This window comes from Aquarana catesbeiana, linkage group LG09 (assembly GCF_042186555.1).
Source record: "Aquarana catesbeiana isolate 2022-GZ linkage group LG09, ASM4218655v1, whole genome shotgun sequence".
NCBI classification, from domain to species: Eukaryota; Metazoa; Chordata; class Amphibia; order Anura; family Ranidae; genus Aquarana; species Aquarana catesbeiana.
This window is the reverse complement of record NC_133332.1, coordinates 243,388,441-243,460,529: the sequence shown is the minus strand read 5'-3', so window position 1 is coordinate 243,460,529 and position 72,089 is coordinate 243,388,441. Positions and strand designations below refer to the sequence as shown.

General features: G+C 42.8%; 3 protein-coding genes across 5 annotated transcripts; all 3 read right to left on the bottom strand.

Moving 5' to 3' along the window:
- Window positions 1-5,068: 5,068 nt before the first annotated feature.
- On the bottom strand, window positions 5,069-7,117 carry LOC141107296 (P2Y purinoceptor 4-like). The gene has a single exon (XM_073597987.1). The coding sequence runs from the start codon at window positions 7,115-7,117 to the stop codon at window positions 6,059-6,061; it is 1,059 nt and encodes a 352-aa protein (XP_073454088.1). The 3' UTR covers window positions 5,069-6,058.
- Window positions 7,118-30,028: 22,911 nt separating this feature from the next.
- Window positions 30,029-53,000, bottom strand: LOC141108451 (P2Y purinoceptor 4-like). Of its 3 annotated transcripts, XR_012236070.1 has the most exons (3): window positions 34,411-34,636; window positions 31,001-32,812; window positions 30,029-30,961 (listed from the first exon to the last, which is right to left on the bottom strand). XR_012236070.1 is itself a non-coding variant. In XM_073600066.1 (2 exons), exon 2 carries the CDS (start codon window positions 32,794-32,796, stop codon window positions 31,738-31,740), a length of 1,059 nt encoding a protein of 352 aa, XP_073456167.1. In that variant the 5' UTR covers window positions 32,797-32,812; window positions 52,835-53,000; the 3' UTR covers window positions 30,029-31,737. The 3 variants fall into 3 exon arrangements, 2 of the variants coding, with proteins under 2 accessions (XP_073456167.1, XP_073456165.1); XM_073600066.1 differs by lacking the exon at window positions 34,411-34,636 and adding an exon at window positions 52,835-53,000 and having other exon boundaries at window positions 30,029-32,812; XM_073600064.1 differs by having other exon boundaries at window positions 30,029-32,812.
- Window positions 53,001-67,741: 14,741 nt separating this feature from the next.
- LOC141107295 (lysophosphatidic acid receptor 6-like) lies at window positions 67,742-70,787 on the bottom strand. Its single transcript, XM_073597986.1, has one exon. The coding sequence runs from the start codon at window positions 70,782-70,784 to the stop codon at window positions 69,729-69,731; it is 1,056 nt and encodes a 351-aa protein (XP_073454087.1). The 5' UTR covers window positions 70,785-70,787; the 3' UTR covers window positions 67,742-69,728.
- Between the last annotated feature and the right edge of the window lie 1,302 nt (window positions 70,788-72,089).

Below are 72,089 nucleotides of genomic sequence, written 5' to 3'. Positions count from 1 at the left end.
CAATATGTATAAATACATTGCGGTTTGCAAGTGATTTACCCAGATTATAGCTGAAGATATCAGTCATAACCCCAGTATTGTTTTTTCAACTAACGACTGGCTTTCTCTTGAAAGCGTTCCAAGCAGCTCAGGAGCCACTGGAACGCGACAGAATTGGTGGGAGGGAATGTACCCCCCCTCCTTCCACTCGCCGGTGTCTCTCAGGCTTACCACTTCCACTGGCTTGCCAAGGAAATGATCCGATGGTGGCGCCGGCTGATCACAGAGGTGATAAAGGACTAGATCATCTTTGATCGCCTCTATAGCCTTGGAGGACCAGAAGGGACGTCATGACATCAGGGTGGAAGTAAACAATTTTTTTTTTAAACAAAAGATCAAAAAAAAAAGTTTTTTTTGATCTTTTGCTTTTAACCACTTCAGCCCCGAAAGGATTTACCCCCAATGACTAGGCCATTTTTTGTGATACGGCACTTCATCGCTTTAACTGACAATTGCGCGGTTGTGCGATGCTGTACAAAAACAAAATTGATGTTCTTTTTCTCCCACAAATAGAGCTTTCTTATGGTGGTATTTGATCACCTCTGCAGTTTTTATTTTTTGCGCTATAAACAAAAAAAGACCAACAATTTTGAAAGAAAAACTATATTTTTAAATTTTTGCTATAATAAATATCCCTAAAAAAAAAAAAATTCTTCATCAGTTTAGGCCGATATGTATTCTTCTACATATTTTTAGTAAAAAAATTGCAATAAGCGTATATTTATTGGTTTGCTCAAAAGTTATAGCATCTACAAAATAGGGGATATATTTATGGCATTTTTATTTATTTATTTTTTTACTAGTAGTGGCGGTGATCAGCAATTTTTAGTGGGACTGCGACATTGCGGCGGACAGATTGGACACTTTTGACACTTTTTTGGGACCAGTGGCATTATTACAGTGATCAGAGCTAAAAGTAGCCACTGATCGCTATATAAATGGCACTGACAGGGAAGGGGTTAACACTAGGGGGTGATCAAGGGGTTAAGTGTTTCCTAGGGAGGTGTTTCTAACTGTGGGGGGAGTGTACTGACTGGGAGTACAGAGAGATTGCTGTTCCTGATCACTAGGAACAGGCGATCTCTCTGTACTCCCCTGACAGAATGGGGATCTGTTTGTTTAACAGATCCCCGTTCTGGCTCTCTGTGGAGCAATCGTGGGTGGCCGGCCAACATCTATTATATAATACAGTGACAGTGTAGCGCTATTAAAAAGTATAAATAAAAAACTAAATGTGAAACCAAAACATATTGGCTAGACTAAATATAGCCCAGTAAGTAGGAAAAAAAAGTGTCCACAAGAGTGTTGAATGGTATGTCCCTCTGACGGAGGTAGTCCCAATCTTGGAAAAATGGTGTAAGGCTTGTCTGTAGTCAATAACAACGAAACTCGAAAAGTAAATGGGTACTCTTACCAGCTGTGATGGACCCCGAATGTCGTACAACAGAGGGATCTTGTGCTGTATTCATTGGAGGTTGCTCGGGTGCTGGACACAGATGAATGAGACCTGGTTCAAGGTAATATCCTTGGCTCCTGAACCGTGCAGACTCCAAGTGCTCCCCAGCCTGATGGTAGACTCCAAGGTAATAAAAGTGATCACAAAAAACAAGTAATAAAATAAGATAAGAGCCAGCATTTCTTGTATCCCACATTGCTCTTATAGCGCTACACTGTCACTGTATTATCTAATTTGAACTTTGTATGTTTGAGTGTTAGCAGCTTTTTTTCACTTACCCCATTATAGCGCAGTCCTTTCCTTCACCTCCAACATCTATTATAGCCATTAAAGGGACGGCCGTACCGGCACGGCAATTCGCAAAGCCAAGCCAACCTGCAGCAGTAAAGGTAAGGAAGAGATTTGGAGTCTTTTTGACTCCAGATCTCTCTATAAAGAGGACCTGTCTTCTTTATTTCAATTTCAAGGGATGTTTACATTCCTTGTAATAGGAATAAAAAATATCAAAAAAAAATGAAAGGGACATAGTAAAAATATAAAATAAAATAAATAAGAAAACAAAAATGTATCCCATCCCTCTGTGCTCGCGTCCAGAAGCGAACGCATATGAAAATCGCGCATGCATATGTAAACAGTGTTCGCACTATACATGTGAGGTATTACCGCATATTGTACAAAAAAGTTGGGGTATACGGGTGATACTCGAAAAATTAGAATATTGTGCAAAAGTTCATTAATTTCAGTAATGCAACTTAAAAGGTGAAACTAATATATGAGATAGACTCATTACATGCAAAGCAAGATAGTTCAAGCCGTGATTTGTCATAATTGTGATGATTATGGCTTACAGCTCATGAAAACCCCAAATCCACAATCTCAGAAAATTAGAATATTACATGCAATCAATAAAACAAGGATTGCACATAGAACAATATCGAACCTCTGAAGAGTATAAGCATGCATATGTACTCAGTACTTGGTTTGGGCCCCGTTTGCAGCAATTACTGCCTCAATGTGGCGTGGCATGGAAGCTATCAGCCTGTAGCACTGCTGAGGTGTTATGGAAGACCAGGATGCTTCAATAGCGGCCTTCAGCTCTTCTGGATTGTTCAGTCTCATATCTCTCATCTTTCTCTTGGCAATGCCCCATCGATTCTCTATGGGGTTCAGGTCAGACGAGTTTGCTGGCCAATCAAGCACAGTAATCCCATGGTCATTGAACCAGGTTTTGGTGCTTTTGGCAGTGTGGGCAGGTGCCAAGTCCTGCTGGAAAATGAAGTCAGCATCCACATAGAGCTCGTCTGCGGAAGGAAGCATGAAGTGCTCCAAAATCTCCTGGTTGCATTGACCCTGGACTTAATGAAGGACAGTGGACCAACACCAGTAGATGACACGGCTCCCCAAATCAACACAGACTGTGGAAACTTCACACTGGACTTCAAGCATCTTGCAGTGTGTGCCTCTCCATTCTTCCTCCATACTCTGGGTCCTTGGTTTCCTAATGAGATGCAAAATTTACTCTCATCAGAAAAGAGGACTCTGGACCACTGAGCAACAGACCAGGTCTGTTTTTCTTTAGCCCAGGTAAGACGCTTCTGATATTGTTTGTTGTTCGGCTTGACAAGAGGAATACGACATTTGAAGCCCATGTCCAGGATCCGTCTGTGTGTGGTGGCTCTTGATACACTGACTCCATCCTCAGTCCACTCCTTGTGAAAGTCCCCAACACTTTTAAATGGCCTTTTCCTGACAATCTTCTCCAGGCTGTGGTCATCCCTGCTGCTTGTGCACCTTTTTCATCCACACTTTTCCCTTCCACATAACTTTCTATTAATGTGCTTTGATACAGCACTTTGGGAACATCCAACTTCTTTTGCAATTACCTTTTGAGACTTTCCCTCCTTATGGAGGGTGTCAATGATGGTTTTCTGCACAACTGTCAGGTCAGTAGTCTTTCCCATGATTGTGATTCCTACTGAACCAGACTGAGAGACCATTTAAAGGCTCAGAAACCCTTTGCAGGTGTTATGGCTTAATTAGCTGATTAGAGTGGGACACTTTGAGTCTGGAATATTGCACCTTTTCACAATATTCTAATTTTCTGAGATTGTGGATTTGAGGTTTTCATGAGCTGTAAGCCATAATCATCACAATTATGACAAATCACAGCTTGAACTATCTTGCTTTGCATGTAATGAGTCTATCTCATATATTAGTTTCACCTTTTATGTTGCATTAGTGAAATAAATTAACTTTTGCACGATATTCTAATTTTTCGAGTATCACCTGTATATTGTGTTTTGTGTTTTTTCAATTCATTAAAATGTTTTTTTTTTCTTTTAAATTGCGTATCAAAATCCGCTGCGCAAACACCATTTGACATAAAAAATTGCAACAATCGCCATTTTATTCCCTAGGGTCTCTGCAAAAAAGATATATAGATATATCTATGAAATGTTTGGGGTTTATAAGTAATTTTCTAGCAAAAAAAATATATTTTAAACGTGCAAACAAAAAGTGCCAGAAAAGGCCTGGTCCTCTTTTCTTACTTGTGGCCTAACTTTACTGGCAAGATCAACAAGTATTTGTGAGCCTTTGCAACAGGAATAAGGGAAAACTGTATGTACAGATGCATTACCTATTAAGTTAGGTTCATTAAGTGGGAGGCCATAGTTTTACTTTAGAAGAAAAACAGGGTACAAATCCACAAATTTAACATAATAGCAAATATGTGGATGACCAAGCTTCTAAAATGTAATGGTCACATCAAATAATAATGTGTAAGGTAAAGACTAATAATAACTGCAAATCTGTGCTCACTGTAAATGAACCTGAAGGGAATGTATCAAAACTGGAGCAGACAGAATCTGGAGCATCTTTGCATAGCAACCAATCAGCTTCTATCTTTCATTTTAAAAAAATTAACTGAATAAGCTAGCTAGCTAAGCTAGAAGTTGATCGGTTTCCATGCACAGATGCTCCAGATTCTGTCTGCTCCTGTTTTGAGTAATTCCCCCACTATGCTTTTCTTTTAATTCTTTCAGAGTCTCTAGCGCAGAGATGCATCCAGCAGCAATACTATCACAAAGTCAAAGACTTTCCTTTCCCCCTTGCTGCATGTAAATGTGTAGATAATTCAACAATTGTAAACAAGACCTATATGGTTGAAACGCGTTGCTGTAGAGCTGACAGCCCTGGAGCCCTCATAGTCATGTGATCATGGAATTGATACATATTGGCCAGTCTCTAATTGTACCTCTGTTTCAAGTAACAAACTGTCACATTTGGTAATTCTGTTGCAGACCTGTACAAACTGTCTCAGTTGGCTGCCCAGGATTGCAGGCACAGAGGTCCAAAATATTTTAAAAAAATCTTTTGCAAATACTTTGCATACTAAGAGGCAGCATGATTTCTGTCTAATTGTGTTGCTAATTTGCTTCATAAATGCCCCTTTGTGAGTCTAAAACACATTAGAGCCCCCAGTTGCTGCTATGCTTCAGATTCAAATTGTTAATACATTTAGATGTTGAGAGTTTTTAACACTTTATATACAATAAATGCATGTAAATGTGATATACATAACAAACACAACCAAGTGTGACATTAAAAAGAGAAAAGGAACAATGTTTTGTATATTATACAAAATGTCAAAAAAAGTTGCAGTGGTTAGCAAAATGTGCCAGCTTGCATAGAGCAAAGAGGTTTGTGTGTATATGTGAGCTTATGTGTGATAGTGTAAGAATATGAATACACAGTAATATGTAACTTTTGTATATTAAAATATGGTAACAAACGTAGAGGTGGGCTACTAAAGTAATATGCTAATACGATATACGACTAGTTTTTCCACGCCTCTTGGGTGCCTCTTGGGTAGTCCCATTTACCAAATATAGAATCAGTTTTGTCCAGTACAATGGAGGAACATACAGTATGTGCATCTGGTCACCCTTTCAGCTACTTGTTGGTATGTGAACACAGTACAAAATCATAAGTATAATATTTATCAGACCCACTTGATATGGCCATGGTACATGGGTGAGGATGTTGCCACTGATTTTCCCTTGAGCACTAGAAGGATACTGCAGAAGACAGAATTAAAGTAGAACTATAGGCAAAACTTTTTTTCCATTTTATATAGAGCAAGGGAGGGTTATAACCCCTGTCAGATTTTTTTTTTTCATCATCTGTGTCCCATTGCAGAAATTTCCCTTCACTTCCTGTCCCATAGCCATAGTCCCATGTCCACTCTGTTCAAACCCCCAAAAAGTTTTGCCTTTAGTTATACTTTAAAACATTCTCAAAAAGTGCATCAAACTGATTGAGGAAGAAGATATTTTCAAAGTTACTATTTTTCAGTGGGTAAGCAAAATACCAAAGTGAGAAGTCTTAGAAAGAAGCTGACTTCTGGGCTTCATATTAGTTTTAGGTCAGTGAGGCTGATCTATCCAGCTTCATGATGTAGAACAAGCATAACAATGTATTTGTATTTTTCATTCCACGCATTTTTCCACAAAACTGACATATTTTATAACTTTTATCTAGATTTAGTCTGTAAATCTGTACTCATTTTCCACGTTCAGCTGACCCAGACCCTGGGTGTGTTGTTTGTGATGCCAGATGACCAGAGCAGTGAGTATCTGAAGGTTTCTCAAGCTGATTACCCTGAGAATCTTCTGCAATGTTTTTCTGAGGCTGTCTCTGTAGAAAAGTACACCAACTTGTGAATGTGTATTTAAATCTTCTGGAAGCAAAACAGTACAGTATGGGATCCAAACAATAATTTGTTTCTGACAGCATCCACGTGAAGTAATGAGCAACTTCAACGTTTTCCACCAAAAAACACAAATTTGGGAAAAACAACATGATGGTGACACCTAATGTTCTGGTGATGTGGATCGGGATGAAGCAGATTATGAATATTATAAGGGAGATGGAGATAGTCCTCACTGACTTGGACACCATGACTTTGCTAAAGGTGTTTATTGGGTTGACTTTTCGCATATATCGAATTAGCAGGCTGTAGCAGACCAATGTTATAGAGAGAGGAATAATAAGGCCAGAAAATAGAATGACCCAATTCCAGGCAAAAAATAAAGAGGGTTGTTCGTTTTTATGGAAGCTAAGACATTTTGTAATTCCTTGGACTTTAGTAGTTTTAAGAACAAAGAAAAATGGAATGCCTTGACAAAACAGACAACCCCAGATGAAGAAGCAAAGTTTTTTAATGAATGTTTTTCTGGCCAAGGCTGATCCTTTGTTACTGTGGGCAATGGTAAAGTATCGATGTATACTGATTAGGGTGAGGAAGTAAATGCTTCCATACATGTTAGTGCTGAGCAAGAAGACCTTGAACTTGCAGAGCTCCAATCCAAAGGTCCAGTTATTTTTCAGGTAGTAAATAACCATCAAGGGAGCTGCTGGGGTGATGATGACATCTGAGATGGCCAAGTTGAACTGGAGAATTACCATTGAGTTCCATGGTTTTACCTTGAACCAGAAAATCCATAAACTGATGCAGTTCAGCACAAAGCCAATGAAAAAGGTGAAACTCATGAAGATGGGGATGAAGCTGTTAATGGGCTGTGGTTTACAACCAGTTGAATTCTCAGTTGAGTCTGACATTCCAAGAGTCTGCAACTTAAAAAATTAACCCTTAATAGTTAGAGTGTAAACGCTTAAAAAATGTACTATATTGCAGCTTACTGGTACTTAGATGTGGTAGTTGCATTCCTTTTCTTTTTTCAGAATTTGTTTTCCCCTTCTTTTCTCATGGTGATCCTGCCAGTAACACACTTCCTGTGACAAGACTCACTGTACTGTGTCTTACTAGTAGCTGCGCTGTCAACTTAGGACAGCAAGTGTATTAGGACTACAGAAAACCTCCACCTCTCCTTATTTTCATAACACAGGTTGAGTTGTTTTGTAGTCCACATAGAGAACTCGTAAAAATGCTAACAGTACAGCACAGGGGATTTTTTTTACTTATTAAACAGATATAACAAAACACTTTCAATTATATATTTATTAGACCAAATAGAAACAAATAAGAGAAGTTCATAATTAGGATTTACATCTTTTTTGCTCACCTGAACAAATTCTAATTTACTTTAACCACTTAAGGACCGCCCATCGCATATACAGTATACTGCGACAGGGTGGCCCAATTGCGTGAAACGACATTCCCATACGTCGTTTCGTGCAGGAGACACTGCGGGTGCGTGCAACTGTGGGGGGGAGCCCATGAGTGGGTCCGGCGGCTGCGATGTCTGCTGGCCACCCTCAATCACTCTTTAGAGAGGCAGAATGGGGATCTGCCTTTGTAAACAAAGCAGATCCCTGTTCTGACAGGGGAGTACAGAGAGATTGTCTGTTCCTAGTGATCAGGAACAGCGATCTCTCTGTACTCCCAGTCAGTACACTCCCCCCACAGTTAGAAACAACTCCCTAGGACACACTTAACCCTTTGTTCGCTCCCTAGTGTTAACCTCTTCCCTGACAGTGTCAATTATACAGTGATCAGTGCATATTTTTAGCTCTGATCACTGTAATAATCTTACTGGTCCCAAAAAAGTGTCAAAAGTGTCCGATCTGTCCGCCGCAAAGCCGTAGTCCCGCTAAAAAACGCTAATCACCGCCATTCTAGTAAAAAAAAAAAATAATAATAAAAATGCCATAAATCTATCTCCCAATTTGTAGACGCTATAACTTTTGCACAAACCATTCAATATATGCTTATTGCGATTTTTTTTAACAAAAATGTATAGTAGAATACATATTGGCCTAAACTGATGAAGAAATTTCTTTTTTTACATTTTTATTGGATATGTATTATAACAAAAAGAAAAAATATTTATTTATTTATTTTTAAAATTGTGGGTCTCTTTTTTTAGTTAAAAAAAATAAAAACCGCAAAGGTGATCAAATACCACCAAAAGAAAGCTCTATTTGTGAGAAAAAAGGACATCAATTTTATTTGGGTATAGCGCCGCACGCCCCCGCGCAATTGTCAGTTAAAGTAACGCATTGCCGTATCGCAAAAAATAGCCTGGTCATTAAGGGGGTAAATCCTTCCGGTCCTTAAGTGGTTAAAAAAAAAAAGTATTTTCTCTTTTTCTCTGGGTTACTTATAAACATGCTGCAACAAGTGATAACATACAACTTGCTAACCTTACTGAAACAAGTGAAATAAAGAAAATCTTGCATGCATTACTTACCTGATCTTGAAAACAAGTTTGAGAGATATGCTTTAATCGTCTGACACTGTCAGGAGTTTCTCCTATTAGACTGGTATACGTTCTCAATTTCTGTAGAATATTGCAATATTTCCATACTGCAGCTATTAAGAAATACAAACAGGCTCTATGGGTAAGCCCTAAAACGTTAGGCAACACTGCTACACGAGTTCAGTGTTATATTATGTAAGGAACTGACCACAACCTAGCTATAGCACCTTGTTAGAGGGAAGCCAAAACAACTGTCCTTCTTATACATACTCCATAGTGAGATATTTATTTCATAAATTTATATATTTAACCATTTGTTAGCATTGGAACCCCTTCACCACACAAAGCTTTTTTTTCGAAGTATCCTACCATATGTCATTTGGAGAAAGTATGGAAGTGCTCGAAAAATATTCTTTACTCGAGTGCTCGAAAATTGGTTGAACTAGATGGGCTTGTGTCTGTTTTCAACCAGACTAACTACAGTCAGGTCTATAAATATTGGGACATCGACACAATTCTAATCTTTCTGGCTCTATACACCACCACAATGGATTTGAAATGAAACGAACATGATGTGGTGTAGGAATTACAACAGTTTGTATATGTGCCTCCCACTTTTTAAGGGACCAAAAGTAATGGTACAGATTAACAATCATCCATCAAACTTTCACTTTTTAATACTTGGTTGCAAATCCTTTTCAGTTAATTACAGCCTGAAGTCTGGAACGCATAGACATCACCAGACGCTGGGTTTCATCCTTGGTGATGCTCTGCCAGGCCTCTACTGCAACTGTCTTCAGTTCCTGCTTGTTCTTGGGGCATTTTCCCTTCAGTTTTGTCTTCAGCAAGTGAAATGCATGCTCAGTCAGTTTCAGGTCAGGCGATTGACTTGGCCATTGCATAACATTCCACTTCTTTCCCTTAAAAAACTCTTTGGTTGCTTTTGCAGTATGCGTTGGGTCATTGTCCATCTGCACTGTGAAGCACCGTCCAATGAGTTCTGAAGCATTTTGCTGAATATGAGTAGATAATATTGCCCGAAACACTTCAGAATTCATCCTGCTGCTTTTGTCAGCAGTCACTTCATCAATAATTACAAGAGAACCAGTTCCATTGGCAGCCATATATGCCCACGCCATGACACTACCACCACCATGCTTCACTGATGAGGTGGTATGCTTTGGATCATAAGCAGTTCCTTTCCTTCTCCATACTCTTCTCTTCTCATCACTCTGGTAGAAGTTGATCTTGGTCTCATCTGTCCATAGGATGTTGTTCCAGAACTGTGAAGGCTTTTTTAGGTGTTGTTTGGCAAACTCTAATCTGGCCTTCCTGTTTTTGAGGCTCACCAATGGTTTACATCTTGTGGTGAACCCTCTGTATTCACTCTGGTGAAGTCTTCTCTTGATTGTTGACTTTGACACACATACACCACCTCCTGGAGAGTGTTCTTGATCTGGCCAACTGTTGTGAAGGGTGTTTTCTTCACCAGGGAAAGAATTCTTCGGTCATCCACCACAGTTGTTTTCCGTGGTCTTCCGGGTCTTTTTGTGTTGCTGAGCTCACCGGTGCGTTCTTTCTTTTTAAGGATGTTCCAAACAGTTGATTTGGCCACACCTAATGTTTTTGCTATCTCTCTGATGGGTTTGTTTTGTTTTTTCAGCCTAATCATGGCTTGCTTCATTGATAGTGACAGCTCTTTGGATCTCATATTGAGAGTTGACAGCAACAGATTCCAAATGCAAATAGCACACTTGAAATGAACTCTTGACCTTTTATCTGCTCCTTGTAAATGGGATAATGAGGGAAAAATGCACACCTAGTCATGGAACAGCTGAGCAGCCAATTGTCCCATTACTTTTGGTCCCTAAAAAAGTGGGAGGCACATATACAAACTGTTTTAATTCCTACACTGTTCACCTGATTTGGATGTAAATACCCTCAAATTAAAGCTGAAAGTCTGCAGTTAAAGCACATCTTGTTCGTTTCATTTCAAATTCATTATGGTGGTGTATAGAGCCAAAAAGATTAGAATTGTGTTGATGTCCCAATATTTATGGACCTGACTGTATATAACTATGAAAAAAACCCTCAAAGTTGACCCCATCTGGGAGAACAAAGAAATTACAAGTTGTAGAGTAGCTGTTGTAGGGTAGATAGAAGATTTAATATCTATTACTATTATACACTGGGTGTCAATTCAAATCATTTCAGAAACTACAGGTGGAATTTAACCCCTTCAAGCCTAGGGGTAAAATAAAAGTAAATGCCTAAGCACTATTTTGCAACTTTCACATGTGTTAGTAAAACTGAACATATCGTCACAACTACTTTGTCTATCCGGCTGGATTATACCTTGTATTTTTCAGGACAAATTGGGATTTCATTTATAAAATAGTAAAACAAATTTGGTGAGAGCCCAGTCTCTGTGCTGGGAGCACGCTGTGTGGCGTGTTCCCAGCACAAAGGGAGATATGCATATACTGTGGGGACGGAAAGTATTCAGACCCCCTTAAATTTTTCACTTTTTGTTAAATGATTTTAGCAAATGGCTGCAATATAAGTCCATTTTTTTCCTCATTAATGTACACACAGCACCCCACATTGACAGAAAAACACAGAATTGTTGACATTTTTGCAGATTTATTAAAAAAAAAAACCTGAAATATCACATGGTCCTAAGTATTCAGACCCTTTGCTGTGACACTCATATATTTAACTCTGGTGCTGTCCATTTCTTCTGATCATCCTTGAGATGGTTCTACACCTTCATTTGAGTCCAGCTGTGTTTGATTATACTGTTTGGACTTGATTAGGAAAGCCACACACCTGTCTATATAAGACCTTACAGCTCACAGTGCATGTCAAAGCAAATGAGAATCATGAGGTCAAAGGAAGTGCCTGAAGAGCTCAGAGACAGAATCGTGGCAAGGCACAGACCTGGCCAAGGTTACAAAAAAATTTCTACTGCACTTAAGGTTCCTAAGAGCACAGTGGCCTCCATAATCCTTAAATGGAAGACGTTTGAGACGACCAGAACCCTTCCTAGAGCAGCCAAACTGAGCTATCGGGGGAGAAGAGCTTTGGTGAGAGAGGTAAAGAAGAACCCAAAGATCACTGTGGCTGAGCTCCAGAGATGCAGTTGGGAGATGGGAGAAAGTTATAGAAAGTCAACCATCACTGCAGCCCTCCACCAATCGGGGCTTTATGGCAGAGTGGCCCGACGGAAGCCTCTCCACAGTGCAAGACACATGAAAGCCCGCATGGAGTTTGCTAAAAAACACCTAAAGGACTCCAGGATGGTGAGAAATAAGATTATCTGGTCTGATGAGACCAAGATAGAACTTTTTGCCTTAATTCTAAGCGGTATGTGTGGAGAAAACCAGGCACTGCTCATCACCTGTCCAATACAGTCCCAACAGTAAAGCATGATGGTGGTAGCATCATGCTATGGGGGTGTTTTTCAGCTGCAGGGACAGGACAACTGGTTGCAATCAAGCGAAAGATGAATGCGGCCAAGTACAGGGATATCCTGGATGAAAACCTTATCCAGAGTGCTCAGGACCTCAGACTGGGCCGAAGGTTTACCTTCCAACAAGACAATGACCCTAAGCACACAGCTAAAATAACAAAGGAGTGGCTTCACAGCAGCTCTGTGTCTGTTCTTGAATGGCCCAGCCAGAGCCCCGACTTAAACCCAATTGAGCATCTTGAGAGACCTAAAAATGGCTGTCCACCAACATTTACCATCCAACCTGACAGTACTGGAGAGGATCTGCAAGGAGGAATGGCAGAAGATACCCAAATCCAGGTGTGAAAAACTTGTTGCATCTTTCCCAAAAAGACTCATGGCTGTATTGGATCAAAAGAGTGCTTCTACTAAATATTTCAGTTTTTCTTTTTTAATAAATCTGCAAAAATGTCAACAATTCTGTGTTTTTCTGTCAATATGGGGTGTTGTGTGTACATTAATGAGAAAAAAAATGAACTTAAATGATTTTAGCAAATGGCTGCAATATTACAAAGAGTGAAAAATTTAAGGGGGTCTAAATACTTTCCGGCCCCACTGAGAAAAACCCACTTCCCTGAGGCCACATATATGAGGGGAGGCCAATAAGTTCTTACCCTCACCGTGATCTAGATGTGCTAGGGATCTGAAATTTTGCAGGTTTATAGGTGAATATCTTAGTAATATGCATGCTAATTTTTGTTGTAGGTAGTGGTGAATCATAGTTGGAGCCAAGAGAAATGGAGTAGGTGTCATGCCAGACAAAGTTGAATACCGAGCCGTGATTAGGTTCCTCCATTTTCGAGGGAAATCTGCCCAAATAATCCATGAAGAGATGTCAGCTGTGTATGGAGAGGATTGTCCATCATATGAGACTGTCAGACGATGGAAGAGAGAATTCAAGTGTGGCTGCACAAATATATAGGATGGCCCAAGGGAAGGTCGTCCGTCAGCTACCACAGAACCAAGTGTGGTGGCGAAAGTTGAGCTACTATTACTTGAAGATAGACATGAGGTTAATAATTTCTTAGCTAGGGAGCTGAACATTAGTAGGGGGTCAGTTTTCAACATATTACATAACATCTTACATATGAGCAAAGTGGCTGCTCATTGGGTTCCCAGGTTACTGACACCTTTCCAAAAACAGCAACGAGTGGAATGTGCACAAAGCATTTTGTTCACGATTGTGGCTATGAATCTTTGCCCCATCCACCCTACTCACCTGGCCTGGCACCTTTGGACTTCTTCCTGTTTCCAAATCTGAAGAAACATTTATGGGGAAGACATTTTACTTCTACACAGATGATATTAAAGGTCTGTTCCACAGATGTGAGAAGTGTGTAACCATAGGAGGTGGATATGTAGAGAAGGAAGAGTCAGTGGACTAAATTTCAGATCCCTAGCACCTCTGGATCTTGGTGAGGGTAAGAACGTATTGGCCTCCCCTCGTACTGTATGTGTGTGGTCAGTGGGAAGGGGTTAATACAAGAATGCTTTCGATCAGTATTTACGGCCCAGGCTCAGCTTGGGATAACATGATCTATGGTTGATGAAGTTGGGATAATAGATACAGTGATTCATTTGCATAATATTAAAGGTTTGATTTCATCTTTATACAGTATGGCCATTTATTAAATACATTTTAGGGTATTAACCCTCTTAGACTGAACGTCAAATGGGAGGAGGATCTGGGTGATATTCTCAGGAAATATGTGATAAAGTACTTTATAATCTTTAACCACTTAAGCCCCGGACCATTTGGCTGGCCAGAGCACTTTTTGCGATTCGGCACTGCGTCGCTTTAACTGACAATTGCGCGGTCGTGTGACGTGGCTCCCAAACAAAATTGATGTCCTTTTTTACCCACAAATAGAGCTTTCTTTTGGTGGTATTTGATCACCTCTGCGGTTTTTATTTTTTGCACGATTAAAAATGCATTGATTACTATGTAAATGTGACTAGCAGTGAAGTGTGTCCTAGGGATGTGTTCTAACTGTGGGGGGGATGGGCTATGTGTGACATGACACTGATCAACGCTCCCGATTACAGGAAGCTGTGATCAGTGTCAGTGTTATTAGGCAGAACGGGGAAATGCTTGTTTACATCAGCATTTCCCCGTTCTTCCTCTCCATGAGACGATCGCGGGTATCATGGAGCTCGCGGCACGCAACCACATGGCGGCAAATTTAAAGGGATGTATCTGTACGCCCATTTGCCTGTCCGTGCCATTCTGCCAATGTATATGTACTTGCGGCGGTCGGCAAGTGGTTAATCTGTCTCTCTTTCCCTTTCACATAGATTAATAAAAAAATGTATTCTTCATTGCTTATATACAACACAAGCATTTTTATACTTTATCGGACAGAAAGACACTGCAAAATATCATAAATGGGACGTGGAGACAGGTGATCTGGTGTATTTGTTGTGGACATGTCCAAAATTAGTAGGATTTTGGGATGCTGCCATTTTTTAAATTAAGCAGGTATAGAACACATCTATTAGTAATTCCCCGCTTGTCTGTATTTTTGGGTATGTTGACCCTACTGGATTGGATAATTTACTTACTTTATTTAAGGAAAAAAAAAAAAACCTTTAATATCACTTTAATAAAATAGCAGCATTTAAAAATATGACATATGAACAGAGGTACGCTCAAAAAATTTCACTTGTTATGGAATAACTGGCATGATATGGGAGATGGGTGATGATCTCAAAGTACAGGTTAGGATAACAGGGGAGGGCAGTAGAACTCCATACAGGGTGAGAAATAATTAAGGGGGATAATGGAGAAACAGATACTGTAAGTTCATGTTTATATTGTAAAGCGCTGCGTAAACTGTTGGCGATATATAAATCCTGAATAATAATAATAATGTTATCAGTTAAGCAATTGGTGCTTATGTTGTTGTGGAATCTACCCAGTTGAACCTAAAGAGCTGTATTTTGTTATCCATATTTTGTATATCTAGTTGTCGGTATGTGGTTGTAGTGTTTGTAGTTTGTTGACCAACTGTTTTGTGAATGAGAATTTCCTTCTTTGCGGAAAAAAATAAAGAAAGAAAATTTGATTAACCACTTGCAGACCACCCACCTGCAATGTACCGCCTGTGATTGCACACAGCGGGAGCCTGTCAGCAAGTCCCGGCCAATGATTCACGGCCAGGACCTGCTGATCGGCTGTGTACAATCCCAGCCCAGAGCTCTGTGTTGACAATCAACACAGAGCTCTGTACAGAGGGAAAAAATGTTTCTCATTCCTGCAAAGGTTCTTGTCTGAAGAATAGTCAGAACTTTGCCAGCTTCGGAAAGGTTTCTCCTGGTTTCTTGTGCTTGGCCTGTAAAAAAAAGCAGCCATGGGTGATTTGGAAAGATCACTTTCCAAAATCCATGCAGCAAATGGCCAAAGTGGCTTTAGGCCCAGGTCTCCACTGGGCTGCAGGGTTTTGGGTAGGTAACATCCTTACTGGCCCACATTTGTTCATGTGCCAGGAGGTCTTGGTCTCCTGAGCTCTTCGGCCCTAATCTGAACCCTCAGGATAGGCACCACTCTGGGAGCCCCAAGAGGCACCCCCCACTTAAATCTAGTCCCTGCAGAGGAACTGTCCATCTCAGATATCTTCTCGGACAGGATGTCCAAGACTCCATCTATCACTGTGCTGTTTGAGGGGGGATGACCAGAAGCATGTATGTGTGTGGAGAACAGTGAAGTAGTTGCTAGTGCCCCTTTCCCTCATCACCCACAAACTGCATCGATATTGGCTGTCCCTAAGCCATGCAAGCCACCTGCAGAGCCTTTGGTTGATCCTATTAAACCCATATCCTTTCAGCTACCTCATTCACAGAATGCCCAGAACAAGTGGCAGGATATCCAGCCAGGAGAACTCCTGATGCCGCTCTTTTTCCTGGGTGCAGTAACCCTAAAATGCTCCCTTAGCTGGCCAGGTTGAAGAGGGTAGTCATTATGAAGGCAGAGGAATATGGCTATCTATACCCTTATGTACTGGAGGCTGTAATCAAGAGATCAATAAGAAATGGGCAAAGTCATGTGAATCTGCTATCAGGGAACATTTGGGGATCCCAGCAGCTCTCTGTTTTATTGACTTAGCCCATACATACAGAGTTAAGCACAGCAGCTGCCTGGATACCTGGGAGTATGGCCATCACTTATATCCAGAGCAGGTTGTTATCCATTGGTTAAAGCAATAGGAAGTAAAATATTATATCACCAAATTAGGCGAACATAGAAAGATGGTCCAACTACCTGACCCATGGTGTTACTGTTAACCATGGACTATGTTTCTTTCTACCCTGAGACTGTTTGGGGGACACAGCTGAGTTCTGCTCAGACTGGCTGTGTTAGCCCTTCCAGGAAGTTGTAGGCCCACTGGACATTGCTATACCAGTGAGGGTTAACTGGAGTTCGTCCTAAGTTTGAAATGTGTTCAAGTCCAGGCCCTTTAGGCTCATTTACACTAGCGGTCAGGGGGTGGTAAAACCATGCCGCCGAACTGCCTTTTTACTGCCCATCATGTGCCCCATCTTTAACTGCAAAGGCACATGCCACGGTTGAGATGCTATGCTTTATGGCCATGGCAGGAATTATACCCCTTGTCACATTTGGCAGACACCATTCAAATTAATAGCAATGCATGCTGTTATGGAGCAGTAATGGGTTTTAGGGGGTTGAACCAGGTGAGGAGGTGATATGGACCTTGCTTTGTGCACAGGTCAAAATCATTTGGTGGAGGGGGGATTATGGTGTGGGGTTATTTTTCAGGGGTTGGCCTTGGCCCCTTATTTCCGGTGAAGGGAACTCTTAAGGTGTCATTATACCAAGACATTTTGGACAATTTCATGTCCCAAATTTGTGGGAACAATTTGGGGCTGGCCCCTTCTTGTTCCAACATGACTGCACACCAGTGCACAAAGCAAGGTCCATAATGACATGGATGAGTGAGTTTGGGGTGGAGGAACTTGACTGGCCTGCACAGGGTCACCGGTGAGTAGCATCCCACCGTAGGCGATCCCCCCTGAGGTGTCCGTCCCCCTGTCGAACACTACCTGTCCTCGGCCAAGGGTTTTGGGCCTCGACGAAGCGGATCTCACTCGCCCGGTGGCCGCTCCACAGGAAGGCCCGCAGTTTTGGCCTACACCTGGAGGGCGGCGGCCATCTTGGTACTCCAGCGTCTCCCAGGCAAATTTCTCTCCGCCTCTCCAGATACTCAGCTGGCCATCCTTTCACAGAGCTTTGGGGACCACCTGTCTTAACAAACATCCCCTCACAACTATTATAGGGGTCTACAGGGCTAATGATCAGCGTCCCCACCAATTTTAACAGAGTCCTTTTCTTTACCATGAAAGTTGCTGTCTAAGTGACTCCTGGGCCCTAGCCTGCTCTCCGAGACCTCAGAAATGTTACATTAGCTTCGTATAGCTCCGGAGGTAAGCCTGCCCAAACACTACACTTCTTGAGCACCTCATGGGCAAAGTGGGCCAGCAGCAGCGTTATTATAAGCCACAGTTTGGGCCACGCGAAGGATTAAATATGGAGCGCTTTGTTACTAGGCCACAATCCACAACCTTGAGCTCCACCGCAAACAGGGCCATCTTAATAGCATCATGGGCCCCTGGGCAAATTAATGCACTGGGGCCCCCACAAACCTGCACTACCACTCACCAAACACAACTCATTTAAATAAAAGGGTCTGCGCTGCAAGTTCCCCACAATGATACAGCATTTAGAGCAGGGGTGGGCAACATTTGAGAGGTGGAGATCTACTTGAAAATTATAAAAAAACTAATGTCATAGTAAAAATATAAAGTTAGCCTACCTTAAAAATTGACTTCAGTGAGTAACTTCAGGCCTAATTCCATGGCATGGTATAGAGGTCAGTCATAGATAGGGTGGTGTATAGAGGTCAGTCATAGGTAGGGTGGTGTGTAGAGGTCAGTAAAGGTTGGGCAGTGTAACGAGGCCAGTAGTAGGCAGGGAAGAGTACAGCAGTCAGCAGTTTGTAGGCTAGATTATAGGGGTCAAGAGAGCAGTGGATGATGTCAGTAGGGCAGTGGACAGTGTCATACAGTAGAGCAGTGGATAGTGTCAGTTAGTAGGACAGAGTATGATATCAGTTAGTAAGGCTGTGGATGGTGTCAGTTAGTAAGACTGTGGGTGGTATCAGTTAGTAAGACTGTGGATGGTGTCAGTTAGTAAGACTGTGGGTGGTGTTAGTTAGTAAGACTGTGGGTGGTGTTAGTTAGTAAGACTGTGGATGGTGTCAGTTAGTAAGACTGTGGATGGTGTCAGTAAGACTGTGGGTGGTGTCAGTTAGTAAGACTGTGGATGGTGTCAGTTAGTAAGACTGTGGATGGTGTCAGTTAGTAAGACTGTGGGTGGTGTTAGTTAGTAAGACTGTGGGTGGTGTTAGTTAGTAAGACTGTGGATGGTGTCAGTTAGTAAGACTGTGGATGGTGTCAGTAAGACTGTGGGTGGTGTCAGTTAGTAAGACTGTGGATGGTGTCAGTTAGTAAGACTGTGGGTGGTGTCAGTTAGTAAGACTGTGGATGGTGTCAATTAGTAAGACTGTGGGTGGTGTCAGTTAGTAAGACTGTGGATAGTGTCAGTAAGACTGTGGGTGGTGTCAGTTAGTAAGACTATAGATGGCGTCAGTTAGTAAGGCTGTGGATGGTGTCAGTTAGTAAGGCTGTGGATGGTGTCAGTTAGTAAGGCTGTGGATGGTGTCAGTTAGTAAAGCTGTGGGTGGTGACAGTTAGTAAGACTGTGGATGGTGTCAGTTAGTAAGGCTGTGGATGGTGTCAGTTAGTAAGGCTGTGGATGGTGTCAGTTAGTAAGGCTGTGGATGGTGTCAGTTAGTAAGGCTGTGGATGGTGTCAGTTAGTAAGACTGTGGATGATCTCAGTTAGTAAGGCTGTGGATGGCGTCAGTTAGTAAGGCTGTGGATGGCGTCAGTTAGTAAGGCTGTGGATGGTGTCAGTTAGTAAGGCTGTGGATGGTGTCAGTTAGTAAGGCTGTGGATGGCATCAGTTAGTAAGGCTGTGGATGGCGTCAGTTAGTAATGCTGTGGATGGTGTCAGTTAGTAAGACTGTGGATAGTGTCAGTAAGACTGTGGGTGGTGTCAGTTAGTAAGACTGTGGATGGTGTCAGTTAGTAAGGCTGTGGATGGTGTCAGTTAGTAAGGCTGTGGATGGTGTCAGTTAGTAAGACTGTGGATGGTGTCAGTTAGTAAGGCTGTGGATGGTGTCAGTTTAGCTGTGGGTGGTGTCAGTTAGTAAGGCTGTGCATGGCGTCAGTTAGTAAGGCTGTGGATGGCGTCAGTTAGTAAGGCTGTGGATGGTGTCAGTTAGTAAGGCTGTGGATGGTGTCAGTTAGTAAGGCTGTGGATGGTGTCAGTTAGTAAGGCTGTGGATGGCATCAGTTAGTAAGGCTGTGGATGGCGTCAGTTAGTAATGCTGTGGATGGTGTCAGTTAGTAAGACTGTGGATAGTGTCAGTAAGACTGTGGGTGGTGTCAGTTAGTAAGACTGTGGATGGTGTCAGTTAGTAAGGCTGTGGATGGTGTCAGTTAGTAAGGCTGTGGATGGTGTCAGTTAGTAAGGCTGTGGATGGTGTCAGTTAGTAAGGCTGTGGATGGTGTCAGTTAGTAAGACTGTGGATGGTGTCAGTTAGTAAGACTGTCGGTGGTGTCAGTTTAGCTGTGGGTGGTGTCAGTTAGTAAGGCTGTGGATGGTGTCAGTTAGTAAGGCTGTGGATGGTGTCAATTAGTAAGACTGTGGATGATGTCAGTTAGTAAGACTGTGGGTGGTGTCAGTAAATAAGGCTGTGGATGGTGTCAGTTTAGCTGTGGGTGGTGTCAGTTAGTAAGACTGTGGATGGTGTCAGCTAGTAAGGCTGTGGATGGTAACAGTTAGTAAGGCTGTGGATGGTGTCAGTTTAGCTGTGGGTGGTGTCAGTTAGTAAGGCTGTGGATGGTGTCAGTTAGTAAGGCTGTGGATGGTGACAGTTAGTAAGGCTGTGGGTGGTGTCAGTTTAGCTGTGGGTGGTGTCAGTTAGTAAGGCTGTGGATGGTGTCAGTTAGTAAGGCTGTGGATGGTGACAGTTAGTAAGGCTGTGGATGATGTCAGTTAGTAAGGCTGTGGATGGTGTCAGTTAGTAAGGCTGTGGATGGTGTCAGTTAGTAAGACTGTGGATGATGTCAGTAAGTAGGGCAGAGGATGAGGTTAGTTAGTAGAGCAGTGATATGTGTGTACGGGGCTTACAGGAAAGCAGTAATTTTCCTCAAGTGCAGAGAAGGGAACTGCCGACGACAAATGACTCTTCTTTCTCCTGGCGCTCTGATCCTGGTCAGGCCTCCTCTCTCATCCATCCCATGTATTGTCACACACAAGCGCCTGGGATGGACGTGATAGAAGAGCCAGCCTGGATCAGCGCAGCATACAAGGTAGTTCCTTCCATGCACTGCTCTGCAATGCAGAATCGCCGATCTACCTGACACCTTGCCGTAATTGATGGGTAGATTGCAGTCAATAAGTTGCCGATCCTCGATTTAGAGGGTTAAAATAGGTGGTGAGGAGGCAACATAACACCTCTTCACCACCTGTCAGATGCCTCTGAAAAGCAATCCATGTATGAATTACTTTTTGGAGTCACAGTCTTTTTCATTTAGAGAATCAGAAGGAGGGGCATTGTCATGGTGGTGGAGGTGGGAGGGGGGGTTATACAGTGGGCTCACCAATTTTGCAGCCTCTAGTCTAGTGTATATGTGTCCTCTAATTTGCCACCTGCTGCACAACGTCCATACTTCCAGCACAGCGCAGTGTGTGTGTCCACAGGACTTTGGGGGGGGCTGCCAGTGCAAGCACAGCTGGGATTGGCTAATTCACATAGAGGTGGCGCAAACATCATGGGCCTCTTCAGCTACCTAAAAATATTCACTCCGAATCCTTTCTCTCAATATCTCACTCGCACGATTTGCATGAGTGAGATATTCCCACAGTCAGCAGCAACGTGCACTGACTCCCGGCTTAGGGGCGAGTGGAGGTGGAGCTGCCGAGACAGGCATTCGCTATTAATCAGAGGTGACAGCTAGGAGATGGTAAGCAGAAAGTGCTGCCGGTACCCACTCAGTCAGCTCTGCTACTAAGAATAAAGCATTGGTGTCACTAGGGTGGGTGTCACCTGGTGTGGTAAAAATGGTGTGCCCCCCCCTATTTTTGGGCCAGAGGTCAAAAAGGCCTAGAGGATAGCAGGTTAGACACTTCCTAATAACCCTAGGAACAGTAATGGATAATGGCCAACAGGCCCTCTTACCAGACCCAGTGAAACCGCAGCAGTGATCTCTCCGGCTGGTTGTTCGCTCACTCTGGGTTGCCCAGGTCCACTCTGGTCAGTAGTGTAGCATGCCTGTACCCTGGCAGTGGCTTTGACTTTCTCCCCCTTTGGTGGTGCGGGTACAGCGTGGCTCTCTCTGGTGGTGCAGGTACAGCGTGGCTCTCTCTGGTGGTGTGGGTACAGCGTGGCTCTCTCTCTGGCAGTGTGGGTACAGCGTGGCTCTCTCTCTGGCGGTGCAGGTACAGCGTGGCTCTCTGGTGGTGCAGGTACAGCGTGGCTCTCTCTCTGGTGGTGCAGGTACAGCGTGGCTCTCTCTCTGGTGGTGCAGGTACAGTGTGGCTACTTCTTTGGCTTCCCCCAGAGCAGTCCTCTCTTTTTCAGCACTCAATTCCTTTGCTTTTTCTGGGTTCCAGGCTCTCCCCCCCTGCTGGGGGCTGTAGACTGCTGTGGACACACCTGGGGCCGCCATCTTTCGGGACTACATTTCCCATGATGCTTCCCCCCCCAGTGTCTCCTCATTGGCCCTCTGCTGTGGCCAATGGGGAGAGAGGACAGGAAGGTGGGCGGCCCCGCGGCAAACCAATTAAATTAGAGCCGCTCTCTCTTCTCCCGTTCAGCTGACAGGGGAAAGGGGTGGGGCCGAGCGGGGAGTGAGATACACCAGCAGCCCGCCTCTCCCCTGTCACATCGCTCTGGCAAACAGAGCAGGGGAAAATTGACCCGCTGTACCGATGGGGGGGGGAAGCTCGACGGCACACACTACAGCTTCTTCCTGGTGTCTCCCCCCTCCCCATACCGACGCGGCGACGCTATAGCGGACTCAAGTATCTTGCGTGCACTGTGCAGTGCAGTTATCGACCATACCACCTGACATCCATACTGTATATTCAGATCGGAGCCGACCCTGATGGGGCCCCATGAGCACTTGGGGCCCCCGGCCAGTGCCCAGGGGTGCCCGCTCGATAAGACGGCCCTGACCGCGAACCCCATCGCCACGTTAGATACATCTCTAGATGCGTAAGATACAGGGAATCCTCAACTACCTAATACCCAGAGTCAAGTTCTCAATCCATCATCCCCACATGAGACTCTCACCCCTGATATCCTGGAAGCTAAACTACAGCTTTTGCTTCAACAAATCACGTTTAACGTCTCGGCAGAGGTAAGCAAATTGGCAAACTAGCTGAGAGGGGAAATAAACCAAATTGGGGAATGTACTGATACCCTCGAAAATAAATTTGATGAGATGATAAGCTATGTACAGGCTATTGAAGAGGAAAACCACAACCTGCGTCTCTCAGTCACTCAGCTACAACTACAACAAGAGGACTTAGAGAATAGAGAGAGGAGACAAAACTAGGGCTTCAGAGGAATTCCGGAGACGGTAGGAGACCCTGACCTACGTACCTATCTTTTGGGTCTTTTTAACACTCTGGCCCCCACAGTGGTGGACATTGACTGGCGCCTGGACAGGGCACACCGGTCCTTGGGCCCAAAGCCTCCGGCTGGAGCTAGGCCCAGGTATGTTATAGTGAAGTTTCACTTTTTTGAAAGCAGACAGCCGACCACCCTTTGTTCCTTGGTAGCCCACAGGGACCCCATCAGAATTCTGGAGACCCAATTTGACACACACGCAACAGGCAGCTTTCAGTGATCAAAGCAGGTCTGAAATCTTTATTCAGAATCAATAGGTTTATATGCAAGTAACAACACAAAAGGGGAAGGGGAAGCTTACTCCTAAGTTTCTAAGGGTTAACCAGGCTTCTTCAGAGAGATTTTTTTCATCATGAGTTTAGGCAGCTGAAACAAATTTACAAAGATAACTTATCTGCAAGGTCATAGGATGCCTTTTTGAGGATCCGGCCACAATGACTCATACAGTGGGGGTTTTTTAATTAAAGCTTAGCTCAAGCAAAAAAGTCTAATAAATTTTAACGAGAAAGAAGTGTAAGATAAGGCACGTACATTCCTTTAAAAACAAGGGAGGGAAAATTACAAAATGGAGTTGAAGTTGATCATATGCTCTATAACAAACACCATCCACCATCACATACCACTATGTGATTTGAGGCTAGGACAGAGGTTCACATTCCAGTAGGACAATGACCCCAAATATACTGCTAAAGCAACACTTGAGTGGTTTAAGGGGAAACATGTAAATGTGTTTGAATGGCCTAGTCAAAGCCCAGACCTCAATCCAATAGAAAATCTGTGGTCATACTTAAAGATTGCTGTTCACAAGTGCAAACCATCCAACTTGAAGGAGCTGGAGCAGTTTTGCAAGGAGGAATGGGTAAAAATTCCAGTGGTAAGATGTGGCAAGCTCATAGAGACTTATCCAAAGCGCCTTGGAGCTGTGATAGCCGCAAAAGGTAGCTCTACAAAGTATTGACTTTAGGGGGGTGAATAGTCATGCACATTGACTTTTTATGTTATTTTTGTCCTCTTTTATTGCAGATCTTACAGCTATTCTGACAGAACTGACACCTGCGACAGCATTATTAGGATTAATCTAGATGTATATCTGGATTGCTATAGAGCAATAGTATCACATATCCTGATAGCAGCGAGACTTACTATTGCTAGCATGTGGAAATGTACAGAAGCTCCCAACCTGTCAAACGTCATCATAAGACTAAACATTCAAGCTCAATACGAACTGATGTTAGCATTCAAAAATGTCTCTATCATTCATTTTAAGAAAAAATGGCAAGCTTGGATAAAGAACCCGAGAGCCTCCAAATATTTAAAGAATAGAGTAATATGCTACACCAAGATATTGTATATAATAAAGACCCTTCTTCTTCTTCTCATCCCTAGCAATTGGAATTCTAGGTGTCCCGCTTACAGTCGGTTCCCACTTGGGGTAGGCGGTAGTAGGTTATCAAAACTCAGATAGTGTATGGTACCGTTATAATTTTGTTATTATTCATTTCTTAATACCTGTTATATACTGTTCTATGCAACAAGATAAGCAATACCAAATAATTGTAATCATTTGTGTTTGAAATTACTCTGTCAAAAACCTAATAAAAATTGAACATATAAAAAAAAAAAAAAAAACAGACACAGAGACAACACCAGTAATTGCAGCTACAACCAAACAGAATGAAGGAAGCTATACCCTAGACAGGTTCCTGCCAATGTACATTTTTGCCCATAATAAAACACATAGAAGGACCTCATACTCTGCCAGCTGCTATGAAATAACCACACAAAGCCGTAATCATCCCAATAAAATACAAAAATAAATCCCAACTAAAGAAGTCCCACCTGCTCTTGCTATGCCCACCAATCTATTAAGTGCCTCCTGATTCCTTTTTACTTTAACCACTTGCCAACCGCAATATGTATAAATACATTGCGGTTTGCAAGTGATTTACCCAGATTATAGCTGAAGATATCAGTCATAACCCCAGTATTGTTTTTTCAGCTAGCGACTGGCTTTCTCCTGAAAGTGTTCCAAGCGGCTCAGGAGCCGCTGGAACGCGACAGAATTGGTGGGAGGGAATGTACCCCCCCTCCTTCCACTCGCCGGTGTCTCTCAGGCTTACCACTTCCACTGGCTTGCCCAGGAAATGATCCGATGGTGGCGCCGGCTGATCACAGAGGTGATAAAGGACTAGATCATCTTTGATCGCCTCTATAGCCTTGGAGGACCAGAAGGGATGTCATGACGTCAGGGTGGAAGTAAACTATTTTTTTTTTTAAATAAAAGATCAAAAAAAAAAGTTTTTTTTGATCTTTTGCTTTTAACCACTTCAGCCCGAAAGGATTTACTGCCTAATGACTAAGCCATTTTTTGCAATACGTCACTTTGTCGCTTTAACTGACAATTGCGCGGTTGTGCGATGCTGTACAAAAACAAAATTGATGTTCTTTTTCTCCCACAAACAGAGCTTTATTTTGGTGGTATTTGATCACCTCTGCGGTTTTTATTTTTTGCGCTATAAACAAAAAAAGACCAACAATTTTGGAAAAAAAACTATATTTTTAACTTTTTGCTATAATAAATATCCCTAAAAAAAAATGTCTTCATCAGTTTAGGCCGATATCTATTCTTCTACATATTTTTAGTAAAAAAAATTGCAATAAGCGTATATTTTTTGGTTTGCTCAAAAGTTATAGCGTCTACAAAATAGGGGATATAGTTATGGCATTTTATTATTATTTTTTTTTTTTTTACTAGTAGTGGCGGTGATCAGCAATTTTTAGTGGGACTGCGACATTGCGGCGGACAGATTGGACACTTTTGACACTTTTTTGGGACCAGTGACATTATTACAGTGATTAGAGCTAAAAATAGCCACTGATCACTATATAAATGGCACTGACAGGGAAGGGGTTAACACTAGGGGTGATCAGGGGGTTAAGTGTTCCCTAGGGAGGTGTTTCTAACTGTGGGGGGAGTGGACTGACTGGGAGTACAGAGAGATCGCTGTTCCTGATCACTAGGAACAGACGATCTCTCTGTACTCCCCTGACAGAATGGGGATCTGTTTGTTTAACAGATCCCCATTCTGGCTCTCTGTGGAGCGATCGTGGGTGGACATCTATTATAGCCATTAAAGGGACGGCCGTACCGGTACGGCGATTCGCGAAGCCAAGCCAACCTGCTGCATTAAAGGTAAGGAAGAGATTTGGGGTCTTTTTAAATCCAGATCTCTCTATAAAGAGGACCTGTCTTCTTTATTTCAATTACAAGGGATGTTTACATCAAAAAAAAATTAAAGGGACATAGTAAAAATAAAAAATAAAATAAATAAGAAAACAAAAATTTACCCCATCCCTCTGTGCTCGCGTGCAGAAGCAAACGCATACGTAAATCGCGCACGCATATGTAAACGATGTTCACACCACACATGTGAGGTATTACCGCATATTGTACAAAAAAGTTGGGGTATACAGGTGATACTCAAAAAATGTGAATATTGTGCAAAAGTTCATTTATTTCACCAATGCAACTTAAAAGGTGAAACTAATATATGAGATAGACTCATTACATGCAAAGCAAGATAGTTCAAGCCGTGATTTGTCATAATTGTGATGATTATGAATTACAGCTCATGAAAACCCCAAATCCACAATCTCAGAAAATTACAATATTACACGCAATCAATAAAACAAGGATTGTACATAGAACAATATCGAACCTCTGAAAAGTATAAGCAAGGGTTTGGGCCCCTGTTGTAGCAATTACTGTCTCGATGCGGCGTGGCATGGAAGCTATCAGCCTGTGGCACTGCTGAGGTGTTATGGAAGACCAGGATGCTTCAATAGCGGCCTTCAGCTCTTCTGGAATGTTCAGTCTCATAGCTCTCATCTTTCTCTTGGCAATGCCCCATCGATTCTCTATGGGGTTCAGGTCAGACGAGTTTGCTGGCCAATCAAGCACAGTAATCCCACGATCATTGAACCAGGTTTGGTGCTTTTGGCAGTTTGGGCAGGTGCCAAGTCCTGCTGGAAAATGAAGTCAGCATTCCCATAGAGCTCGTCTGCGGAAGGAAGCATGAAGTGCTCCAAAATCTCCTGGTAGACGGCTGCGTTGACCCTGGACTTAATGAAGCACAGTGGACCAACAACAGCAGATGACATGGCTCCTCAAATCAACACAGACTGTGGAAACTTCACACTGGACTTCAAGCATCTTGCATTATGTGCCTCTCCATTCTTCCTCCATACTCTGGGTCCTTGGTTTCCTAATGAGGTGCAAAATTTACTCTCATCAGAAAAGAGGACTCTGGACCACTGAGCAACAGACCAGGTCTGTTTTTCTTTAGCCCAGGTAAGACGCTTCTGACGTTGTTTGTTGTTCAGGAGTGGCTTGACAAGAGGAATACGACATTTGAAGCCCATGTCCAGGATCCATCTGTGTGTGGTGGCTCTTGATACACTGACTCCAGCCTCAGTCCACTCCTTGTGAAAGTCCCCAACACTTTTAAATGGCCTTTTCCTGACAATCCTCTCCAGGCTGCGGTCATCCCTGCTGCTTGTGCACCTTTTTCATCCACACTTTTCCCTTCCACATAACTTTCTATTAATGTGCTTTGATACAGCACTTTGGGAACATCCAACTTCTTTTGCAATTACCTTTTGAGACTTTCCCTCCTTATGGAGGGTGTCAATGATAGTTTTCTGCACAACTGTCAGGTCAGTAGTCTTTCCCATGATTGCGATTCCTACTGAACCAGACTGAGAGACCATTTAAAGGCTCAGGAACCCTTTGCAGGTGTTATGGATTAATTAGCTGATTAGAGTGGGACACTTTGAGTCTAGAATATTACACCTTTTCACAATATTCTAATTTTCTGAGATTGTGGATTTGGGGTTTTCATGAGTTGTAAGCCATAATCATCACAATTAGGACAAATCACGGCTTGAACTATCTCATATATTAGTTTCACCTTTTATGTTGCATTAGTGAAATAAATGAACTTTTGCATGATATTCTAATTTTTCGAGTATCACCTGTATATTGTGTTTTTTTAATTCATTAAAATGTTTTGCTTTTCTTTTAAATTGCGTATCAAAATCCACTGCACAAACACCATTTGACATAAAAAATTGCAACAATCGCCATTTCATATAATGTTTGGGTGTTATAAGTAGTTTTCTAGCAAAAATAAAATATTTTAACCCCTTCCCGACCGGCGCACGCCGATGTACGTTAGCAGAATGGCACGGCTGGGCAAATGGACTTACAGGTACGTCCATTTGAATTCCCCGCCGCGCCATTGCGTGCGCGCCGGCGGCGGTGCACGCTCGTGCCGGCCGGGAGCTCCGTGAGTCGGGTCGCGGGTCCCGCGGACTTGATCACTGCGGGGATACCCGCGATCGCCTCACGGAGAGGACGAACGGGGAGATGCTGATGTAAACAGCATCACCCCGTTCTGGCTAGTGACAAGTGTCACTGATCACAGCTCCCTGTCATCGGGAGCAGTGATCAGAGTAATGACACTGCTAGCCCATCCCCCTACAGTTAGTAATCACTCCCCTAGGACACACTTAACCCCTCCCCGCCCCCTAGTGGTTAACCCCTTCACTGCCAGTGTCATTTACACACTAATCAGTGCATTTTTAATCGCACTGATCGCTGTATAAATGACAATAGTCCCAAAAATGTGTCAAAAATGTCCGACATGTCCGCCATAACGTCACAGTCACAATAAAAATCGCTGATCGCCGCCATTACTAGTAAAAAAAAAATTATTAATAAAAATGCCATAAAACTATCCCCTATTTTGTAAACGCTATAACTTTTGCGCAAACCAATCAATAAGCGCTTATTGCGATTTTTTTTACCAAAAATATGTAGAAGAAGAAGCCTAAACTGACAAAAAAATGTTTTTTTGTATATTTTTGGGGGATATTTATTATAGCAAAATGTAAAAAATAATGCGTTTTTTTCAAAATTGTCACTGTTATTTTGTTTATAGCGCAAAAAATAAAAATCTCAAAGGTGATCAAATACCACCAAAAGAAAGCTCTATTTGTGGGGAAAAAAGGACGTCAATTTTGTTTGGGAGACACGTCGCATGACCGCGCAATTGTCAGTTAAAGCGACGCAGTGCCGAATCGCAAAAAACGCTCTGGTCAGGAAGGGTGTAAAATCTTCCGGGGCTGAAGCGGTTAAACGTGCAAACAAAAAGTGCCAGAAAAGGCCTGGTCAGCTACCAAAAAACTCTGATTTAACCAAACCCTTTTTAACCCAGTAATATCGCCTTGTGACAAGGATTCCTCTTTTCTTACTTGTGGCCTAACTTTACTTGCAAGATCAACAAGTATTTGTGAGCCTTTGCAACAGGAATAAGGGAAAACTGTATGTGCAGATGCATTACCTATTAAGTTAGGTTCATTAAGTGGGAGGCCATAGTTTTACTTTAGAAGAAGTTGATCGGTTCCCATGCACAGATGCTCCAGATTCTGTCTGCTCCTGTTTTGAGTAATTCCCCCACTATGCTTTTCTTTTAATTCTTTCAGAGACTCTAGCGCAGAGATGCATCCAGCAGCAATACTATCACAAAGTCAAAGACTTTCCTTTCCCCCTTGCTGCTTGTAAATGTGTATATAATTCAACAATTGTAAACAAAACCCATAGGGTTGAAACGCGTTGCTGTGGAGCTGACAGCCCTGGAGCCCTCATAGTCGTGTGAGCATTTGATACATACTGGCCAGTCTCTAATTGTACCTCTGTATCAAGTTACAAACTGTCACATTTGGTAATTCTGTTGCAGACCTGTACAAACTGTCTCAGTTGCCTGCCCAGGATTGCAGACACAGAGGTCCAAAATATTTTTAAAAAATCTTTTGCATATACTTTGCATACTAAGAGGCAGCATGATTTCTGTCTAATTGTGTTGCTAATTTGCTTCATAAATGCCCCTTTGTGAGTCTAAAATACATTAGAGCCCCCAGTTGCTGCTATGCTTCAGATTCAAATTGTTAATACATTTAGATGTTGAGAGTTTTTAACACTTTATATACGAAAACAATGCATGTAACTGTGATATACATAACAAATACAACCAAGGGCGACATTAAAAAGAGAACAGGTACAATGTTTTGTATATTATACAAAATGTCAAAAAAAGTTGCAGTGGTTAGCAAAATGTGCCAGCTTGCATAGAGCAAAGAGGTTTGTGTGTAAATGTGAGCTTATGTGTGATAGTGTAAGAATATGAATACACAGTAATATGTAACTTTTGTATATTAAAATATGGTAACAAACGTAGAGGTGGGCTACTAAAGCAATATGCTAATACGATATACGACTAGTTTTTCATGCCTCTTGGGTGCCTCTTGGGTAGTTCTATTTACCAAAGATAGAATCCGTTTTGTCCAGTACAATGGAGGAACATACAATATGTCCATCTGGTCACCCTTTCAGCTACTTGTTGGTATGTGAACACAGTACAAAATCATAAGTTTAATATTTATCAGACCCACTTGATATGGCCATAGTACATGGGTAAGGATGTTGCCACTGATTTTCCCTTGAGCACTAGAAGGATACTGCAGAAGACAGAATTAAAGTAGAACTATAGGCAAATTTTTTTTTTTCCATTTTGTATAGAGCAAGGGAGGGTTATAACCCCTGTCAGATTTTTTTTTCGTCATCTGTGTCCCATTGCAGAAATTTCCCTTCACTTCCTGTCCCATAGCCAAAACAGGAAGTGAGAGGAAATCACTGCAAATTATGGGGATTCCTTGAGGATCCCCAGGTCACCAGAACGAGTGTCCCCATTGGAAGATTTCCCCTCTACTTTTCTTGGGGCAAACTAAAACTTTGGGTTTTCCTTTACTTTCACTTTCAATGATAATGGTAAACAGGACCAATAGAGAGGGGGGATCTCCTTAAAGTGGAGTTCCACCCATTTAAAAGTCAGCAGCTACAAAAGTGTAGCTGCTGACTTTTAATAATCAGACACTCACCTGTCCCATGATCCAGCGATGCGGGTGCAGGAAACCCCGCTCCTCTCCCCCTCCTTTCTGAGGTGCTGGCCTTCTAACTGTGGGCGCGCACTGTGCATGCAGGAGCTGCGCCGTGCGCTGTGAATGGCCGGGCAATCTTCTGGGACCTGCGACGTGTCCCAGAAGATTGCAGGGAGGGAGGGGGGGAGGTGAACTTCCTTCCGGTGCCGTGGAGCCAGGGGAGGAAGTGGGAGCTGGGTGCCTGTAAAACAGGGTACCCGCTCCCCCCCCCCCCCCAAAAAAAATGACATGCCAAATGTGGCATGTCAGGGGGTCACCAGTACTTTTTGGGTGGAACTCCACTTTAACTGAGGCACAGGCAGGAAAAAAAACTGACGTGTTCTAATCCCTGTCCACTCTGTTCAAACCCCCCAAAAAAGTTTTGCCTTTAGTTATACTTTAAAACATTTTCAAAAAGTGCATCAAACTGATTGAGGAAGAAGATATTTTCAAAGTTACTATTTTTCAGTGGGTAAGCAAAATACCAAAGTGAGAAGTCTTAGAAAGAAGCTGACTTCTGTGCTTCATATTAGTTTTAGGTCAGTGAGGCTGATCTATCCAGCTTCATGATGTAGAACAAGCATAACAATGTATTTGTATTTTTCCATGTTTTCCACGTATTCATTCCACGTATTTTTCCACAAAACTGACATATTTTATAACTTTTATCTAGATTTAGTCTGTAAATCTGTACTCATTTTCCACGTTCAGCTGACCCAGACCCTGGGTGTGTTGTTTGTGATGCCAGATGACCAGAGCAGTGAGTATCTGAAGGTGTCTCAAGCTGATTACCCTGAGAATCTTCTGCAATGTTTTTCTGAGGCTGTCTCTGTAGAAAAGTACACCAACTTGTGAATGTGTATTTAAATCTTCTGGAAGCAAAACAGTACAGTATGGGATCCAAGCAATAATTTGTTTCTGACAGCATCCACGTGAAGTAATGAGCAACTTCAACGTTTTCCACCAAAAAACACAAATTTGGGAAAAACAACATGATGGTGACACCTAATGTTCTGGTGATGTGGATCGGGATGAAGCAGATTATGAATATTATAAGGGAGATGGAGATAGTCCTCACTGACTTGGACACCATGACTTTGCTAAAGGTGTTTATTGGGTTGACTTTTCGCATATATCGAATTAGCAGGCTGTAGCAGACCAATGTTATAGAGAGAGGAATAATAAGGCCAGAAAATAGAATGACCCAATTCCAGGCAAAAAATAAAGAGGGTTGTTCGTTTTTATGGAAGCTAAGACATTTTGTAATTCCTTGGACTTTAGTAGTTTTAAGAACAAAGAAAAATGGAATGCCTTGACAAAACAGACAACCCCAGATGAAGAAGCAAAGTTTTTTAATGAATGTTTTTCTGGCCAAGGCTGATCCTTTGTTACTGTGGGCAATGGTAAAGTATCGATGTATACTGATTAGGGTGAGGAAGTAAATGCTTCCATACATGTTAGTGCTGAGCAAGAAGACCTTGAACTTGCAGAGCAGCGATCCAAAGGTCCAGTTATTTTTCAGGTAATAAATAATGATCAAGGGAGCTGCTGGGGTGATGATGACATCTGAGATGGCCAAGTTGAACTGGAGAATTACCATTGAGTTCCATGGTTTTACCTTGAACCAGAAAATCCATAAACTGATGCAGTTCAGTACAAAGCCAATGAAAAAGGTGAAACTCATGAAGATGGGGATGAAGCTGTTAATGGGCTGTGGTTTACAACCAGTTGAATTCTCAGTTGAGTCTGACATTCCAAGAGTCTGCAACCTAAAAAAATAACCTTTAATAGTTAGAGTGTAACGCAAGAAAAATGTACAATATTGCAGCTTACTGGTACTTAGATGTGGTAGTTGCATTCATTTTCTTTTTTCAGAATTTGTTTTCCCCTTCTTTTCTCATGGTGATCCTGCCAGTAACACACTTCCTGTGACAAGACTCACTCACTGTACTGTGTCTTACTAGTAGCTGCGCTGTCAACTTAGGACAGCAAGTGTATTAGGACTACAGAAAACTTCCACCTCTCCTTATTTTCATAACACAGGTTGAGTTGTTTTGTAGTCCACATAGAGAACTCGTTAAAATGCTAACAGTACAGCACAGGGGATTTTTTTTACTTTTTAAACAGATATAACAAAACACTTTCAATTGTATATTTAATAGACCAAAGAGAAACAAATAACAGAAGTTCATAATTAGGATTTACATCTTTTTTGCTCACCTGAACAAATTCTAATATACTTTAACCACTTAAGGACCGCCCACCGCATATATACTATGGCAGGGTGGCCCAAATGCGCGTAACGACATACCCATACGTAGTTTCGTGCAGGAGACACTGCGGGTGCGTGCAACTGTGGGTGGAGCCCATGAGTGGGTCCGGCGGCTGCAATGTCTGCTGGCCACCCTCAATCACTCTTTAGAGAGGCAGAATGGGGATCTGCCTTTGTAAACAAAGCAGAACCCTGTCTGACTGGGGAGTACAGAGAGATTGTCTGTTCCTAGTGATCAGGAACAGCGATCTCTCTGTACTCCCAGTCAGTACACTCCCCCCCACAGTTAGAAACACCTCCCTAGGACACACTTAACCCTTTGATCGCTCCCTAGTGTTAACCTCTTCCCTAACAGTGTCATTTATACAGCGATCAGTGCATATTTTTAGCTCTGATTACTGTAATAATCTCACAGGTCCCAAAAAAGTGTCAAAAGTGTCCGATCTGTCTGCCGCAATGTGGCAGTCCCACTAAAAACGCTAATCACCGCCATTCCTAGTAAAAAAAAATAAAATAAAATAAAAATGCCATAAATCTATCCCCCAATTTGTAGACGCTATAACTTTTGCGCAAACCATTCGGTGTATGCTTATTGCAATTTTTTTAACAAAAATATATAGTAGAATACATATTGGCCTAAACTGATAAAGATTTTTTTTTTTTTACATTTTTATTGGATATGTATTATAACAAAAAGTAAAAAATATTTATTTATTTATTTATTTTTAAAATTGTGGGTCTTTGTTTTTTTTCTTAGCTAAAAAAATAAAAACCGCAAAGGTGATCTAATACCACCAAAAGAAAGCTCTATTTGTGAGAAAAAAAGGACATCAATTTTATTTGGGTATAGCGTCGCACGCCCGCGCAATTGTCAGTTAAAGTAACGCAGTACCGTATTGCAAAAAATGGCCTGTCATTAAGGGGGTAAATCCTTCCGGTCCTTAAGTGGTTAAACGTGTGAAAAAAAAAAAAAAAAGAAGTATTTTCTCTTTTTCTCTGGGTTACTTATAAACATGCTGCAACAAGTGATAACATACAACTTGCTAACCTTACTGAAACAAGTGAAATAAAGAAAATCTTGCATGCATTACTTACCTGATCTTGAAAACAAGTTTGAGAGATATGCTTTAATCGTCTAACACTGTCAGGAGTTTCTCCTATTAGACTGGTATACGACCTCAATTTCTGTAGAATATTGCAATATTTCCATACTGCAGATATTAAGAAATACAAACAGGCTCTATGGGTAAGCCCTAAAACGTTAGGCAACACTTCTACACGAGTTCAGTGTTATATTATGTAAGGAACTGACCACAACTTTAAAAACATATTTTGTTTAAAATCAGGAACGTATAAATGGGCAGGAAGGAGGTGGTTGTGCTCTCCCAAACCCTGGTCCATATTTTTTGACATCCTAGCTATAGCACCTTGTTAGAGGGAAGCCAAAACAACTGTCCTTCTTATACATACTCCACAGTGAGATATTTATTTCATATATTTATATATTTAACCATTTGTTAGCATTGGAACCCCTTCACCACACAAAGCTTTTTTTTCGAAGTATCCTACCATATGTCATTTGGAGAAAGTATGGAAGTGCTCGAAAAATATTCTTTACTCGAGTGCTCGAAAATTGGTTGAACTAGACTGGCTTGTGTCTTTTTTCAACCAGACTAACTACAGTCACATCCATAAATATTGGGACATCAACACAATTCTAATCTTTTTGGCTCTATACACCACCACAATGGATTTGAAATGAAATGAACATGATGTGGTGTAGGAATTACAACAGTTTGTATATGTGCCTCCCACTTTTTAAGGGACCAAAAGTAATGGGACAGATTAACAATTATCCGTCAAACTTTCACTTTTTAATACTTGGTTGCAAATCCTTTGCAGTCAATCACAGCCTGAAGTCTGGAATGCATAGACATCACCAGACGCTGGGTTTCATCCTCGGTGATGCTCTGCCAGGCCTCTACTGCAACTGTCTTCAGTTCTTGCTTGTTCTTGGGGCATTTTCCCTTCGGTTTTGTCTTCAGCAAGTGAAATGCATGCTCAGTCGGATTCAGGTCAGGTGATTGACTTGGCCATTGCATAACATTCCACTTCTTTCCCTTAAAAAACCCTTTGGTTGCTTTCGCAGTATGCTTCGGTCATTGTCCATCTGCACTGTGAAGCGCTGTTCAATGAGTTCTGAAGCATTTTGCTGAATATAAGCAGATAATATTGCCCGAAACACTTCAGAATTCATCCTGCTGCTTTTGTCAGCAGTCACATCATCAATAACTACAAGAGAACCAGTTCCATTGGCAGCCATACATGCCCACGCCATGAAACTACCACCACCATGCTTCACTGATGAGGTGGTATGCTTTGGATCATGAGAAGTTCCTTTCCTTCTCCATACTCTTCTCTTCCCATCACTCTGGTACAAGTTGATCTTGGTCTCATCTGTCCATAGGATGTTGTTCCAGAACTGTGAAGGCTTTTTTAGATGTTGTTTGGCAAACTCTAATCTGGCCTTCCTGTTTATGAGGCTCACCAATGGTTTACATCTTGTGGTGAACCCTCTGTATTCACTCTGGTGAAGTCTTCTCTTGATTGTTGACTTTGACACACATACACCTACCTCCTGGAGAGTGTTCTTCATCTGGCCAACTATTGTGAAGGGTGTTTTCTTCACCAGGGAAAGAATTCTTCGGTCATCCACCACAGTTGTTTTCCGTGGTCTTCCAGGTCTTTTGGTGTTACTGAGCTCACCGGTGCGTTCTTTCTTTTTAAGGATGTTCCAAACAGTTGATTTGGCCACACCTAATGATTTTGCTATCTCTCTGATGGGTTTGTTTTGCTTTTTCAGCCTAATCATGGCTTGCTTCATTGATAGTGACAGCTCTTTGGATCTCATATTGAGAGTTGACAGCAACAGATTCCAAATGCAAATAGCACACTGGAAATGAACTCTTGACCTTTTATCTGCTCCTTGTAAATGGGATAATGAGGGAATAACATAACCCTGGTCATGGAACAGCTGAGCAGCCAATTGTCCCATCACTTTTGGTCCCTTAAAAAGTGGGAGGCACATATACAAACTGTTGTAATTCCTACTCCGTTCACCTGATTTGGATGTAAATACCCTCAAATTAAATCTGAAAGTCTGCAGTCAAAGCACATCTTGTTCATTTCATTTCAAATTCATTGTGGTGGTGTATAGAGCCAAAAATATTAGAATTGTGTCGATATGTGTCCCAATATTTATGGACCTGACTGTATATAACTATGAAAAAAACCCTCAAAGTTGACCCCATCTGGGAAAACAAAGAAATTAAAAGTTAGAAGATTTAATATCTAATACCCAGTTATACTCTGGGTGTCAATTCAAATCATTTCAGCAACTACACGTGGAATTTAACCCCTTCACGCCTAGGGGTAAAATAAAAGTAAATGCCTAAGCACTATTTTGCAACTTTCACATGTGTTAGTAAAACTGTACATATCGTCACAACTACTTTGTCTATCAAGCTGGACTATACCTTGTATTTTTCAGGACAAATTGGGATTTAATTTGGTGGTAAATGCTAGCGGATATCTCCTGTTTTTTTTTTTTTACTATCAAAGGAAAACTGACCCAAAATAGTAAAACAAATTGGGTGAGAGCCCAGTCTCTGTGCTGGGAGCATACTGTGTGGCGCGTTCCCAGCACAAAGGGAGATATGCATATACAGTGGGGACGGAAAGTATTCAGACCCCCTTAAATTTTTCACTTTTTGTTATATTGCAGCCATTCGCTAAAATCATTTAAGTTCATTTTTTTCCTCATTAATGTACACACAGCACCCCACATTGACAGAAAAACACAGAATTGTTGACATTTTTGCAGATTTATTAAAAAAGAAAAACTGAAATATCACATGGTCCTAAGTATTCAGACCCTTTGCTGTGACACTCATATATTTAACTCAGGTGCTGTCCATTTCTTCTGATCATCCTTGAGATGGTTCTACACCTTCATTTGAGTCCAGCTGTGTTTGATTTTACTGATTGGACTTGGTTAGGAAAGCCACACACCTGTCTATATAAGACCTTACAGCTCACAGTGCATGTCAGAGCAAATGAGAATCATAAGGGCAAAGGAACTGCCTGAAGAGCTCAGAGACAGAATTGTAGCAAGGCACAGATCTGGCCAAGGTTACAAAAAAATTTCTGCTGCACTTAAGGTTCCTAAGAGCACAGTGGCCTCCATAATCCTTAAATGGAAGATGTTTGGGACGACCAGAACCCTTCCTAGAGCTGGCCGTCCGGCCAAACTGAGCTATTGCTGGAGAAGAGCCTTGGTGAGAGAGGTAAAGAAGAACCCAAAGATCACTGTGGGTGAGCTCCAGAGATACAGTCGGGAGATGGGAGAAAGTTGTAGAAAGTCAAATCACTGCAGCCCTCCACCAGTCGGGGCTTTATGGCAGAGTGGCCCGACGGAAGCCTCTCCACAGTACAAGACACGTGAAAGCCCGCATGGAGTTTGCTAAAAAAACACCTGAAGGACTCCAAGATGGTGAGAAATAAGATTATCTGGTCAGATGAGACCAAGATAGAACTTTTTGGCCTTAATTCTAAGTGGTATGTGTGGAGAAAACCAGGCACTGCTCATCACCTGTCCAATACAGTCCCAACAGTGAAGCATGATGGTGGTAGCATCATGCTGTGGGGGTGTTTTTCAGCTGCAGGGACAGGACAACTGGTTGCAATTGAGCGAAAGATGAATGCGGCCAAGTACAGGGATATCCTGGACTAAAACCTTCTCCAGAGTGCTCAGGACCTCAGACTGGGCCGAAGGTTTACCTTCCAACAAGACAATGACCCTAAGCACACAGCTAAAATAATGAAGGAGTGGCTTCACAGCAGCTCTGTGTCTGTTCTTGAATGGCCCAGCCAGAGCCCTGACTTAAACCCAATTGAGCATCTCTGGAGAGACCTAAAAATGGCTGTCCACCAACGTTTACCATCCAACCTGACAGAACTGGAGAGGATCTGCAAGGAGGAATGGCAGAGGATCCCCAAATCCAGGTGTGAAAAACTTGTTGCATCTTTCCCAAAAAGACTCATGGCTGTATTGGATCAAAAGGGTGCTTCTACTAAATATTTCAGTTTTTCTTTTTTAATAAATCTGCAAAAATGTCAACAATTCTGTGTTTTTCTGTCAATATGGGGTGCTGTGTGTACATTAATGAGGAAAAAAATGAACTTAAATGATTTTAGCAAATGGCTGCAATATAACAAAGAGTGAAAAATTTAAGGGGTCTGAATACTTTCCGTCCCCACTGTATGTGGCCTCACTGAGAAAAACCCACTTCTCTGAGGCCACATATATGAGGGGAGGCCAATGTGTTCTTACCCTCTCCATGATCTAGATGTGCTAGGTATCTGAAATTTTGCAGGTTTATAGGTGAATATCTTAGTAATATGCATGCTATTTTTTGTTGTAGGTAGTGGTGAATCATAGTTGGAGCCAAGAGAAATGGAGTAGGTGTCATGCCAGACAAAGTTGAATACCAAGATTAGGTTCCTCCATTTTCGAGGGAATTCTGCCCAAATAATCCATGAAGAGATGTCAGCTGTGTATGGAGAGGATTGTCCATCATATGAGACTGTCAGACGATGGAAGAGAGAATTCAAGTGTGGCTGCACAAATATACAGGATGGCCCAAGGGAAGGTCGTCCATCAGCTACCACAGAATCAAGTGTGGTGGCGAAAGTTGAGCAACTATTACTTATAGATAGACGTGTGGTTAATAATTTCTTAGCTAGGGAGATGAACATTAGTAGGGGGTCAGTTTACAACATATTACATAACATCTTACATATGAGCAAAGTGGCTGCTCATTGGGTTCCCAGGTTACTGACACCTTTCCAAAAACAGCAACGAGTGGAATGTGCACAAAGCATTTTGTTCACGATTGTGGCTATGAATCTTTGCCCCATCCACCCTACTCACCTGGCCTGGCACCTTTGGACTTTATCCTGTTTCCAAATCTGAAGAAACATTTATGGGGAAGACATTTTACTTCTACACAGATGGTATTAAAGGTCTGTTCCACAGATGTGAGAAGTGTGTAACCAAAGGAGGTGGATATGTAGATAAGGAAGAGTCAGTGGACTAAATTTCAGATCCCTAGCACCTCTGGATCTTGGTGAGGGTAAGAACGTATTGGCCTCCCCTCGTACTGTATGTGTGTGGTCAGTGGGAAGGGGTTAATACAAGAATGCTTTCGATCAGTATTTACGGCCCAGGCTCAGTTTGGGATAACATGATCTATGGTTGATGAAGTTGGGATAATAGATACAGTGATTCATTTGCATAATATTAAAGGTTTGATTTCATCTTTATATGGCCATTTTTTAAATACATTTTAGGGTATTAACCCTCTTAGACTGAATGTCAAATGGGAGGAGGATCTGGGTGATATTCTCAGGAAATATGTGATAAAGTACTTTATAATCTTTAACCACTTAAGCCCTGGACCATTTGGCTGGCCAAAGACCAAAGCACTTTTTGCATTTCGGCACGGCGTCGCTTTAACTGACAATTGCACGGTCGTGTGACGTGGCTCCCAAACATGATTGCTGTCCTTTTTTACCCACAAATAGAGCTTTCTTTTGGTGGCATTTGATCACCTCTGCGGTTTTTATTTTTTGCGCTATAAACAAAAAAAGACCAACAATTTTGAAAAAAACCCAATATTTTTAACTTTATTTTTATCGTGACTGCGACATTATGGCGGACAGATTGGACACTTTTGGTGCTATTTTGGGACCATTCACATTTATACAGCGATCAGTGCGATTAAAAATGCATTGATTACTGTGTAAATGTAACTATCAGTGAAGGGGTTAACCAGGAGGGGGCGCTGCAGGGGTTAAGTGTGTCCTAGGGATGTGTTCTAACTGTGGGGGGGATGGGCTATCGCTATGTGTAACACAACACTGATCACCGCTCCCGATTACAGGGAGCTGTGATCAGTGTCATTGTCACTAGGCAGAACGGGGAAATGCTTGTTTACATCAGCATTTCCCCGTACTTCCTCTCCGTGAGACGATCGCGGGTGTCCCACGATCACACTCACGGAGCTCGCGGCAGGGTCGTGCATGCGCCGCCGGCGACGCGCACGCAACCACACAGCGGCAAATTTAAAGGGACGTATCTGTATGCCCATTTGCCTGTCCGTGCCATTCTGCCAATGTATATGTACTTGCGGCGGTCGGCAAGTGGTTAATCTGTGTCTCTTTCCCCTTCGCATTTTTATACTTTATCAGACAGAAAGACACTGCAAAATATCATAAATGGGCTGTGGAGCCAGGTGATCTGGTGTATTTGTTGTGGACATGTCCAAAATTAGTAGGATTTTGGGACGCTGCCCTTTTTTAAATTAAGCAGGTATATAACACATCTATTAGTAATTCCCCGCTTGTCTGTATTTTTGGGTATGTTGACCCTACTGGATTGGACAATTTACCTCTTACTGCAAGCAGAGATCTCTCTTTGCAGCATAGAGTGTAATAATATTAGTATGGATAACTAACAATGCCTCCAATACACATGATTCGGTTACAGAACATAAAGTGGTTCTAAAAGTTGAAGGTTTTTTACCATCCTGCATAGGCCTTCAATATGCAGCTCCCCCATCAGCCCCCCCTTAATACTTACACAAGACTGGTCAATCACTGCCAGTGAGGAGGGAGCGGGGGCGGGACTGAGCACCGTTCTGTATGTCTTATGGGCACACAGAGTGGGGATCAGGAGCAAGCATGCACGAGTGCCCCCATATCAATAAGTTTGCTATGGGGGCATTCGGGGAAGGGGAGGAGCCAAGAGCACCGGCGGGGGACGAAGAGGGGGAGGATTAGGGCTGCTCTGTGCAAAATCATTGCACAGAGCAGGTAAGAATAACATGTTTTTTATTTAAGGAAAAAAATAACCTTTAATATAACTTTAATAAAATAGCAGCATATAAAAATATGACATATGAACAGAGGTACGCTCAAAAAATATCACTTGTTATGGAATAACTGGCATGATATGGGAGATGGGTGATGATCTCAAAGTACAGGTTAGGATAACAGGGGAGGGCAGTAGAACCCCATGCAGGGTGAGAAATAATTAAGGGGGATAATGGAGAAACAGATACTGTAAGTTCATGTTATCAGTTAAGCAATTGGTCCTTATGTTGTTGTTGTGGAATCTACCCAGTTGAACCTAAAGAGCTGTATTTTGTTATCCATATTTTGTATATCTAGTTGTCGGTTTGTGGTTGTAGTGTTTGTAGTTTGTTGACCAACTGTTTTGTGAATGAGAATTTGCTTTTTTGTGGAAAAAAATAAATAAAAAAAATTTGATTAACCACTTGCAGACCACCCACCTGCAATGTACCGCCTGTGATTGCACACAGTGGGAGCCGGTCAGCAAGTTAAGGCCAATGATTCACGGCCAGGACCTGTTGATCGGCTGTGTACAATCCCAGCCCAGAGCTCTGTGTTGACAATCAACACAGAGCTCTGTACAGAGGGAAAAAATGTTTCTAATTCCTGCAAAGGTTCTTGTCTGAAGAATAGTCAGAACTTTGCCAGCTTCCGAAAGGTTTCTCCTGGTTTCTTGTGCGTGGCCTGTAACAAAAAGCAGCCATGGGTGATCTGGAAAGATCACTTTCCAAAATCCAAGCAGCAAATGGCCAAAGTGGCTTTAGGCCCAGGTCTCCACTGGGCTGCAGGGTTTTGGGTAGGTAACATCCTTACTGGTCCACATTTGTTCATGTGCCAGGAGGTCTTGGTCTTCTGAGCTCCTCAGCCCTAATCTGAACCCTCAGGATAGGCACCACTCTGGGAGCCCCAAGAGGCACCCCCCACTTAAATCTAGTCCCTTCAGAAGAACTGTCCATCTCAGATATCTTCTCAGACAGGATGTCCAAGACTCCATCTGTCACTGTACTGTTTGAGGGGGGTGACCAGAAGCATGTATGTGTGGGGAGAACAGTGAAATAGTTGCTAGTGCCCCTTGTCCTCATCACCCAGAAACTGCACCGATATTGGCTGTCCCTTATGCCGCGTACACACAACCGGACTTTACGGCATACTTTTTCCTGCGGACTTTTCGACGGCCTTTACAACGGACTTTCAGAATGAACGGACTTGCCTACACGCGATCAACCAAAGTCCGACGGATTCGTAGGTGATGACGTACGACCGGACTAAAACAAGGACGTTTATAGCCAGTAGCCAATAGCTGCCCTAGCGTCGGTTTTTGTCCGTCGGACTAGCATACAGACAAGCGGACTTTTCGACCGGACTCGAGTTTGTCAAAAAGATTTGAAACATCTTTCATTTCTAGGTCCGTCAAACGTTTGGGGAAAAAAAGTCCGCTGGAGCCCACACACGATCGAATTGTCCGACGGACCAAGTATGCCGTAATGTCCGGTCGTGTGTACGCGGCATAAGCCATGCAAGCCACCTGCAGAGCCTTTGGGGGATGTTGATCCTATTAAACCCATATCCTTTCAGCTACCTCATTCACAAAATGCCTAGAACAAGTTGCAGGATATCCAGCCAGGAGGACTCCAGATGCCCCTGTTTTTCCTGGGTGCAGTAACCCTAAAATGCTCCCTTAGCTGGCCAGGTTGAAGAGGATAGTCATTATGAAGGCAGACGAATATGCCTATCTATACCCTTATGTACTGGAGGCTGTAATGAAGAGATCAATAAGAAATGGGCAAAGTCATATGAATCTGCTATCAGGGAACATTTGGGGATCCCAGCAGCTCTCAGTTTTATTGACTTAGCCCATACATACAGGGTTAGGCACAGCAGCTGCCTGGATACCTGGGAGTATGGCCATCATTTATATCCAGACCAGGTTGTTATCCATTGGCCAAACCAATAGGAAGTAAAATAATATATCACCAAATTAGGCAAACATAGAAAGATGGTCCAACTACCTGACCCATGGTGTTTCTGTTAACCATGGAGTGTGTTTCTTTCTACCCTGAGACTGTTTGGGAGACACAGCTGAGTTCTGCTCAGACTGGCTGTGTTAGCCCTTCCAGGAAGTTGTAGGCCCACTAGACATTGCCATACCAGTGAGGGTTAACTGGAGTTCTTCCTAAGTTTGAAATGTGTTCAAGTCCATGCCCTTTGGGCTCATTTACACTAGCGGTCAGGGGGTGGTAAAACCATGCCGCTGAACTGCCTTTTTACTGACCATCAAGTACCCCCATCTTTAACTGCAAAGGCACATGCCACGGTTGAGATGCTATGCTTTATGGCCATGGCAGGAATTATACCCCTTGTCACATTTGGCAGACACCATTCAAATGAATAGCAATGCATGCTGTTATGGAGCAGTAGTGGGTTTTAGGAGGTTGAACCAGGTGGTGAGGAGGTGATATGGACCTTGCTTTGTGCACAGGTCAAAATAATTTGGTGGAGGGGGGATTATGGTGTGGGGTTGGCCTTGGCCCCTTATTTCCGGTAATGGGAACTCTTAAGGTCAGGGGTGTAACTAGAAATCACAGGGCCCCATAGCAAAATGTTGTATGCCCCCCCCCTGCAAACAGCCCCCCCCACAAACAAATGGCGGGGCTTAAATTAAATAGTGGGCGTGGCTTAAAGGGTGTGGCTCAAAGGGGGGAAGAAAGAAAGAACGAACGAAAGAAAGAAAGAAAGAAAGAAAGAAAGAAAGAAAGAAATCCTAAACCACTATAGCAATATATGTATTCCAAAAAGTTTAACAATAAACAGATAAAGATACTCCAAACACCTGGTGTTAGCGCTTCAATCATCCTCACGTGTGCCCAATGCAGTGTGACCAGTTCCCAATGTGGCCTGCCTGTTCCCAATGCAGCGTGGCCTGCCTGTGCCCAGTACAGCCTCACCTGTGCCCAATACTGCCTCACTTGTGCCCAATGTAGCGTGGCCTGTGTCCAATGCAGCCTCACCTGTGCCCAATGCAGCATGGCCTGCCTGTGCCCAATGCAGCGTGACCTGCCTGTGCCCAATGCAGCATGACCTGTGCCCAATGCAGCCTCACCTGTGCCCAATGTGGCCTGCCTGTTCCCAATGCAGCGTGGCCAGCCCGTGCCCAATACAGCCTCACCTGTGCCCAATGCAGCGTGACCTGCCTGTGCCCAATGCAGCGTGACCTGCCTGTGCCCAATGCAGCCTCACCTGTGCCCATTGAAGCGTGGCCTGCCCGTGTCCAATACACCCTCACCTGTGCCCAATACTGCCTCACCTGTGCCCAATGCAGCGTGACCTGTGCACAATGCAGCCTCACCTGTGCAGAGGAAGAGGCGAGCCAGTGGCAGAACTACCGAGGAGGATGAGGAATGCATACTGCAGCCCTCAAATGGCTGTTGGAGAGCGTGGGGCTGCCTCAGAGTGGGGGGGGGCGAGCACCGCCTGCACGGTCCCCCAGCCGGGTGAAGTGAGGAGAGGAAGAGGCAAGCTGTCCGTACGAGCAGAGAGCTGTAGGAGCTTTCATTAGAATTTCCTGTGTTCCCGGGGCTCACCGTCACATAGCCCCACCTCTTGGCCCGGCGCCTTTGATGACGTCACATGTCCCGCATTGGACCGGCATTCTGTCTATCAAAGGCGCCGGGCCAAGAGGTGGGGCTATGTGAGCCCCGGAAACACAGGAAATTCTAATGAAAGCTATTACAGCTCTCAGCTCGCCTCTTCCTCTCCTCACTACCCCTGGCTGGGGGACCGTGCAGGCGGTACTCGCCCCCCCGCATATGCATTCCTCATCCTCCCCATGGGCCCCATAGCGCCCACGCGGCTCGCTATGGCAGTAGTTCCGCCACTGAATCCAGTGCGTGAATGACAGTTCAACTGAGCAACAAGAAATCCTGCAGAAAGTGATATCAAAATCTTCTGTGTAATGGCAACACCCAGAAACCCCCAAGGGTATAAGCTCCCCACAATGACGGGCCCCTATAATGGGACAACAGAAGCCTTATATTTCTATAAGCTCAGATCAATGGCTGCAGATCAATGCTTCAATGGATTTAATGATCAGCATGACACCAATAAAGCTTGGTTCAAAGAAAGAAACAATCTCATACTTTAGACCAAAATAAAAACCTTTGCTTATAAAAAGCTTTTATGCACTCACATGGAATGATATGGTAACAGGATCATCTGCAAGTACACAGCCGCCACCTCCCCTCAGAGTTCAGCTAAACATGCAATCAAGCCAGACTGGAGGCAGGATTCAAAAGGACAGATAATACATAGCGTCTCGTACATACCACTTACTGAAAAATTTCCAGTGTTCCCGGGGCTCACCGTCACATAGCCCCAGCCCCTTTGATGACGTCACAAGTCCCGCATTGGACCGGCATTCTGTCTATCAAAGGGCCAAGAAGTGGGGCTATGTGATGGTGAGCCTCGGGAACACTGGAAATTTGAATGAAAGCTATTACAGCTCTCTGCTCATACAGGCCGATCCCCTCTTCCTATCCTCACTACCCCTAGCTGGGGGACCGTGCGGGCGGTGCTCGCCCCCCGCAGTATGCATTCCTCTTCCTCCGCATGGGCCCCTCTCGGCTGCGGGCCCCATAGCGACCGCGTGGCTCGCTATGGCGGTAGTTCCGCCACTGCTTAAGGTGTCATCATACCAAGACATTTTGGACAATTTCATGTTTCCAAATTTGTGGGAACAATTTGGGGATGGCCCCTCCTAGTTCCAACATGACTGCACACCAGTGCACAAAGCAAGGTCCATAATGACATGGATGAGTGAGTTTGGGGTGGAGGAACTTGACTGGCCTGACCTCAACCTGATAGAACACCTTTGGGATGAATTAGAGCAGAGACTGCGAGACAGGCCTTCTCGTCCAACATCAGTGCCTGGCCTCACTAATGCACTTCTGGAAGAATGGTCAAATATTCCCATGAACACACTCCTAAACCTTGTGGACAGCCTTCCCAGAAGAGTTGATGCTGTTATAGCTGCAAAGGGTGGACCAACTCAATATTGAACCCTATGGACGAAGACTGGGATGCCATTAATGTTCACGTGCCTGTAAAGGCAGGCACCCCTATACTTTTGGTAATATAGTGTGTGTGCCTGCCTGTTATTTTTCGCTCCAGGAACTCCACACATATTTTGAAAAATGAAACTCATCTTTCCCTTTCACCCATCTCTGTCCAATTTTGCCAGCTGTGATTTGTAGGAGGTGAGAATACCTGTACCTTGGCTTATCAATACCACATTACATTGTGGGGAACCATGACCACAAGCACATACAATGTCAACAAAAAAAGGGAAGTAAGATATGAAACAATGTAGCACCCTGATGTTTAGGCAGGGATGCTCTTAAATTTATTTGCCAAGTGATGGTTGCCTTGGCCAATTGCTAGAAGGTTAACTGACTTCACCCTAATTCTGGAATTGTTGCACTTCTCTCTTCTGTCGCTAGGTGGCTGGGTACCTGGTGGCATTAGATAAGACGAGGGCATTGCAAGGACAAATTAGGAGTACATGGGGTATCTCAGCCAATGGGCAGGGATTTCTTGGGTCCCTTGGCCTGCTGGGAGAGCCTATTTATTTGGGTGGAGTCAGGTGATCAGGGTTCTGTGCCACCTGAACATCTGTCTGGGTGGACGTGTGTTGTACTGCCCCGGGCTGCTAGGCTAGAGACCTGAGGCCTATCCCGGGACATCTGGCTGCTAGGTTGTCTGAGGGGCCTATCCAGAAGCAAGAGAGCAGCGTAGGGTTGGGACTGCGGCTTCTGGTCCAATCAGAAGTGACAGTTTTGCCGGTCGGAGAACCTGTCGTGGTCGGAGGTAGAGGGGAAGCTGTCGCCACTAAGGGACCGTCCATCTTGATACAGGGGACTACTTTGAATAGCTGAAGCAAGTTCCAAAGCAGTGTTCTCACCAACCAGGGACGGGGAAGAATTGGGAAACTTCAGCAGGCGCCAAGCCAGGGACCCAGCCAGTGGAGGTGATGCTTTCAGAGCAGTATTGTGTGTCTTGCCAGGGACCAAGCAGAAGTATCTATGAGTACCAAGCTAGGGACTCAGCCGGGAAGCGGGGGTGACGCTTGAGGAAGATACTGTGTGAGAAGATTGGAAGAGCGCAGGGGATCCAGTGGCAGTGAATCAGCAAGTCTAGTGAGAGAGATTGGAAGCTCAATTGATTGAAGATCTACAAGAGGAGATTGTAGAGGAAGTAAAGGAGTTCAATACAACTTGTGTTAGAAACTGTTACAAGTCTGTTGCCATAGGAGACAGCGATCCTACTTGTGAAGATGTGGTGTCTTGCTAGATGCCTTTCCCTGCATGGCTGGCTACCTGTAGAGATCTCGGAGACTGCTAATTAATATTGCAACTGCTAAAGGGTGTCCTGGCCCTAACCCTCTCTCCCACAGTTCTGTTTAAGAGACAATAAATCACTTTGCATTCAAGAAGTGTCTGGCGCTCATTAATCTACCTTGCATTGCACCAACCATGCCTCGTAACCCACTCTACATAGAAGGGTGTCAGCTGTCCCTAACTCTGGGGGTCATCATTAGGCTTCTGGAGGTCCGGGACCTTGCTGCAACACAAATATATATTCAAACAAATATGACTTCATACTAATACCAAAAAATTAAACCAAAATGCAAGATTATTTTTTGGAAAGGATAGAAGCAAAAAGTGCAGTTTGGGGGGCTGCGATGTTGTTGAAATATAAATGTGCTACAGGGGAGGTGACTGAAGATAGGATGAGGTATTAAAAGCAGGAAGAGTTGGTCAAGGATGTGGTAAGCAATTATGACAAGACACTTCTGCATATATATTAATATGTATTTTAAGTGAACATGCGTATAATAGATCATTTTTGCACTGTTTATCTTGAAGTGACCCTGTAGCCAGGCTATATACACTCACCAGCCACTTTATTAGGAACACCTGTTCAATTGCTTGGTAACACAAATTGCTAATCAGCTAATCACATGACAGCAATTCAATGCATTTAGGTATCTAGACGTGGTGAAGATGCCTTGCTGAAATTCAAACCGAGAATCAGAATGGGGAAGAAAGGTGATTTAAGTGGCTTTGAATGTGGCCTGGTTGTTGGTGCCAGATGGGCTGGTCTGAGCATTTCAAAAACTGCTGATCTACTGGGATTTCCACACACAACCATCTCTAGGGTTTATAGAGAATGGTCCCACAAAGAGAAAATATCCAGTGAGCGGCAGTTGTGTGGACAAAAATGCCTTGTTGATGTCAGAGGTCAGAGAATAATGGGCAGACTGGTTTGAGATGATTGAAAGGCAACAGTAACTCAAATAACCACTCATTAAAACCAAGGTATGCAGAATACCATCTCTGAATGCACAACACATAAAACCTTAAAGCAGATGGGCTACAGAAGCAGAATACCACACCGGGTGCCACTCATGTCAGCTAAGAACGGGAAACTGAGGCTACAGTTCGCACAGGCTCACCAAATTTGGACAATAGAAGATTGGAAAAATGTTGCTTAGTCTGATGAGTCTCAATATCAGTTGTGACATTCAGATGGTAGAGTTAGACTTTGGCATAACATGAAAGTATGGATTCATCCTGCCCGTATCAACGGTTCAGGCTGGTGATGGTGGTGTAATGTATGGGGAATAGTTTCATGGCACATTTTGGGCCCCTTAGTTCCAATTAAGCATCGTTTAAACACCACGGCCTACCTGAGTATTGTTGCTGACCATGTCCATTCCTTTATGACTACAGTGACTACAGTGTATCCATCTTCTGATGGCTACTTCCAGCAGGATAATGCACCATGTCACAAAGCTCAAATCATCTCACCACTGGTTTCTTGAACATGATAATGAGGTCACTGTACTCCAATGGCCTCCACAGTCACCAGATCTAATAAAGCACCTTTGGGATGTGGTGGAACAGGAGATTCGCATCATGGATGTGCAGCCAACAAATCTGTAGCAACTTTGTGATGCTATCATGTCTATATGGACCAAAATCTCTGAGGAATGTTTCCAGTACCTTGCTGAATCTATGCCAGAAAGAATTAAAGCAGTTCTGAAGGCAAAAGGGGGTCCAACCAGGTACTAGCAAGGTGTACTGTACCTAATAAAGTGGCCGGTGTGTATAAGGCTGGGTTCACACTTGTGCGATGCCGGAACCAGTGCGATTCCTGTGCGGGTTCCCGCATCGCATGTCACTCGTACGCAGTTTGCACTGCCCTCTGCGAACCGCTGTGGGTGTCATTGTAAGGTTAATGATACGCCCGGATCAGATTGCAGTGCAAATTGTGAAATGGTACAGAAATCGGATTGCATGGGTGTGAACACCCATGTTAGCCAATTCCAGTGTGGACCAAAAAAATGGTCCTGTACCATTTTGATCCAAATGCAGTGCAAATTCAGCCATTTAAACTGTATAAAATAAGTAAAAATATATCTCTGCGCTAGTCTGGTATGGAACTGTTGCAACTCAAATCTTGGAAGGGATAAAGTAATAGAAATGGTTAATGGTGTGCTGTTCCTTTAAATGGTGAACTGACGTTATGATGAACAAAATAAAGTGAATAAACAAAATTCCTACCTAAGTGTTCAAACTAGTGTATGAGTGTGTTTAAACAAATATGATAGCAACTCAGTGATGCAAACAACAGATTATCATAAGTGAATTTATTCAAAATATCAATGTGCAAACATGATTGCAAAATATTCCATGTGTAAATAGTTTGATTTGAAAAAGTTCAAGTCCATAAAAGAATCCATACACTTAATAAAGGATGTGACCAGTGGAAATAGTATTCAACTCTGTGGCTACCAGTGTTCAAGAAAATGGCAAAGTGTTCCATCCACAAGAAAAGAGAGTAGCCTCTTACCAGAATTGATGGATCCCTATGACAGAAATCAAGGAAGCTTATGCTGGAATGATCACAGGTGTGAAGATTTTTAAACAACGTGTTTTGATACACTTGCAGGGATGAGCTCCATGTGTTCAAAGATCATATGTGAAAAGGGAGAAGCCTCATAGTGTAAATCAGCCAATTTTATTAAAAAAAAATATATAGATGAACTTACATAGAGGTTGAAAAAATTCCAGCATGAATGATATCACTAGTGGCAGTGGCAGTCTGCCAACTAGACCAGATAGCGCTGCCAGACATCCCAACCTGCAAAAACTCATTTCAGGGAGGTGGCTAACTCATTTCAGGGAGGTGACGCACCGGCGCCCCCCCCCCCCCCCCAATTAAATGCAGCCTGATCAGTACCAATTAAAGTTTGCCATTTTTGCCTTGCCACACATAGGCATTCTGTGTCTCTTATTTTTCTTTTTTACTAGTAAGGCTGCTTTCACACTGAGGAGCTTTACAGGCGCTATAGCGCTAAAAATATTGCCTGTAAGGAGCCTCTCCTCTCACTCTATGGTAAAGCGCCGCTAAAAATAGCGGCGCTTTACCTTGACGCCCCCAACGCCTCAATGTGAGAGCACACTAAATGTTTTTTGAATGAATACTGTCTGCATCAGAGAGAAGGGAGAAGTGCTGGAACATGGAAGCTTCAAGTTAAATTTGCAATAAAATGTATAATGTCATATTATGGCAAGTTCTCCTGCCATATCCCCAGCAATCAGCTCTTCACAGAGGAATCTGCTAAGACTGCCATTGTAACATCAAATATTATAAAGACTTTTGGCATAATCTACTGAAAACTTCTATTTGCAATATACATTAGCAAACAGTGGCATACCTTAGGTGTAGATAGCACATAAAGAACAAGCAGCCTTGGGTAGAGCAAACTGGGGATGGTCTAAAATCACATTCCAATTCACCTGCATATACAAGCAGCCCCCAGTGGCAGGAAGATAGAAGTGCATGTTTAGAGGGAAGCCAGGGGTGCTGTCTATTTGATAACACTGGGAAGGGAAGCGGCAGCGGCAGCGTGTCAGCTCAGTAACATTCCGTCGATCGGGCTGCTCTGCCTTTCTGAGTGACAGGCTCAGCCAGGAGATTGCCCGGCGCTCCCGGATGTCCGTGAGCTAGCATGCAAATGTGGGAGTCTCCTGCGATTTGCGGGAGACTTGAGATGTCTGCATTGCAAATATTCTCTGATCCGATGCGTTTCCACACTACTGTCATCTACTGGGAAATGGAGACTATCCTGTATATATCATATTTGTTTACACACACATGCTCTATGTTTGAACACTTAGGTAGGAATTTTTGTTTATTCACTTTATTTTGCTCATCATCACATCAGTTCACCATTTAAAGGAACAGCACACCATTAACCATTTCTAATCAAACTGTATGGCTGAATTCACATTGCACAGGCATTGCATGTGATCTGCACAGCAATGTGATGTGTTCGCATCAGTGTGAACCCAGCCTAAAGCTATAAATATGAAAGTGGCTCTAAAGGCTCCAGGTTTTTTACCTTCATGCATTCTAAGCATGAAGGTAAAAAACCTTCTGTGTGCAGCAGTCCCCCCAGCCCCTCTAATACTTACCTGAGCCTCATCTCGATCCAGCGCTGTGCACAAGAACTTCGGCTCTTAGAGTACTCTCACTCCTCATTGGCTGAGGCAGCTGTGGGAGCCAATGGCTCCCACTGCTTTCAATCACAGCCAGTGAGCCAATGAGGAGAGAGGGAGGCAGAGCCGAGCCATGGCTCTGTGTGTGAATGGACATGCAGAGCAGTGGCTCGGGAGTGAGCCTGCTTGGGTGCCCCTATTGCAAGCTGCTTGCTGTGGGGGCACTCGGCAGGAGGGAGGGTCCAGGAGTGCCAGCAAAACCACTGCACAGAGCAGGTAAGTATAACATGTTGGTTATTTAAAAAAAACAAAAAACAACAAGCCTTTAATATCACTTTAAACTGCAAGGTCCCCTTAATACATCAGGTCCCCTCCATTGTTGCATATTATAGCTTTACAGTTGAAAAAACCTATAAGAGAAAGATGTCAGTAAACATACATTTCTCTGTCCTAGCTTCTGTACTGCAGGGAGTGATGTCATCATAAAAAGATGATGCAGTGCAGTTTAGGATCATGTTCTTCTAAGATTTTGGATACTCAACTTTCCTCGGGGTGCCGCCAGAAGAGGAACAATGCCACCCTCAACTGGGATCTGCAGGATAAGTTACTTGACTTATATCTACTTTTTCACAACAACTTTTTTTTTTTTGCCAAGCTGCTATTTGAGATTTGGGAGAGGGACCTAATATTTCAAACAGACCTTGCATTTTTCCTGCAAGGTCTGCTTAAAGAATTTAAAGATTTGAAAAAAAATTGCTCCACAGTGCCTGCAGTTACAGAGGTCACAGAGGCCGTGTTTTGAGGCTGCTTTTTATTGTGTAAATTAGAGTGCCACAAACAACAGCCTCACAGACATATAACAAATGGCCATTAAAAAAGCTTACCTAAAGAAAATAGCTGCAGACTACGTAGCAAATAGCAACCTTTGAGACAATGAACTTTTTGGATAGGAATGTAGAGTACACAATGCAGCTGTCACTTACCTAATCAGAGACTAAATGGAGCCTTGTAATGGCAATAGGAGGCACAAGGGCAACAGAGAAGCACAGATGCTGTTACTTACAGATGGACGAGAAAGCCAGTGACAGTTCTCATAGCAGAACAGTATCACATGAAGGATAGCAGTCAACTGGAGTCAGTGTTTAAGTGATCAGGGCTATGTAACATATAGCATAGTGCATACAGGGAAGTGGTCAGGACTTTGTAATGTACAACATAGCACTATGGGATTATACACTAAATGTAGGCATGAGTGTATAATGGAGTTCACAAATTTACCCAATATATATACCCAATATAAAATATAACAGAAATTTAATGATGTACACTGATAGGATGAAACAAAAACATGATACATCGACACAGCTGTTAGCAGTAATTATTACTTCCCAAAACATGATTTTAGGAACTAAAACTGTTTCTAAAAAAGGAAATTGTGATTCCCATTTAGAAGTTTCTTTTTGAACCCCTTCATGACAGAGTGTAAAACAAATCCTCACACATAAACACAATTTTGCAACTTAGACATGCATTAGTAAAACTGTGGGGGTCACTTACTATAGCACGAATATGCAATCGCGTGGTACATGATAATAGCGCCCAATTAAGTCAATTAAGACTTCAAATGGGCGGGCATGTAAATGGAAAATTGCACCATTGCCGGCGAACATGCCTGTCAAATCTGCATATGCGTGAATATTTGATCTCAATGGGGCTCGAACCTGCAAAATCAAAAGTCCTCATTGAAGGCTTGTATGCAAGTTATTTGCCATAAAAAGTGTATGGGGACCTGGGTCTTGCCCTGGGGCACATGTATCAATACAAAAAAAAGTTTTTAAAATTAGTGTTTTTAAAGGAGCAGTGATTTTAATGATGCTTAAAGTTAAAGAATGAAAAATTGTTAAATATCATGCCTGGGGGTCCCCTTAGTCTGCCTGTAAAGTGGTGCATCTGTGCGATGTCTAGTACATGCCACAGCAATAATGATATTTCTAAAGGAAAAAATTTAATTTAAAGTTGCTGCCGATTCCCGGCTATATAGATAAAAAAAAAATTTTTAAATGGCATGCGGTCCCCCCCCCCTTCATACCAGGTCCTTCAGGTCTGGCATGGATTTTAAGGGGAACCCCCATGCCAAAATTCAAGATAAAATTGACGTGGGGTCCCCCCCAAAATCCATATCAGACCCTTATCTGAGCATGCAGCCTGGAGGTCAGGAAAGGGAACCGTACCAGGTCACATGCCCTCAACATAGGGCAGGTGCTTTGGGGTCCCCCCAAAGTACCTTGTCCTCATGTTGATGGGGACAAGGGCCTCTTCCCGACAACCCTGGCTGGTGTTTTTCTGGCTCTGCGGGCGGGGGGATTTACCAGAATCTGGAAGCTACCTTTAACAAGGGGGTCCCCAGATCCAGGCCCCCCCATGTGAATGAGTAGGGGGTACCCCTACCCATTCACCAAAAAAGTAGTGTAATGGGACAAAAGACAATAGGCAGTTTTTGACAAGTCTTTTAGTAAAAATGATTTCTTCTTCCACTGGTCTTCCTCTGGCTTCTCCTTCCCTGCTTCTTCCTCTGGTCTTCTCCTTTTTCCTTCTGTCTTCCTCTGGTTTCTTCTTCCCCCGCTTCTTCTTCCTCTGGTATTTTTCTACTTCCTCCGCCTCAGCTGCCGCCGCCGACCCACTGGAGATTAATAAAAGGACCTCCTCCAATGATATGATGGGGCAGATGATGTCATTCAGAGACCCCGTCCCTTTTGACTTCACCATCCAGGGCATGATGGGTCCGTGATGTCACGAGGGGGTGCAGTCTCTGGATTCGGTGGCCACGCCCCATAGTTATATATGACATGTGCGCCATGGAAGCGGACAAATAGGTGGCCGCAGTGTCAGAGGAGGGTCATTTTTGAATCTTCAGCGGAACGGTGGTGGGAGCAGTGTCGGAAGAAGAAGAAGATCGGAAGAAGAAGCGGGGAAAGAAGAAGCTGGAGGCAGACCAAAGGAAGAAGGAGAAGACCAGAGGAAGAAGTGGGAAAGGAGAAGCCGGAAGAAGGAGGAAGAAGCGGTGAAGAAGAAGAAATTTTTAATAAAGGACTTGTCAAAATTGTCTTTTGTCACATTACACTACTTTTTTGGTGAATGGGTAGGAGTACGATGTAACCCATACTCATTCACATGGGGGGTGCCGGGATCTGGGGTCCCACTTGTTAAAGAGGGCTTCCAGATTTTGATAAGGCCCCCACCCACAGACTCCGACAACCACCAGCCAGGGTTGTTGGGAAGAGGCCCTTGTCCCCATCAACATGGGGACAAGGTGCTTTCGGGGGACCCCAAAGCACCTGCCCCATGTTGAGGGCATGTGGCCTGGTATGGTTCAGGAGGGGGGCTGGCTCGTCCCCTCCTTTTCCTGACCTGCTGGGCTGCATGCTCAGATAAGGGTCTGGTATAGATTTTGGGGGGCCCCAAACCGTTTTTTTAAATATGTTGTCGTGGGGTTCCCACTTGTTTTTTTAATAGCCTGATTTTTGGAATTCCACACCATAATATTATTGAATACTTACATACCATTGCATGCATTTGAGCAGTTAAAATGATGGAATCAACCAAACTGATGGTGCATTGGCTAATTATGCTGCTGAGTACAATGCAAGTATTCACTAGGTGATACCATTGGTGGGATTCAACCCCATGGCTTGAACCTTTGAAGGTAGCAGGTCATACCACTACGCTACAGAGCTGAGCACGATCACACATAGAAAATGCAATTACTAATATTTGATTCTTTTCATTCTATACAATAATGTTTTGCATTTGAGGCATTAATATTATGGTAACAACCATAAATTTGCACTCCAAAAGAAAAAACGCGAAAAAAGTGGCGTGGCTGTCCCCCAGGTCCATACCAGGCCCCCCACACCATTTTTTTTTAAAAAGGCGTGGGGTACCCCTAAAAAATCCATTCCAGACACTTATCTGAGCATGCAGCCTGAAGGTCAGGAAAGGGAGGGGACGAGCGAGCGCCCCCCTCCTGAACCATACCAGGCTGCATGTCCTCAAGATGGGGGTGGGTGCTTTGCTCTGTGCCCCCCACCCCAAAGCACCTTGTCCCCATGTTAATCTGGACAATGACCTCTTCCCGACAACCCTCGCCTGTGATTGTCAGGGTCTGCGGGCAGGGGGGCTTAGCAGAATCTGGAAACCCCCTTTAAGAAGGGGGCCCCCAGATCCTGCGCCCCCTACATCGTACCCCTACCTATTCACCAAAAAGAACTGTGATATGTGAAAAGAAAACAAGTTTTTGACAAGTCCTTTATTGTAAAATAGCTCTGCGCCGTCTTCTCCCTGAGCCATCTCTCCTGCCGCCATCACTCCCGCCACCGCCTACTTCTCCCGCTGTTGTGTTCTTCCTTATCGCCATCTTCCCTCCATTATGTTGTCACCCGCTATCTGGCATCTCCAGGAGAGCCCGCCGCCCTTTTTTATATTAGCGGGTAACTAGCGGCGAGGAAGAACACAGCAGCGGGAGAAGACGGCGACAGGAGACGATAGCGGCGGGATTGCTGGCGACAGGAGAAGATGGCGACAGAAGATGGCGGTGAGAGAGACAGCACTAGGAGAAGATGGTGGTGGGAGAGACGGCTCAGGGAGAAGATGGCTCAATTATTTTACAATAAAGGACTTGTCAAAAACTTGCTCTTGTATTTTTTTTACATTTCACTGCTTTTTTTTTGATAATGGGTAGGGGTACTATGTACCCGATACCCATTCACATAGGGGGGCAGGATCTGGGTGTCCCCTTGTTAAGGGGGGCTTCCAGATTCTGAGAAGCCTCTCACCTGCAGCCCCCGACAACCACCAGCTAGGGTTGTAGGGAAGAGGCCCTTGTCCTCATCAACATTAGGACAAGGTGCTTTAGGGGTACTACAAAGCACCCTCCCCATGTTGAAGGCATGTGGTCTGGCACGGTTCCGGAGCAGGGGGGGGGGGGCACTGGCTTGTCCCCCTTCTATCCTGACTTCCAAGCTGCATGCTCAGATAAAGGCCTGGTATGTATTTTGGGGGGGAACCCCATGCCAAATTTTTTGTAAACAATAGTTTTTGGGGTATTTTTTTTTTAATAGAATTCACATTTAGTTGACATATTTCATGGCTTACCTAGTCCACAAAATAATTAGTGGAGCCCTGAATTTTAGCTTTCGAGCAGGGTTTTTTTTTGGGGGGGGGGGGTTGTCTTCCCCCTTCCCCCCATTACACTTTCTGTTCAAGGACTTGCACAACCAAATACTTTTGTATGCAACTATATTTAATAGAGATTTGAAGGTGTGTGAATTGTTTGCACTTACAAATATGCATTTCGAGTCTGCAAAAATCAAACTTAAAGCAAAAAACAATCAACTTTTTATTTCAACATTAGTATAAACATTTGGTACATTAATGTACTTGGGCCAAAAAAAAAGGCATGGAAATGATGCTCCAGCATTTGACGATATAGTCAGAAGGGCCCTGCTCAAAAGAGCTTACAAGCTACACGGATAAGACGCTAAAAATTAAACAAATCACATTAGAAAAGCAGGGATACAAATCAAGTTAACAACAAGCATTACTAACCTTTTTTGTGATCAAGTCCTCGCCCCAAACCCCAAAAAAGTTACATGGCTGAATTATCATAAGCAAAAACAGACAAAATTAATACAAAAGCCAAGAAGGCAGCGCACAAACTACAGTACATTGACACACATAGCAGGAATGAATTAGCAGGAACCTTCCTTTTCATCTCAACCATTACATTTTCAGTTGTAAGTCTAACATGTGAGATTTAGAAGCATTCATCAAATAACAGCCTTAGTGGGGAGTGGGTCAGGAATTATGCACACACAACCCCAAAAACCATATCTATTTGTAACCCAATATACACACTGCAAAGAAAAATTCACACCTGTTCTTAGGTCAAACACAACCCCACAAATGCTGGCCTTTAAATAACCTAGCTAAGCTTGCTAGCACACTTCCACCCATCTAGTAAAAGACACACCCACCAGTGTAATTGATTCTGTCTCTTCATGTAAGTGCTCACACCTGTTCGTTAGGAATACACACTCTTTACAAATTAAAAAATACCTCAGCATAGATATCTGTGCAGAGTAAAGCTCAAAATAACACATGTCCAAGGCTCTGCCCATGATCAGTGATCACAAAAATCTCCAAATCAAACTTATACGTTGTTGGGCATGTGGAGGGTCCAAAACAGGAAATAACAACTTTGTGAGGGGTGCAAATTTGTGACAAAGCGCATTCGTCATTCATCATAAGCACACAACATTAAAATATGTGTGCAGCATCATACCCAGACTAAAGCTGGCCATACACCTATAGATTATCTGCAGATTTTCTATGGTTAGATGGAAAAAGTGGGAGATTCCTCCATCCACACAGTTTAGCGAACATGGAGAAATCTGTTGCACTTTTTCCATCTAACCATAGAAAATCTGCAGATAATCTATAGGTGTATGGCCAGCTTTAGACATCCATTTGCAATGGTGGTCAAACCCTCCTACACATAAATACTACATTCAGACATAATTTATGGAAGGACCTGAGTCAGGAGTTATGTTTACCAAACTAAGGAGAACAGACAACTTCTCTACATGAAGTGGCATGTTTGGGATTCAAACCTAGAACCTCAGTGCTGCTAGGCAGAAGTGCTAACCTGTAAGCCACTGTGCTGCCACATGTGGAGCCTTCCTACACATAAATATTGCATTTCTTTGGACATATAGGTGGTGGAATTACATTAGTCAGGAGTTATTCTTCTTGATTTATTCTGTGATATTTGGTGATTCTTGGTGTGTGAGTGTAGAATAGTGATGTTACCCTCTGATTTTTGGGAATGACATTTTTATTTCTGATGTTGGTACACATATCACATTTTTGGGGCTCAAATTAGGATCATTTGAAAATAATAAAAAATACACAAAATTGTGACTCATTTTAAATTTGCATAAGCAATTGTATTGTTTGTGATTTGTAAAGACACCGTTATGAGTTTAGGTAAAGATTTTTGTGAGATGGTCAGCAACAAGTGAAAGTGACAGAGAAAATATATTTTACCAAAATATCAAAACATTACACATTCTAGCATGCTTAAAAACAAAATAGATGATGAAGAAGCTACATTGTTGCAAGGACAATTTCTTTGAGAGAAAGATACATTCATCTCAACAAGAAAAATATTTATTTGTGGAAGTTACAATTGTACAATTAGAATCAATGGCTGAAACTTGCAGTGGGCTACATAACTCTCATTTTCACTCCCACAAAATGCTTTTTAATTCAATCCAGTGCTAATTTTGGTATTTAATATAGCTCCCTGTAAAAAAGCCATGGGAGTTAAAATGAGAGTAGTTTGCATGTCTGAGCATGATCAATAGTGCTGGCACCTAGTTGTAAAGAGACTGGTAATTTATCTCTTCTCAGACTTTTTAAGATATTTTAGTGTAGAAATCACTTTTTCACATACTTTAAAAACAGATTATTTTTAAACAATATATCACATATTTCAGCACCATTTAGGTGATCATATCATGCTCTAAACATTATTTCCATGTGCAGTTCTCCAGGTCCTAACAGGAGTAAGGGTTTGGGCGCTATAGTGAATTTGATTTTGGGAGAATTTGTTCACCAGCACTATTGTGAATTCTGTTTGGGCACTAATTAGCGCTATTTGGCATTTTGAGCGCTAATTACTGCACACTTGCATATTTGTGCTATAGTAAATGACCCCCAGTATGTAGCACTCTCTAGTGTGCTAGATGTATATAGGTTTGTTAGTGTAGGAAAATTTGACTTGGCTGAGAGCCAGGTCTGGGTTGAATCTGGGTCAGGGCTGAGTGACTCGGGGAGGCTGGATGCCTCCCCCTGCTTTCTGGAACCTTGGAGAAGCTTCCAGAAGTGTTGGTCGGAAACTAGGAGGAGCTGCATGGTATATTTATGAAGTCCTCGACCAATCCCCACCAAAAAGGTGCTGGAAGGGGGCAGGCACCTCATGAGTCATGCCAGCAGGGGTGGTCGGGTGGAAGATGGAGTGCTGAGGAGGCTGTCGGAGGCGCTTGCAGGGCACCCACTAGGCTGGGGGGTGACCTCGGGCCTGGGGCTCGGGTGCTGGAAGGATCCCACTCAACACTCGTAGGAAACTCTTCCTGGAGGCACGGGAGCAAGTGAGAGGACAGCAGGAACAAGTCAGCATGTCCAGGAGATCTCCTGAGAAGTCAGCCAGGTGGGCTGGTGAGTATCAGTCTGGGAGGACTATGAGGAGAAGTAAAATTTTTTTTTTTTTATAAACATATGCTTTTAAATGACAATGCACTATCAGTCCTCCTTTCATCGTTCTAATCACCTGTGAGCCGGGAGCCTTTGACCATCTGGAGTTCCATATAGGCAGCCATACGGATTGGAGTCTCTCAGCTGAGAGCAGCATATATGCCTATTGACCCTTGGGGTCTAGTAAGCGGTCATTTAATATTTAACCACTTGCCGACCACCTGCCGCAGATGTACTGTGGCAAGGTGGCTCAGCTGCGCAAATCGCTGTACCGGTAGGGTGATTTGTGCACTAGCTTTCGTGAATGCATGCGTGCTCCGATTGGCCAGAGGGAGAGCCAATCAGTGGGTCCGGTGGCTTTGATGTCCTCCAGCCACCCACGATCGTTCCCCACAGAGACAGAATGGGGATCTACTGAAGTAAACAAGGGAGATCTCTGTTCTGCCAGGGGATGACGCTGAGATTGGTCTTCCTGCTGAGCAGGAAGATGGATCTGTGTGTTTCCCCAGTCACACAGTCCCCATACAGTTAGAAAATACAAACAGGTAAAAACATTTAAGAAAGGTGAAAAAAGAAAAAGATTCCTTTCTATCTTTTTTCTGGACCATTATGAACACTTACATCGAGCTGTCTCTGGTGGCTGGCCACTGACCATTAAACATATCCACAGTATCCAGTAACGCCTGTTTCATCAGCCATTGGAGGCACAGGGAAGATTAAAGGCTCTGGTTGGATATTAGCCACAAGCTCGAACAGCTTGTGCAGCTGGTAAACTTGCACTTTATTTGGTGGTGGATTCAGGTTGTTGTTCAAAAGCCAGAGAGGATTTCACCTTATTGTGTTGCTACAATCACCTATCTCTTTATTGAGGACTCTAAAATGTGTTTTTTGTTCATATAATTTTTTCTCGCATAGCATTGAGCTTTTCACAGAATTAGTCCGACATCGGAGTACTTCATATACGTGACACAATTTATTGTTTTTGGGATTTATCATCAGTCAATCTTCTTTTTCAGTCATTCATTTATATTTGTTTGTTATCACATTTGGTTTAGAGAGAGGACATTGAAAAAATAGAATTTCCTCTAGGTGGGATATTTGGAAAGGGATAAATAGCGCAATGAGGTATGAGAGTAGTGTAAAAAGTATATAAATTTTTATTAAGAAACATAGGTTTAAAATAATGAGCACATATATACACTATACATATCACAAAATATCATGAATGAATACTGGACAGGACTAATTATATAATTACATTACAAAAAAAGACAGCTAGTAAATCGCAAAGATCTGTTATGTTGGAGGTGAGCACAACAGAAAAGACCCAACGCGTTTCGAAAATGCTATTTCTTCATTAGGGGTGTATGCGATCCTATCGCAGAACCTACAACCGTCTGCAATTTAAACAAAATACACACATATTAGATATGTAATATTGATTAAACACAAGCTAATTGGTACATGTGTGATCACATCGTACTTTGTGTTTTAGTGTGTTTAGACACTGACCGTATGAACTGTGTAGTACTAGAGTGGATTTTCTGTCCAGATTTTGACATTTAAAAGCAGTTTAAATGTTGCAGCTGTCAGCCTGTGGGGCCCAAAGCCCGACGGGGTGAGTAAATGCACCAACGCAGATAGATGGGTCCAATGGTTGCACGAGGGGAAACATGGGCAGAGTCCCACACAAAGGACAAACCAGGCTGGCCCTCCGAAATGTATCCCTAACTGAAAAAAAAAAAAAAGGGGAGAGGGACAAAGAAAGGACAGGTATTAAATGGATTGCTAGAGTTGTAAACTCCCCCCACACACTCACATGAGACCACCCACTGTAAAAAGTTTGCATATACATGAAGGAAGGTGCGCGTACATCCAAATAGGTGCATGCACACAAACATGCATACGTGCATGTCTAACAGATGCACATGTGTGCATCTACACAGTTGAAAAATAGCTTAGTGGAGTGGTCTACCCACCATAGAAACATCCCCTCTGTAATACATATCAGGGGAAGATGAGCGTGTGTGCATCCATGCGCATACAGGCACGCACACATGCATGCACACATGCATATGTGCATGCATGTGCATCCAAACAGTTTGAATAATACGTTTAATGCCAATGTAAATGTAAAGGAATATTACTTGCCTAGGGGCGGTCGGAGTGGAGAGGGAGGAAAGGATACCAGAGCCAAGGCAAACGAGGATCTATACCTCCACAGATCCCTGAATCAGGAGACCAAAGGTGGCGCCCAAGAGGTTGATCTTTAACAGTGAACAGAAGGTAGGACATCAAAGGGCAGCAATCAATAGGGCTGGTCCTGGGAGCGCATCAGGCATCATAACTGAGCGCTATCAAAGTAAGGACATGGAGACTGTAAAGAGTATCCAGGTTGAAGGAGCAAGGAGGTATTACCTGATACTTGTACGGGCTCTATGGCGATTTTTACAGTGGGTGGTCTCATGTGAGTGTGTGGGGGGAGTTTACAACTCTAGCAATCCATTTAATGCCTGTCCTTTCGCTGTCTCTCTCCCTTTTTTTTTTTTTTTTCCCGGGGGACGTTCCCGGCTAGCCCCGCCCCTCCGAACATAGGCATGCAGTGATTGGTCTATTTCCAATCACTCAGGCTATTTCAAATCCCTCCACCCTCCAGCTGATGTCTGCTCGCTGTGAGGGTGGACACTGGTGAGGATCCATCGCCATAGAGCCCGTACAAGTATCAGGTAATACCTCCTTGCTCCTGCACCCTGGATACTCTTTACAGTCTCCATGTCCTTACTTTGATAGCGCTCAGTTATGATGCCTGATGCGCTCCCAGGACCAGCCCTATTGATTGCTGCCCTTTGATGTCCTACCTTCTGTTCACTGTTACAGATCAACCTCTTGGGCGCCACCTTTGGTCTCCTGATTCAGGGACCTGTGGAGGTATAGATCCTCGTTTGCCTTGGCTCTGGTATCCTTTCCTCCCTCTCCACTCCGACCGCCCCTAGGCAAGTTATATTCCTTTACATTTACATTGGCATTAAACGTATTATTCAAACTGTTTGGATGCACATGCATGCACATATGCATGTGTGCATGCATGTGTGCGTGCCTGCATGCGCATGGATGCACACACGCTCATCTTCCCCTGATATGTATTACAGAGGGGATGTTTCTATGGTGGGTAGACCACTCCACTAAGCTATTTTTCAACTGTGTAGATGCACACATGTGCATCTGTTAGACATGCACGTATGCATGTTTGTGTGCATGCACCTATTTGGATGTACGCGCACCTTCCTTCATGTATATGCAAACTTTTTACAGTGGGTGGTTTCATGTGAGTGTGTGGGGGGAGTTTACAACTCTAGCAATCCATTTAATACCTGTCCTTTCTTTGTCCCTCTCTCCTTTTTTTTTTCAGTTAGGGATACATTTCGGATTGTCCTTTGTGTGGGACTCTGCCCATGTTTCCCCTCGTGCCACCATTGGACCCATCTATCTGCGTTGGTGCCTTTACTCACCCCGTCGGGCTTTGGGCCCCACAGGCTGACAGCTGCAACATTTAAACTGCTTTTAAACGTCAAAATCTGGACAGAAAATCCACTCTAGTACTACACAGTTCATACGGTCAGTGTCTAAACACACTAAAACACAAAGTACTATGTGATCACACACGTACCAATTAGCATGTGTTTAATCAATATTACGTATCTAATATGTGTGTATTTTGTTTAAATTGCAGACGGTTGTAGGTTCTGCGATAAAATTGCATACACCCCTGATGAAGAAATAGCATTTTCGAAACGCGTTGGGTCTTTTCTGTTGTGCTCACCTCCAACATAACAGATCTTTGCGATTTACTAGCTGTCTTTTTTTGTAATGTTGTTATATGATTAGTCCTGTCCAGTATTCATTCATGATATTTTGTGATATGTATAGTGTATATATGTGCTCATTATTTTAAACCTATGTTTCTTAACCACTTCAGCCCCGGACCATTTGGCTGCCTAAGGACCAGAGGACTTTTTCCAATTTGGCACTGTGTCGCTTTAACTGCTAATTGCGCGGTCATGCAATGCTGTACCCGAACGAAATTTGCGTCCTTTTCTTCCCACAAATAGAGCTTTCTTTTGATGGTATTTGATCACCTCTGCTGTTTTTATTTTTTGCGCTATAAACGGAAAAAGACCGAAAATTTTGAAAAAAAATGATATTTTCTACTGTTTGTTATAAAAAAAATCCAATAAACTCAATTTTAGTCATACATTTAGGTCAAAATGTATTCGGCCACATGTCTTTGGTAAAAAAAATGTCAATAAGCATATATTTATTGGTTTGCGCAAAAGTTATAGCGTCTACAAACTAGGGTACATTTTCTGGAATTTACACAGCTTTTAGTTTATGACTGCCTATGTCATTTCTTGAGGTGCTAAAATGGCAGGGCAGTACAAAACCCCCCCAAATGACCCCATTTTGGAAAGTAGACACCCCAAGGAAATTGCTGAGAGGCATGTTGAACCCATTGAATATTTATTTTTTTCTCCCAAGGGATTGAATAATGACAAAAAAAAAAAATTTACAAAAAGTTGTCACTAAATGATATATTGCTCACACAGGCCATAGGCCTATGTGGAATTGCACCCCAAAATACATTCAGCTGCTTCTCCTGAGTACGGGGATACCACATGTGTGGGACTTTTTGGGAGCCTAGCGGCGTACAGGGCCCCGAAAACCAATCACTGCCTTCAGGATTTCTAAGGGCATAAATTTTTGATTTCACTCCTCACTACCTATCACAGTTTTGAAGGCCATAAAATGCCCAGATGGCACAAAACCCCCCCAAATGACCCCATTTTGGAAAGTAGACACCCCAAGCTATTTGCTGAGAGGCATGTTGAGTCCATGGAATATTTTATATTTTGACACAAGTTGCGGGAAAGTGACAAATTTTTTTTTTTTTTGCACAAAGTTGTCACTAAATGATATATTGCTCACACAGGCCATGGGCATATGTGGAATTACACCCCAAAATACATTCTGCTGCTTCTCCTGAGTACGGGGATACTGCATGTTTAGGACTTTTTGGGAGCCTAGCCGCATACGGGGCCCCGAAAACCAATCACCGCCTTCAGGATTTCTAAGGGCATACATTTTTGATTTCACTCCTCACTACCTATCACAGTTTTGAAGGCCATAAAATGCCCAGATGGCACAAAACCCCCCCAAATGACCCAATTTTGGAAAGTAGACACCCAAGCTATTTGCTGAGAGGCATGTTGAGTCCATGGAATATTTTATATTTTGACACAAGTTGCGGGAAAGTGACAATTTTTTTTTTTTTGCACAAAGTTGTCACTAAATGATATATTGCTCAAATGTGCCATGGGAATATGTGAAATTACACCCCAAAATACATTCTGCTGCTTCTCCTGAGTACGGGGATACCACATGTGTGGGACTTTTTGGGAGCCTAGCTTCATATGGGGCCCCAAAATCCAATCACTGCCTTCAGGATTTCCAAGAGCGTAAATTTTTGATTTCACTCCGGCGTGAGGCGGTCGTCAAGTGGTTAATAAAAATGTATATACTTTTTACACTTCTCTCCTACCTCATTGCGCTATTTATCCCTTTCCAAATATCCCACCTAAGGAAATTCTATTTTTTCAATGTCTTGTTACTCGGGATGTGGGATAATCTAGTGCATATTCTGTGACATTGAGCACTTTTTCAATTATTCACATTTGGTTTAGCACGTCATTTGAAAACGCAGCTTCTTTTTTACTTATTTTTACTTGTGTGTATTTCACTTTGAGTTGCAGCTAGGGTTATTGGGTTTGTACATAGCGCAGTTTTACATATTTTTTAGCACTGATCACTGTAATAATGAATATATAAGATGAGTGCAGCGCTAATAAAATAACAGTATGACAAATATTTCCAAATTTTTAAGTGAAAAAATATATATAGGGAAAACTAAGGCAGAGTCCCAGTGAAAAATAACAGCATAACAAAAAATCCAAATACTCAAGTGAAAAAATATATAAAAGGAAAACTAAAACAAAGTCCCTGTGAAAAATTCAGTCCATGAATAAAGAAAAAACAAACATCCATCCATGTGAAATAACGGTGACAAGTTGTAGAAAATCGTGAAAAATCCTCCAAAAGAATGTGCATCCAGCTCCACACCCAAGTAGCCTGCTTACCAGCTATCCGTGGCTGCTAAAAAGCAGTCTCACCCAGCACAGGGAAATCAGTCTCCCCAAAACCCTTAGAGATGTCTGGAACCACAGCTGGGACGATGTCACTCTCCTAGCTGCTTCCTGAGCAGAAGACCGGCTTGTACAGACATTACGACCAATACCAAACTCCTCTCCACACTGCTTCCCTGCAGTGTGGAGAGGAGTCTGGTATTGGTTGTAATGTTTTTTTTTTTTTTTTTTTTTTTGTACTTTTACCAGTCAGTGTCCCTGTTCACCTCCACACCCATTATATGATGACACTGTACTGAACTGGTGACAGTATGTGAAAAAAAAAAAAAAATTGTGACCACAACTTCAAAAAACTTGACATGCCTCTTATCAAATACATTGGACTGTCTTCTTTCCAGAAAAGGGGTCACTTGGGGGGTATTTGTACTGTCATGGCATTTTTGGGCCTCGAGAAATGAGATAGGGCTTCAGTACATCAGGATTGATCAATTTTCAGATATTCTGTATATAGCATAGTTTGTGGACTCTATATTTTCTCACAGACTAAATAATATACACTGATTTGGGTTACTTTCACCAAATAAATTTAGCAGAATACATGGTGGGCTAAATTTATGAAGAACAATTATTTATTAATTTTATAACAGAAACAAAGTAAAACAATGTATTTTTTCTAAATGTTCGGTCTTTTTTCATTTATTTAGCAAAAAATAAAAACCCAGTGGTGATTATATACCACCAAAAGAAAGCTCTAGTTGTGGGAACAAAATGATAAAAATTTAGTTTTAGTACAGTGTTGCATGACCGCGCAATTGTCATTTAAAGTGCAACGTAATGGTCAGATGTGCACGAGCCTTCTTCAGTTGTTTCTTAAGTTGTTGGTTGTGTTCCCCATTAAGGAGATTCGCCCTCTCTATTTGTCCTGTTTAACATTTTAATTGAAAGTGAAAGTAAAAGAAAATCCCATATTTTGGGTTGTCCCCAGAAAAGTAATAGAGGGGAAATCTTCCAATGGGGACACTAGATTTGGTGACCTGGGGGTGACCTGGGGGTTCTCAAAAGATTCCCTCAATTTGCAGGGATTTGCTCTCACTTCCTGTTTGGCTATGGAACAGGAAGTGAAAGGAAATCTCCCCAATGGGACAAAGATGGCAAATTACATTACAGGGGTTATAACCCACCATTTATCTATCCAAAATAAAAGTTCTACTTTAAGGCTACATTGGATCATTATGCTGCATTTCTTTTTTGCCTCTGTAAGCCCCTGCGCTGGCTAAGTGCCTGAGACTGCTTATGTCTGTGGTTGTGTCTGTACCTTTGTAAGTTCATATTACATTATAAAACAAACAAAAAAAAAAAAAAGTGCAACAGCACTGAAAGCTGAAAATTGGCATTGGTAGGAAGGGGGTAAAGTGCCCTGCATTGTGGTTAATGTATAACAAAAAGGCTTTCACAGATGTATGAAGATACCATAAAAATCTGATTATATTTTTATAAAATGTTATTATATGTTTTATGTTATGATGGTGTTACATTACATTGCAATTTTAGATTTACACTGGGGTTGATTTACTAAAACTGGAGAGTACAAAATCTGGTGCAACTCTGCATAGAAACCAGTCAGCTTCTAACTTCAGCTTGTTCGATTAACTTTTGACAAAATAATCTGGAAGCTGATTGGTTTCTATGCACAGCTGCACCAGATTTTGCACTCTCCAGTTTTAGTAAATCAACCCCGCAGTGTCTATTTAAATAACAGCTGTGCTGGATATAAGTCACCCTGATGTTTGTACTTTCCTGTTGCCCTACATGCCCACCTGGTTTTTTCTTGGTCAAAGCTTATACAGTGCTAAAGACCCTCTCCTACCCCATGCGACAGCTCTCAGGCCTGGTGACTGGCTAAATACCCAATGCTGCATAGTGGGAGGCCTGGAAAGGAGTCATGTGCTCTCCTATTCCTGGAGGAACTGCCATGATATTGACGGGCAAACAGGGTAGCTGGGAAGCAAGTGGATAATCCATTATCTACACTGTTCTTACAACCCAGTGAATGTGTGATGTCCTAAATGGCCAAAGAACTGGCTTACTTTTAAAAAATTATACTAATTGATGAGTCTAAATCACTCTGGAGTAAAGATGGCTCCACATGCCATGACTATAAATAGGAGTCTCAGCAGTGGTGGCTGGTGGGGGCAATTTTTTGGGGGGGCAGCAAACAGTGCACTCACAGCCAACCCCCCAGTCGGTCAGTCAGTTGGGTTCAGGAGCACTTACCCCATCTATGGTGGGCAGCGCTTCACCCGGGCGGCAGGCAGCGGGCATCATAGGTGGCTTTCCCCTCCCCTGCTCTCCTCTGTGGGCATCGCGGCGGCTTCTGTCTCCTCCCTCCTCCTCTGCAGCCAATTGGAACACTTCTTCTTTCGGACAATTGGGAAACAGGTCTCAGACCTACTTCCTGATTGGCCAGGAGGAGAATCGGTGTGAAAATAGCAAATATTCATTAGCTTTTGTCACACAACTGGGTGGGCTCGGTTAGCAGTGCTCTGCATCCCGAGCCCACCCTTTTTTGAAGCCTATAAGAGCCTCTGGCTCTAACCACGTGCTTCAAAAAATCAAATCACCCCCCATTGGAATTCATGCGTATGGTGCCTTGCATGGGGGCCGGACGCATGGATGGGGGGGTGGTGCCTGTGTGCCCCTAATTTATGGGCCGCCACTGAGTCTCAGTGTTGATAGTTGAAGCTATCTCACTTTGGAAAGACACAAGCATTTTAAAGCTGAGCTTTGTTATCAGCCTCTTGCAGTCAACAGTAAAGCAGAGCTCAGGGTGGGGGAGGGATAAGCATCACAATGAGCCAATCAGGTGTGCTGCAGTGCAGGGTGCAGCCAGCATACTAACAGGGGGAGAGAGCCGAGTGAAAGATTGATCCGCTCACCAGTGAGCTGCCCCATCACAGGGTGGGGGTAGAGATGAGATCTGTAAGTTAAAGTATAACTGCGACAAAAAAAGACCAGGTCACCGCCCTTGCCTGTATGTAGCTGCTTGCCTTAAGTTAAACTTTAAATAAGACCTTAAATGGGTATATCTTACATATGGAACCTGTCCAACCTTGGTGCGAGTAATGCCGCTGTACTTGAACTAATACACCCAAATGGCAGCTTTCATCTAAGACTTCTCATACATATTTTTTCAGGTTCATACACCATAAGAGACACCATTAAATGATTAATCTAAGTTGTTTGTACCTCAAACTTAACTATCCCTTACACCATAAGAGACACCATTAAATGATTAATCTAAGTTGTTTGTACCTCAAACTTAACTATCCCTTATCCCTGGATATAGCCTTAAAACCTCTACCAATTTTTACAGTTTAGCTGGCCCTGACACAGTTTCTTTGCTGTTCATAGTCACAGGAGAGCTATGACAGCGAATATCTGTAGATGCGTCAACTGGGCTATGTTGAGCATAATCTGTGATTTTCCTCTCATCGTGTCTTTGCAGAAAAGTACAGCAACTTGTAAATGTGTATTTAAATCTTTCGGATGCGTAACAGTACAATATGGGATCCATACAACAATTTGTTCCTGACATCATCCAAGTGATATAATAGGCAATCTCAATATTTTCTAGCAAAGAACATGAAGCTGGGAAGTACAATATAATGGTAACACCAATGGTCCTGGTTATATGGACCGGGATGTAGCAAATAATGAATATTATCAGGGAGATGAAGATGGTTTGCACTGACTTGGACACCATGACTTTGCTGAGGGTGTTCATTGGGTTGATTTTGAGGATGTGTCGACTCAGTAGAGTGTAGTACACCAACGTTATGGAAAAAGGAATGAGGAGACCAGTGAGGAGGATGGTCCAGTTCCAGACGAAAAATAAAACTGCTTGTTCGGTTTGATGAAAACTGAGACATTTTGTAGCTCCGTGGACTTCTGAAGTTTTAAGGACAAAGAAAAATGGAATACCTTGGCATAGTAGACAACCCCAAATGAAAAAGCAAAGTTTTTTTATGAATGGTTTGCTGGTCAAGGCTGGTCTTTTGATGTTTTGAACCACAGAGAAATATCGGTGGATACTGATTAAGGTGAGGAAGTAGATGCTTCCATACATGTGAGTGCTGAGCAAGAAGACTTTAAACTGGCAGAGGAACAATCCAAAGGTCCAGTGGTCAGTGAGGGAGTAGATAATGATCAGAGGAGCTGCTGGGGTGATGATGGCATCAGAGACGGCCAAGTTGAACTGGAGAAACACTGTTAAGTTCCATTGTTTTACCTTAAACCAGAATATCCATAAACTGATACAGTTCAAAACAAAGCCAATAAGGAAGATGAAGCTCAAAAAGATTGGTATGAAGGGGTTAATGGATTGAGGCTGACAGCCGCTTGAGTTCCTTGAATAGTTTATCATCTTAAATGCCTATGATTTAAAAAAGCAGACTTTTGTAGTTAAATAAGTAGTTTTTTTTTACCTGAACAAAGTTAATTTCCATTTTAAAAAGAAAGTATCTTCATTTTGTATCCATAAATTTATACTAAAAGGCAATAAAAAGCAACCCAGCTCTCTTACTGAAAGATAGAAAAAAAAAGTGAAAAATGAAAGATAATTACAAAAGTTTCTACTAACCTTGTTGAAAACAGATCTACAATATGAGGCTTGGCTGTCTAGTACAGACTGTTACGAGGTTCATCCTCATAAACTGATATAATTTTTTTTAGAACTTTCGCAGGACAGGTTCCATACTTTTAGACAAAACAAGAAGGGAGGGGAGACAGAGCGCAAATACCATGGTGTAGTACTGACAAATGTATGCTTTATTGGAAACAAGGTAATCTACTCACAGAGTTAAAACCTATCTGGCAGAGGAACACGCATGGGACTGCTAAAACAATGTAAACAAGACATCTGTAGTCCAAGTGGTCTATGTGGTGTTTTGATTTATTTGATTTGATTTTGACTGTATATTTTATCAGATTGGGTCGAGCTTCTGGCATTCAGTGTTTCTTTTTTTTATGGTTGATTTCCATACTTTTAGATATCTATTGTCAATCCATTCATCTTACATGTGCATATCTGCAATGTAAAACCCCTTCTCGCATATTTGTGCAAAGCAGAATTTTACGCTAAAAAAGGGAAGGACTTGACCACAACTTTAAAAATAAATTTTAATTTGGAATCAGGAACTAAGTTGTGTTCAAGCAGCATATGTTCTCCTTTCTTTTGTTCCGCAGACTGCAGATCTGTTCAGCCTCCCCCCCCCCCAGAATGAAGAGAGAAATTCCAGTGTAAGCTCCAAGTCATGGCTTGGAGCTTACACAGGGCTGAGAACTCTCTCTCTTTGCCTTCAGGTGATACCACTTGGCCAATAACCAAGGACCAGCACTGTGATATGGCAGACAACAGTATGAATTACATGCTTCTCCATACCTGGAAGTACCAGGGATCTCTCTTCACTCCTGCTAGCCAAATGGAGTGGTGAGAAATAGAAGAAAAGATAAGTATGTGCTACAGAGGAGGGGTAAGTTAAAGTGGAACTTTACATATAACAACTTGACACAAAATAATGTTCTTTAGCAAGGAACACACATTCCACATTAATAATTATGCTAACAAAATTAGTGTGTGCTGTAAATTGCCAACAGCATTGCTCCTGTTTCTTCTTGCTGGAGTCTGTCATTTTGCTGAAACCCAGAGCCTCTGAATAGCAGTAAGACC

What these genes read in the sequence shown, in the direction of transcription:
- LOC141107296 (XM_073597987.1), bottom strand. Translation starts at nt 7,117, where the DNA reads ATGTCAGACTCAACTGAGAATTCAACTGGTTGTAAACCACAGCCCATT.
- LOC141108451 (XM_073600066.1), bottom strand. Translation starts at nt 32,796, where the DNA reads ATGTCAGACTCAACTGAGAATTCAACTGGTTGTAAACCACAGCCCATT.
- LOC141107295 (XM_073597986.1), bottom strand. Translation starts at nt 70,784, where the DNA reads ATGATAAACTATTCAAGGAACTCAAGCGGCTGTCAGCCTCAATCCATT.